The sequence below is a fragment of the Schistocerca cancellata genome, chromosome 1, assembly GCF_023864275.1.
Source record: "Schistocerca cancellata isolate TAMUIC-IGC-003103 chromosome 1, iqSchCanc2.1, whole genome shotgun sequence".
Taxonomy (NCBI): domain Eukaryota; kingdom Metazoa; phylum Arthropoda; class Insecta; order Orthoptera; family Acrididae; genus Schistocerca; species Schistocerca cancellata.
The window spans coordinates 1,052,996,512-1,053,068,600 of record NC_064626.1 but is presented as its reverse complement, the minus strand read 5'-3'; positions in this window follow the sequence as shown (position 1 = coordinate 1,053,068,600).

Genomic DNA, 72,089 nt, shown 5'->3' with positions numbered 1-72,089 from the left:
GTACTTGAAAATTAGACAAAATAAGGCAACAATTATCTGCTTAGTTTCATGGCTGTCGCCATTTTTATCGCTATGTTCTAAAACAGTCAGGAGTCCAGAAATGGAAAGACGTTGCTGAGTCCCACACGCATCAACGTCCTTTGGTCAACTTTCCACAGGTAGTGTTACAGTTTCGAGTGATAGAACGCGTAACACACTAAGTAATAGCTCGAATGCGCAATCTTACATTTAAAGGCACGGCTCGAAATTTACGCCATGCGAGCTGCCACGGTAAGAAGCCCTAGTCATACAGCACGAAACATTACCTTGTCAGTTGACTTCGATCGTTACTAGAGCGCTTCGTGATCTGCAGTTGCATAGCTTCAGTTGCATCAATGAATTTGACATTTATAAACTGTACCACGCAAACTTTTCCACTCCCAGTTGTCTCGATCGTATTTGATGGACTTGCGTTTTACCGTCTTCCAATGTAGTGGGTCGTTATTAGAGCCATGAAGCTACTGTAACCTCTTTAATGTTTTGATCTATCAATCCTCACTATTAAAATCGATTAACAATTTTATGCTAGGCCCGTATGTGCGTAATTGAATAACAGCAAAGTTTTGCCAGACGCGTTTCCCATCAGTTTATTACGGCATCATCAGTGACCTGAAATACATATACATTTTCACCCGTATGCGGTACTTTCTACCTGCATATTGTGTTACTGTACATATAAGCTACAAGCACGTGGTCGGCATTAACATTTGGATGTGGCAATGGTCGTGGCACAGGGAGGTCGGATGCTCTTGCGGCCCACTCCTTAGTAGTTACCTAAATGAGTAGAACTTCCGCAACTGAGCTCAAGAAAACCATTTTGGGCTTCTCCGGCGGCCATTGGACATCAGTTATCAAAATATGTACAGTTTCATGTCGTAGTGGATGATACGCCTGCACTTTTCTCAACACGGACGGTTCACTCCCATCATCGCGTTGACTGAGCAACACGTGAACATGCTGGATCCCTTTTCGATTCCGTTATTTTATGAAAATACATGTATTCAAGACATCTTGTTTCAACAGTATGGGGTTGTCTTACACATGACCTGTAAATAACAACAGCGAAACATTGACAACTTCAAGCAGTGCTAACATCACTCAGCCGACCACGTTTCCAGATCTTTCAACAGCGACTTCGTCTTAAGTGAACTTCTGAAGAACGTCGTGTACCATGCTAGACGTAGAACGCCTGCTCAGCACGACATAGACTGGACAGGAAATGGCCAACATTAGTGGCGACATATTGCGCAATGCTATACGATACCTTCAGAAATGCCTTACTGAAAATGTGCGCCAAAAGAGACGACATTTGACCAACGTAATGTTTAAGAAGTGGTGCCTAATACAACTCCAGCCCTATAGACTTTTTTAAACTCTAGATAAAATTTTATGTGCATTCATTTTGCTGATTCTTTTGAAGATTCTCATTTTCTTTCAGAACATTATGTCTCTAAAAATATGCTGCGTTTATACATGATGGTCAGAAACTGTCTGAGAAGCTAGTAAGTGTGCTGCAGGGAAACAACTGGTAAGAAAAAAAATTCCATAGAATGCACAGTTTCCGACTTAATTAACATTGAAGTTAGTCACTCAAACTGTTGCGCGTGCAGTTTCAAGCGTCCCGCTAGATGAAATGTAAAGTAGATGGTAGCTCACGAGATTGCCCATCCTTTAGCTCGGGTTGTATTCTTACTACCGTACCACGTCCACGTCTCGTATCGCTCTCTTGTTCGGTTTTAGGAAACCAGACGAAATACACGTCTCTGGCTGGCCTCTTGAATTTGCTTGACTGGCTAACTTCAGTGCTAATCAACTCTGAAACGGCACAACGTACCGAATGATTTTCTTAACAATTATTTCCCAGCATAACCTACTCTGCGACACCCTTACAAACTTTTCAGACTGTTTCTGACGATCCTGTGTAACATCATTAAATAAGGGAATGCTTTGAGGAACTGTCTGTAGTGGACAACCACACGAAAGACTTACAATTGCAGTCGGAGCTACAAATTGGTGATTCAGACGACCTGCAGGAGTCCGGAAGCCTTTGATCCAAGAGACTTTGGCAAAGGGCTGATTGTGAAGGACGGAGGCTCGTTGAGTATCAACAAATGCGAGATTTATTAGTCTTTTACATTCTACTGTCATTATTGAATGCAAAATGAGCCTCACCAATGAATGTAGACGTCGGAGAGATGTGCTTCCAGTAAAGATGATTAAACAGTCTGTGGCATCGCTGTCAGTGCCTATTATGATTGGGACGCAGAACAGCAGCAAAGAGTTGTCTGGTTAGATGCATCATGGTTCCTGTTACAGTTGCGATAGGATACATCGCCTTTCAGGAACAGTCTCTCCAACTGATACTGCCGCAGCGGAAGTAAGTGGTCTCGTGGTTGATAACGGAAATCTCCTCTGATGCTGTGGACAACGTCAATATTATTGCCATCCATTTGTATTACTTCGTGGCTGAGGTCTTCCCAACCGATGAGCCATTTTATTGCCTCAAAACTCTAAATACAGACAGGCTATATCGAGATGTTGATTAGTGCTGTTTGATGAACCGTATCTTAAATGTCTCGTATTTGAACACGTTAGAAAACACATAGAATGCCTTCAAATGCCAGCGTAGAGTCCATCAACAAGCTGCAGCAGTAGTGTGAGCTACGCGTGAACATCTGTGACCTCGTACCTCCAATCTCGTTTCCCCAGCACGGGGTCCCGGGTTCGATTCCCGGCGGGGTAAGGGACTTTTCCTGCCTCGAGATGACTGGGTGTTGTTGTGTCGTCTTCATCATCATCATTCATCCCCATTACGGTCGGAGGAAGGCAACGGCAAACCACCTCCATTAGGACCTTGCCTTGTAAGGCGGTGCGGGTCTCCCGCATCGTTCCCCTACGCTCTGTAAAGAAGCATGGGACTTAATTTCCATTTCAATGTGCCTTTGCTCGTATCAACAACGCTGCACACTATACACGGGATGCTGTATACTAAAGTTACCCTCTGAACTTTACTATTCAGCGCTGGTCGCCATCTCGGTACAAACAAGCGGATAAAATAAATATTAGTAATGCAAGGATGCGCACAGAAATCTCTTCTCTGAGCTCATGCGAGATCGGAAAAGTGAATATGTTAAGGAAGAGTTAATATTGTCCTAAGTTGAGTATCTCACCCTCTTTTTGTCGTTACTGATATATGCTCTTAAATACTGAATGTGACATTTTTGTACTTCATATTAATAACATATTACTTCACCTATTAGTTTCACGCAAGTATAAGAGACCTGTGTACCTCAAATTACGAGCGTTATCTTTGTAAAAAGAGAAAACTCGACCGGGTAATTAGTACTGAATCTGTTTCGTATTCATTCAAAGAAACAGGGAATTAGTAAAACGAGGGCTATTGGTGACAGTAAAGTTAAAGCTACAAGATACGCCGTACCTTCCAGAAGTCTATAAAATGAAACGTAAGACTGAAAGAAACGACCCGTAGGCTACTTTGTCAGGGCAGATTCGATACCCATTAAGAGGGTTGAAACGTGTTATTTGGCGTACAGTCTACTGGCTTTTTTCAAATTTTAGTGGAAGTATTGATAGATGGCTGGCCTCTGACCACGTTACTGTAGCCACAGAAACAATGGAAAAAAGGTACACATTCCTGCGAGTGTTGTAAAGCTCATCCTACTGTTTAGGTTGAATGTTGTGGTAGTCCGGTGCCTCTGAATTTTTTTCGTCTTCCCTTCGTGTAGTGGAAGAATTACAGACAGCATATATTCTGCCGAGTCTTTCTATCCCTGGAGTTTTACTTTAAGAAGTATGGAGGGACATGCTCGATAGAGCTTTTTTTCGGCTTATACTGGTTGTTCTGAAGTTTGTATTTGAGTTAGCATTTAACTTCATAGCGCTATCAGATCCTTGCAAAGCTATTTACGATCGATGTAATTCATTTACCTCTTGCCGCGTTTTTCTACGGCTGCCTGTCTCTGGGGTAGCCCTCAGGAAGTGCACATCTATATTCTGGGACTCCCATATTGTCGTTAATAAATTTCATCATGCTTATTCGTTATTTTATCTTCTCCCATTTGCTACCTACTGTAAAATTAGAGTCCACCTACAGGCTTCTCAGTTAGTGTTTCTGGTAGAGAACTTGTATTCTGAGACTTGTCTAAGTGATTTACAGTGAAACTATGTCCAGCGTGATAGTTAGTGGTAGCGCTATAAATCGCCTTCCTGGAACTAATCTGCAAAACGGTTGTTTGGACTGACAAAGTGACGTCAATGGTTGCGCGTCATCTCTACTCCCATGTGATTCATGGAACCCATCTCGATTGATCACACCCATATTTAGCGACTTCGTAACCGCGTGCGACATAGTGCTGCGATGTTCGCTGTATTCGTATCTGGCGTCATTAACTGAGTTTTGCGCTGTTTTTATTCGGCGCTGTACTGTTTGGCTTATCAGTATAGGATGAAGTCTGTGTGAGATACTGCAAATACGCATTATGCAGTACTATTCCTTCAAACGATTGCGAAAAAGTTCAGCGATAAGTTGGATTGGCCTTAACTGGCGGAAAGTATGTGAAACGCATATTCTTCCAACCGTAGTGAAGTATACAGAGTATATCAGGAGTTCCTTTAAAGATTTTGTGGTGAAACCTCACACTAAAAGAAATCTCGATATAAACATACATCAAAAATTCTTTCCTTTTCAGTTAACTACTGCACGTTTATTGCCAATGAATTATGGAGTGAACTGCGCCAAATGAAATTTATAGTCAGCAATTAAATGCATCGTGTTAGTCAAGTGATAATATCTGTGTCGACACACTCTACGGCTTGGACGTCGCTTCGGCGACTTGCGTGTGATGGAAACCAACGCCACCCGGATTTCCCCACATGGTCACCCATCAAAGTTGTAGCCAGGTCCAACGTTGCTTAACTTCAGTGATTTTTTGGGGGGGGGGGGGGGGGCGGGCGGAACTGGTGTTACCAACGTCACACGGCCTTTTGTATACTTTATGGGATGGCAACATGTTACTACGGAAACGTATTAATTTCATATTTGTGTACGAATGAGGTCACTTTAGTTTGAATATTTGTTGTATATAGGAATAACATAGCAGGAAAGTAACAGCGTGCTAAGCTTTTTGCTCAACCATGACAAGCAAGTTAATATTTATGTTCAGTCATACGAATGGTAATAGACGCGACGGTGTACTGCTGTATGATGACGCATTTATTGATTCAAAGTGGTGGCTTTAAACGTTCAGAATGTAAAATGGTACATTTCACAAAACGAAAATACGTGGTTTCATATTGCTAAAAAATGTGTGGATCCCATACAAAACAGGAGAAGTGGTGTTAGACACACACAAAGAAGAAGGGTAGCACGAATGGTCTCAGGTTGTTCTGATGGTTGGTAGTTTGGAGGAAGAGACCAAACAGCGAGGTTATCGGTCTCATAGGATTAGGGAAGGATGGGGAAGGAAGTCGGCCGTGCCCTTTGAAAGGAACCATCCCGGCATTTGGCTGTAGCGATTTAGGGAAATCACGGGAAACCTAAATAAGGATGGCCGGACGCGGGATTGAACCGTTGTCCTTCCGAATGCGAGTCCAGTGTGCAGGTTGTTCTGACGCTCAGGAGATCATCACGAAATTGCTGAATAATCGTCACTACACCACGATATGTATTTAAGGCGCGCCCATAAATATAGCAAAAAGAAGCAATAAAGCCAAGCTGCCTCAAAGATAAGAACTCTGAGGCGAATCGATATCTGAACCCGGACCGTTCCATTTCGCACTTTTCTCTCTTTTTCTAGAGGGGGACAACCAAGATTCGAGCAGACGGAAAACCGTCAGTCGAGTTTGGAAGGGGCAGAAAAGTCTGGCAAATTAAACTTTTGAGTTTAGCTCAGTTAGCTCGCAAAAAACAAACATGGAAGTTCCCTGTAATTGTCCGACGTCTAATTTTTCAAGAAGTCTTAGAATCTACTGCGGAGTGAAACAGATATTCTGAAAGTAATTCAAAAGATTGGAAGATCAATTGAATCGAATGGGCAGTTTTGAGGAATGACATCATTCCATCGGTCTGTATTTTAAATAAATATTAATATGTGATAGGGTAGAAAAGTAGTTATAAAATGAACATCAATAAAAAAAGAACCAGGGTATAACGGACGTACACTTTCGGGTAACTGATGTAATTAATGATACGTGCTCGTAATGTCCCAGTTGTCTGAGGAGATGCATCGGTTCCGAAGAACAAATTAAAGCCATATAGTTATTACTTCTAAGCAACTACTTCTACGCAATAAAAATCGAAAGAATTTTGACAAATCCTAACAACTGAAATTTCAGATAATGAAGTTAATATTTTTGGTTTGGACTGCAATGCTTATAGAAAACGATCGCCAGCTCACGTTGTGAGCGAACAATATCGTATAGTAGTTAACCAATTTAGAAAAGTATTTACGTAATAATTAATGCAAGAGAATCAGTCGGGAACGAACACAGTAACAATTACTCCAGCTCAGATTCAAAATCGCAGCAACATGAAATACATCTAATTGTGAAATCAGTAAAGCAGACTGCTCTAAGCATATGCACTCGACTGCTAATTGTTTGGCTCTCGTTTTGCGTAATAAACACCTTTACACAACCTACCATAATACCTACTGTTAATATTTCTACTATTGTAATTGTTCTTATTTAAATATTTGCTTTTAAGCAGAATATTCGTTATTAGCGTGTAACTGTCATTAAATAACTACTGAATAACTTTTGATTGATATTGTTACATATTTTGGGAATTAGTGCATAAATTATTGACCACACGAAAAAATGAAACATTCTGATCCGCAACAATCTTTAAAAACTCACTGAAATTACTTTTTCACAGTCACTGAATATTAGTACTGGTTTTGTAAATAAAGATTTCGCTGAGGAACGAAATCCATTATCCTTAACTGTGAGTCTCAACTGCTGTTTTAAGTTATGATAAATTTCACTTTTTCAAACAAAATATCGAAAATAAATTGTCTCAGACATTGAAGTCTATTTATCATGAAAAGTGACTCTCGGTTTTAATTAATAATGACAGGACAGGACCCTACTTGGCAACTGTTCAGGCTTAAGCGCTGGTAACACAGCGTTAACGCTGAGTGGATCATTATTTACAAAACGGAACTACTACGCTGGCTAGGCTGGATACACTTATAAATAATAGAGCTGGTCTGGTCTTACTTCAGTGAGCGTTTGCTGGTCCTGCGTAAGGTAATAATCACCGACAATGCATCGCAACGGGCTCTCCCTAGCGTCGCTTTGAAATAAACAGTTTTGGGCCCACAGTGTTCTTATTTCATAATAATTCCTCCTGATGTTTTTGTACTGTGTCAAGTTAACAACGTAATTATGTCTCGCCATAACATACAATTCTTCCACTTTACATAAAAATTACTCCATTACTCAAAATTACAACATAAATACTGCATAAATTTCTTATTCAGCATGGAATCATTCCCTAAACTACAAGTCTACAAACGGCATCTATCAGATATTAAAATAAAAGATTTTTCAAAAGAACTAGCAAACCAAGCATGGGATGAAATGTGTAAGGAAACCAATGTGAATACGAAATTCTCTAATTACTTCACATTATTTAAATTGAACTTTGAAAAGGCGAATCATTCCCTAAACTACAAGCCTACAAACGGCATCTATCAGATATTAACATTAAAGATTTTTCAAAAGAACTAGCAAACCAAGCATGGGATGAAATGTATAAGGAAACCAATGTGAATACGAAATTCTCTAAATACTTCACATTATTTAAACTGAACCTTGAAAAGGCATTTCCAAAAGTAGGCATGTCTGTGTCAACATCTCACAAAACCCGATGGATAACAGCAGGTATTAAGAAATCCTCCCAAACAGTAAATACCTCAGTTCCATGAAAAAGAGTCGCAATGATCCAGAATTCTTAAATTTCTATCATAGATACAAAAAGATCTATGGGGAGGTCTTGATTGCTGCAAAAACATAATTTAATCTCGAAATACTATATAATGCAGAGAATAAAAGCAAAGCAGTCTGGGATACTATAAAAAAGGAAACGAGGAGGGGCAAACAAACGCAGAATAACATACTGCAAAGGGAGGGGGGTAAAGTAATAAATGATCAACAACACTTAGCAAACTATGTATACGAGCATTTTTCAAGTATTGCAGAAAAGTTACAGCAAAAATTCCCCAAAGCAAATATAACACCTGTAAATAATGCTGCACTAAATACGATGATATTACTTCCAATCACAGAGAATGAAGTCCATAAAACTTCAAAAACTAAAAAAATAGGAAGTCAGTAGGCTTACACGAAATGGCAATGTGTGTACTGAAACACTGCATAGAGATTATGCAAGGCCCCTTAATAAATATAATAAATGAATCCTTCTCATCAGGGACATTTCCAGAGCAGTTAAAACACGAAAGTGTTGTACCTTTGCTTAAGAAAGGTAATGCAGAAGACATAGAAACTTACCGGCCCATTTCCCTGCTGTCACCATTATCAAAAATTGTAGAAGCAATTATGAAAGACAGATTAATGAATTACCTGAATAAATACAATCTTTTAAACGAATTACAGTTCGGTTTCGAAGTGGCAAAAATACGGAGTCAGTCATAGTAGAATTCACAAAAGTTGTACTTGATGCTCTTGATAAAGATGAGTGTGTCACAGGCATATTTTTGGATCTTTCTAAGGTCTAGGAATTAGGGATAAGAGGGGTAGCTTATGACTGGTTTCAATCATACCTAGCAGATAGCGTACAAAGAGTAGAGATAACACATACTTCAAATAGATCCAAACATTTAGTAAAACACTTATCAGAACCAAAGTACATTAATATAGGGGTTCCACAAGGTAGCATGTTAGGACCAATACTGTTCCTAATATACATCGATCTCTTTCCCAGTAGTGTTACTCATAGTGAAAAAATTCTCTTCGCTGATGACAGCAATATTATAGTCACTGAGGAAACAAGAGAACTCCTTGCCGAGAAAGCAAATGAAACTCTCAAGGGAGTTGAAGATTGGTCAATAAACAATAAAGTGACATTGAACGTGAAGAAAACTAATGCCATGAATTTCAGTTTGAATAGTGAAAATGACAATTTTAAATTAATGTAGATGGCACCTCTATACACTGTGTAACAAATGCAAAATTTCTAGGAATGAAGACTGAGTCTCAATTGAAGTGGTGTGAACACACAAAGATATTTGTAGACAGAATGTCATCAGCATGTTGTGCCGTTGGAATCCTATCATCAGTGTGTAACATGCAGTGTCTTTTAGTTACATACTATTCATATGTACACTAATTTCTTAGCTATGGCATTCGTTTTTGGGGAACAAATACACAAAATATGAACACAATTTTCAAACTCTAGAAAAGAGCCATAAGAATAATAACCATAAATAATAGTCGAGCTCATTGTAAAGATCTGTTCAAAACACAGGGGATTTTAAGTGCTCCATGTGAGTACGTTTACCAGTCAGTTGTACACATCGAAAATGACATTGGTAATTACTGTACAAACAGCTGTGTCCATGAACATGGAACAAGAACTAGACTCAACTTACATTTACCAAGAAAAAATAAACATAAAACTCAAAACAGAATTTTCTATCAAGGAATAAAACTGTACTATAAATTACCAAACGAGATTAAAGAAATTGCAGAAGTACACTTATTTAAAAGGGCAGCTAATAAATACATATTATGCGATACATTTTATACATTGAAGGATTACTTAGATAAAATAGAATAGTGGTTTGTAAAAAAAGGTTATACAAATAAGTAATAATAATGATTATACAACATCCAACATTCTACATAGCACCTTCGCACTATGTTTTTTTCTTTTCTAGAAAAACTTACCCCCAAACTAATCAAACACAATACTTTCACCTCTTCCTCCTTCTGAGCACAACATCTCATTCATAATAGAGGGATGCTGACTCAGTTTTTCAGGATAGGAAATGGGAAGTTGCTATAATGAGAACGGCCCACAGATCACCATTGTGTGTGTGTTTGTGCGTGTAGTGAGTGAAGTATTATGAAACAATGCGTGTATAGTGTGTGCAGTGACTGATAGTGAGATATGGGTGAACAGTGTGACATTACATTATTTAATAAGTTATTTTGCAAACAAAGTAAATCTAATGATTGTCTCTAACTAGAAGTCTGTAAATGTATGTGCATACGAATTAGCTTATTTTAAATGGTCTAAACCTGTAAATACCTTGACATGTCCTATATCCTTGTAAAAATAGATCTACAGATGAATAAAGCTACTATTACTACTATTGCTACATATTAGACACTGTTGTGGTTTAAGGGTAATAGAACGTAGCGAAATTTGGTTAGGCGATGCTGAGGGAATTGAATTAGGATACAAGACACTGAAATGTAGTAAATGAGTTTTGGTGTTTTAGTAGCAAAATAACTGACAGCGCCTGTAATAGAAAGTATACAAAATGCAGACTGGCTATACTAAGCAAAGTATTTTTGAAAAAGTTTCCACACCTATAAGTTTCGCCCCTACTGCTTCTCCTAAGGCAATTATCCCTTTGTAGGTGCGTTACCATTTGCTACACTAACATTTATTCTGCTAATATGTCTTTTCTTGTCTATTACTTGCACAGTTTACTTTTTTGCTTCTCGAGTAGTTTTCCTGTACCACACTATTCTGTTGTAGCATATTTTTAACGTTTCATTACAATGCAGATGCACAGCTTCAGAAACATCTTCCGTAATCCAAGGTAAATAATCAGTATACGTACACTTCTCACCGATCGACTATGCCTTGCTTAATTTGTGCAGCTTTCACTTTTTTTCTTACGTCCTCATCATTAGTAAGTCAGTATTAACATTTTCGCCACTCATGATCTAGTCGTTACTTTATTTATTATTGGTACAAATTCTGTTCACAATATTCAAGACTTTGAGAGGCTTTTCATGCAAGTGTAAAAGTGGAAGAAGTAGAGGCCTGAAGACATACCTCTTGTGACATGCCTCTTGTGAAACAGGGACACTTTTGACGATCCTCCACAAGTAACATTTAAGGCGAGGGATGGACGTCATGCGTTTTGTTCAGCTCAGTAGTAACTCACAACGGAAGAGTTAGTGTTCGGTCCAGTGACCAAATGACGTTAAAAACGCTATCCGCCTCGTAGCTCAGAGATGACGGCATGGTAGCTCAGCTCGGTCAGAGGGTTACCTGCCCTCTGTACAAAAGAGCTGAAGTATATGGATCAACAAAGAACTTCAACGAGTGTCAGGGAACATCCGCCCCGAACAAATCCAACGAACACAAACGAGAACCGGCCGCGGTGGCCGTGCGGTTCTGGCGCTGCAGTCCGGAACCGCGGGACTGCTACGGTCGCTGGTTCGAATCCTGCCTCGGGCATGGGTGTGTGTGATGTCCTTAGGTTAGTTAGGTTTAAGTAGTTCTAAGTTCTAGGGGACTTATGAACTAAGATGTTGAGTCCCATAGTGCTCAGAGCCATTTGAACCATTTGAACACAAACGAGATAAAGAAAAATAAAAATAAAAACGTGGTCAGCGGCGCGGAATGCCATGCGAACGGCGAGGGTTGGATTTCCCGCTGGGTCGGAGATTTTCCCCGCTCGGGGTGCTGTGTTGTATTTATCATCATATCATCCACATCGACAAGCAAGTCGCCGAAGTGGCGTCAACTAAAAATACTTGCGCCAGGCGACCGGTTTACTAGACGGGAGGCCCTAGTCACGCGACATTTAATTGAAAAAGCTTTAGTTCGCAACGTCGGGAGGTAAATCGACAAAGTAAGCACTACTTTGAAGTGCTTTTAGTGAGAATATTTTCTGACAAATTAGTATTTTTTATCTTTGGAAAATAAATTAATACTAAAGAGAAACTTTACAGCTAATAATCTTATTAGTGGGATTCAGTCAGAGCTACCCATTCTAAAGTAAGGACACAATGAAGGTGAATTTTATTAAATGCCTGGTAAGATAATTGGTTGCGAGTGATGTTGTTCAGTCAGAGTAATTGTTGCTGAACTCCTGGTCCGTATCAGCTCTTCCTCAGCTTTCATGCAAGAAAACCCCGATCTCATGCACGGAAAGCACTTGAATGCCAACGCCATCAACATACTAATCAGTGTCTCGTTGTGATGTGCACAAAGTCTCCCCACTAATCATCCATCTGCTGATGCTCTGATCCGCACATAGCAATTATTAACACCCTCGAAAGTGAGGTATCATAAAATAGTAATTTAATCTGAATTTACGATGCAAATTTGTTAGTTGTTTTGCTTCAAGCGTTTCAGACTAGGATATTAAGTAATTTTGTGAAGGTTAACATAGACAAATTTAGCTTGGGACTGAATTTTATAATTTATGTGCAAATATAAACAATTATGAAGTAACTTAATAACATGTCTGCACTTGTAAGGCCTAAATCGATAATATTGTTAATTTCAAATGACATATTCTAGTGAATTAATTTAATGGGCAGTAATCTGCTGCGTTTAGGGACACAGTTTAAAAGAAAAAAAAACTGTATTTAACACAAACTAGCTCCCCAAGTTCAATAGCAGAATAATTCCATCACAATATAAAAATTTTCCCACTGTGCAGTTCTCAAAGTACTTCTCAACCCGCTTTCGGCTTGAAGAGTTTTGTTTTCTGTAAAGCATAGTGCTGTCCCGCGCCTTTATTCCTGTTGTGAACATTTCTGACGATTCTTCGTTGCCTCTTGTACAAATAAGCTATACAAAATTGACCACAAATTATAACACCCCCCTGCTTCCCGGAATTTGCGAAATTACAACATACAATGACCGTGAATTATGAATTTTGATCCGTGTCGAGATAAGGCACCCAAATCCGAAGTAAATAATGATCATTCCGCGGGAAACAGGAGACGTTATAACTTGATCGTTACTGAATGAGTAATTTCATTCAATAAAGATCGGTAACTGAAAGAATGGAAATAATTTGGAAATAAATTTTGCCAGTGGAAATTTTGCCTAAAGAAATGATTAAGTTGTAAAAACAATTAAAAAATCGGTCGCCAGCTCAACTGATGAGCGATAGTACTGTTAAGTACGTGAATAATTGTGTCAAAAATAAAGTTTACCTGTTTGTAGCGCAGCAGGTGGAACGGTAACTTTTACGTAAGTGCTGTGTCAGGCTCAGTAGTCATATAAAATAATGTCATAACAATCTAACTACACTTAAACATTAATGGTTAACTTTCAATAAGTATTTTGATAATTATTTTGTTCATAATTTGTCAGCTAAGTGCAATGCTGACAACACAGATAATAATCTGTCGAGATTTTGAATAATGGACTGTCATTCTGTCTTTAAAATTAGGTACTTTTCACAATTTAATCTACTGATAATGAAATATATAGTCAATAATTGATTAACTATGTTTTGAATGATAATAATTCATTAATTGGGCGATTGTCAGGTGGAATAAGTTTTATAGTTTCATGAAATATCCTTGAACTAACTTCAGCTGAATATGCATTGAAATAAATCTTAATAATCAAATTTATTACTTCAGTCTATTATTAAGTTACTACGGTTGGCGTAAGCTTATTAAGTGCAACAGTTAACTGCGATAACCAATCGTTCAAAACAGTCTGAAATTTACTCTTCACCGTCTATGTAAATAATTTGATAATCAACATATTTTCTCTTGATAATGGCGTGACACACTGGGTTCAATAAGGTAAGGGTCGGAAGGAACCTACTTGTTGTTATTGTCGGGTTGAATGTAACTGCAACACTTCGATTATAAAGTGCTTGTTATTAATTGTCCAACTTCAGAGAAAAGCACAATCACTGGCAAGCCTTCTACAATTTTATCCTACGAAAATTACGTAGATCTTACTTCCCTCGTTGTCGGTGGATCGACGGAAGTCCACGGCGGCAACACAATGTGGCAGCGGGCTTTTACTGTTGCTACTTGGGCCCACAGTGCGCTTCGAATTTAAGCCTTTGCACTATGCCCATTAATCCATAATAACTTGCCTGACCATGCTTCCAGATATGCCGACCATTACTTTCCCGTCGTACTTAGATCCACACACTAGCCGTTAGATGTAACACAGCTAGGAATAGCAGCACTCGACTGTACGTCTTACTCCGAGCACGGCGTCACTGCTACTACTGCCCGCCGATGCGCTTCCGCGCCCAGCGGCACGACAAAACAATCTCTCTGACTTCAACGTTAACTAAATATGCCCTGACTTGCCAGTGTTAAATATTACATAATTTAAACATAGTATGTACAATACATATTTACACTAGACAATACATCGTATACAAACAGTTTCATGTGTTAAGTAAGCGAAAAAATTCATAGCAAGGACTGCGTTGTAGCGTCACAAAATGACGACAGTCAGATTATCTCTCCTGAAATAAGCTTCTCTGCTTTGATTGTGGACTTTATTACTCTCACTTGCTGTCTGTACACAGTGTTTAAAAAAAGTGTCATATATCCTTGCAGGAGATAGTAGTGGTTCAAATTAAAGGTAAAGTTTCTATAATTATGTGTCCGGGAACCAGTATCTGGCAAGATACGGGCCATATCACTTGTGAGAGCCATACACTTTACCACACAGATAACGGCTGCTGCGTATCACTGATTTCTACGCAATGAATTACCAGCGCTACTGTAGAACGTTACCATGCAGAAAATCAACGACTGTTATTTATGCACGACAAGTCACTACCTCGTTTTCTACGGACCATTACTACGTTTCATGGGGGATGGATTGGTCGAGAATGTCCGATAGCGTGGCGTCCCCGTTCACCAGGGTTGGACCCGTTGGATTTTTGGCATGGGGACGTTTAAATGCATTGGTGTACGCCCAACACATCACGTGCAGACGTTATAGGAGAGTGTGACCAATGCATCTGACTGCTATTCACACTTCAGTGCTTTCGAACCACCTCAAGACTATTTCCCTACCACTTCCAGTCTCAAAGAGCTAGTGGGACAAATTAACATTTAAATCTTTCTGTACGAGCTCTGATTTCTCTTATTATGATGATCATTTATCCCTATGTAGACTGGCGACAGTAAAATATTATCACATTCAGTGAAGAAAGTCCGTGACTGAAATTTCGTGAAAAGATCTCGTCTTTGCTTTAATAACTGCCACCCTATCCCGTTTGTCACATCCGTGACATTCTCTCCTCTATTTCGCGATAATACATCACGAGCTGCACTTCTTTGAAGTTTTTTGATGTTTTCCGTCAATCGTAACTGGTAACGACCTCATACAGCACAACAGTACTCTAGCAGGCGACGAAAAAGCGTTGTGTAGGCAGTCTCTTTAGCAGGGCTGTTGCATCAATAAAACATAGTCTTTGATTTGCCTTCTCCATAACGTTATTCAAGCGATCCTTCCAATTTAGGTTGTTCCTGTAATTCTTCAATTTCTCCAGGCGTATTTTATGACGAAATTAATCTCGGGTGAATAGCCTGGTATGAGTGTGCATAGGACACAATACTTCGGCAATCGACCACGTTGTACATCAGCCCACCTGATGATGGCAACGTGGTCGATTGCCGAAGTATTGTGTCCTATGCACACTCATACCAGGCTATTCACCCGAGATTAATTTCGTCTTAACTTGTTCCTAATTATAATGGACGGTATATATGTGTGATTTATCGTGTAATCGAAATTTACCAGATTAATTTTTGTACTCATGTGGATGACTTCACACTTTTCCTTATTAACAGACGTTTTCCGCTTTTCGCACCATTCGGCTATCGTGTGTAAGTCATTTTTCAATTTGTTTTTATGTTCTGATGACTTCAGTTCATGGTAAATGACAGCATCATCTGCAAACAATCTAAGAGGGGAGCTGCTCAGATTAACTCCTAAATCATTTATGTAGATTAGGAACAGCAATGGGCCGGATATTACTTCTGTTTTACTCGATGATTTTTCTTCGATTACTTCGTACTGCGACCTCCCTGAAGGGAACTCACGGCTCCAGTCGCACAACCGAAGCAGTATTCCATCGGCACGCATTCTGATTAAAAGTCTTCTGCGAGTATCGGTGTCAAAGGTGTCAAAAGCTTTCTGGAAATCTGGAAATGTGAAATTAATTTGAGATCCCCTGTTGATAGCACTCATTACTTCGTGCGAATGAAGAGCTAGTTGTGCTTCACAAGAACGATATCTTCTGAATATTTGTATATACTATGTTTTGATGATTGCTTGATTCACTGCGAAGAAGGGCAGAAGTTTGCGTGGTGACGACACGCAGCAATGCTTATAGTGACTTCTTCTACGTAACGGGCCTACCTTTTGTAAAAATACGTGACACTTCTTTTAAAGCATCTTGCATATTGTGTCTGCACTTTATTCCAAATCTACTTAGAACATATGGTTGCACTTTTAATTATCGCTGGCCTTATCTGGGTGCACAAATGTCATTAACATATCGTGTCACTTAAGACAGGCGACGCAATGTTTAATCCTAGGACGCCTAAGGGGGGGGGGGGGTTCGTTGAACCCACAATTTTTTTATGTCCCCTGCTTTTGCCCAAGTAACTTTCATACTACATATTCCCTTTGAGTTATTGTTTGTTGGCTATTTTATGAAACGTTGGTGTCAATATATTTTATAGAAAATTCCTGCTTTGAAAGAAAAAATAAATAAACTTATTATGGGGCCAACAAACCCCCCCCCCCCTCCTTAGGCTTCCATGCTATAGAAAATTTCTCTTAGTAGGATTTCGTACTTCTCATCTCTACAACAATGCAAGTTAGTTTCTTGTTGGTTGGTATTCTTGATATTCACAACAATCGGTTTACTTTCAGAGGAAGTGATTGTTGATGTCAGTCAGCTGTTATTTATCTTGTAAACTTGCGGCGAGTTAGTGCAGTTCCCAACAACTAGGCCTCCAGTAACTTTGGTGTCCTACACAGCAAAAACGAAACCAAGTAAAAACTTACTGATGTTGTCAACAGTGCACCAAGATAAAGGCACTGTTGGAGGAGAGAAGAAAAAAAACCGAAATATATGCATATTATAATTCAACTAAAGGTGGAATTGATGCCATTGATCAAATGGCGCATATGTACACCTGCAAGAGGGGAACAAAGAGATGGCCTCTATCTGTATTTTACTCTCTCATCGACTTTTGTGCTATCAATGCAAGCACCATATTCATCCAGCAACATCCAAGATGGAATGAAAAGAAACACAACAAGCGAAAACTTTATCTTCTACAAGCTGGGATGGAACCAGTAAAATTGCAGGTAGAAGAGAGAAGTGCCAATGCAAGAGGGTTATCTAACCAAATTGTTCAAACAATGGAGACTATTCTACAAAAGAAAATCAAAGAAGTGACAACAGAAGCACGTCAGCCTGCTGCAGGGCAAGGTCGGTGCCATATTTGTGTAAGAAAAGCTGAAACAAAGAAGCAGAAGTACAATAATCTAAGTAAGCCAAAACAGTATTGTGGACGGTGTCATAAACATGTGTGTAACACACATTCAGAAAAAAATTGTGAAGTGTGTCTCTTGCCTTGAAGTTGAGGACTCAGAGTAGTCTATTGTATATGAACACATCTGTATTTTGTATTGTAATATGTCAATTTTTTGTTCACTCAATTCAATATTTATAACAATTAACAACATTTATAACCCAATGCCTTAGTTAAAATACATAAACCTTTTTGAAAGTTGTAAATTTTTCGTCAGTAAACTTATTTAATACATGTGGGCTCGCCGAACCCCCCCCCCCCCTTAGGCATCCAATTTAGAAAAAAAGGCTTGGGCGTCCTAGGGTTGATAATAGAGTCGTATTCGGGAAGACAGGGGATTCAATTCCGCATTTTGTCATACAGATGTAAGTTTTATGAGGTTTATTCCAGCGTCGTAATGCCAGACAATGCTATCACCTTGTTATTCCACCTGCCTCAAGTTACATAGTCGCTGAATTACTGTTTAATTGATACACTTTTCTAATTGCAGAGTAGATAACCAGCTGACGAACAGTGTCCATCAACTCTGTTGTTTCCGAAGTAATGGTGATTCTTTACCTTCTAAGAATTCAGTTGGAGGTGTGTGTCGCGGATCGCTACATATCCGTTACTGGAAACCGTTCGTCAGCGTGGCTGCGTAATAGCCCAGCGTTTGTGAATTTCAAGTAAGGAACGGAAATAAGCACCGGTGCTGAATCTCAATATTATCTATGATCGCTAGTGAAGACACGCGACATCCAAAGATGTCCATCTACGGGTTTTATTCTACTGAAACTGATATATAGATTATAGTGTGATTATGGTGTGATAGCTATATTCTGTACCTGTCCTGAATTTTCTGGAAGTACACAGTATGCACCAGATTATGAAGATACGTACGGTATTGCTCTCAAGCAATGCGTAAGAAGACGGCATATAAAACACGTCTTGAAATAGGTTGGCAATATAACGAATAAACTTTTGCCATATTAAGGTTTCCAAGAACAGTATTCTCAACAAACAAACGAAAATTATTATTAATTCAGTGTGGCTATACATTTTTTTTCATTCTTATCTGACAAATATACCACATGCCACCTGTTGGCAGTTGCTTTGCAGGCTATATGAATAACGTACTCTCTACTAAAGCACTATTTTATGCATGGACGTAGTATGCAAATTTTTCTGATAAACTGGAAGGGTTACTCTTGTGACCGATAGAATCATGTGCGTTGCAGTACATTTGATGTTTGATGTTTGACGATTTCGTCTGTCACTTCTACACTCCTGGAAATTGAAATAAGAACACCGTGAATTCATTGTCCCAGGAAGGGGAAACTTTATTGACACTTTCCTGGGGTCAGATACATCACATGATCACACTGACAGAACCACAGGCACATAGATACAGGCAACAGAGCATGCACAATGTCGGCACTAGTACAGTGTATATTCTCCAATGGAGACGATCGTAGAGATGCTGGATGTAGTCCTGTGGAACGGCTTGCCATGCCATTTCCACCTGGCGCCTCAGTTGGACCAGCGTTCGTGCTGGACGTACAGACCATGTGAGACGACGCTTCATCCAGTCCCAAACATGCTCAATGGGGGACAGATCCGGAGATCTTGCTGGCCAGGGTAGTTGACTTACACCTTCTAGAGCACGTTGGGTGGCACGGGATACATGCGGACGTGCATTGTCCTGTTGGAACAGCAAGTTCCCTTGCCGGTCTAGGAATGGTAGAACGATGGGTTCGATGACGGTTTGGATGTACCGTGCACTATTCAGTGTCCCCTCGACGATCACCAGTGGTGTACGGCCAGTGTAGGAGATCGCTCCCTACACCATGATACCGGGTGTTGGCCCTGTGTGCCTCGGTCGTATGCAGTCCTGATTGTGGCGCTCACCTGCACGGCGCCAAACACGCATACGACCATCATTGGCACCAAGGCAGAAGCGACTCTCATCGCTGAAGACGACACGTCTCCATTCGTCCCTCCATTCACGCCTGTCGCGACACCACTGGAGGCGGGCTGTACGATGTTGGGGCGTGAGCGAAGACGGCCTAACGGTGTGCGGGACCGTAGCCCAGCTTCATGGAGACGGTCCTCGCCGATACCCCAGGAGCAACAGTGTCCCTAATTTGCTGGGAAGTGGCGGTGCGGTCCCCTACGGCACTGCGTAGAATCCTACGGTCTTGGCGTGCATCCGTGCGTCGCTGCGGTCCGGTCCCAGGTCGACGGGCACGTGCACCTTCCGCCGACCACTGGCGACAACATCGATGTACTGTGGAGACCTCACGCCCCACGTGTTGAGCAATTCGGCGGTACGTCCACCCGGCCTCCCGCATGCCCACTATACGCCCTCGCTCAAAGTTCGTCAACTGCACATACGGTTCACGTCCACGCTGTCGCGGCATGCTACCAGTGTTAAAGACTGCGATGGAGCTCCGTATGCCACGGCAAACTGGCTCACACTGACTGCGGCGGTGCACAAATGCTGCGCAGCTAGCGCCATTCGACGGCCAACACCGCGGTTCCTGGTGTGTCCGCTGTGCCGTGCGTGTGATCATTGCTTGTACAGCCCTCTCGCAGTGTCCGGAGCAAGTATGGTGGGTCTGACACATCGGTGTCAATGTGTTCTTTTTTCCATTTCCAGGAGTGTATCTACAGTCCGAGGATGGTTCATGTCGAACCAAAACCGGCCATTGTAAAATATTAATTCAGTCAAGACGGACAATAAAAAATATGTCTTACAAGAAGTGATTGCCGGTTTTCTCAGAGAAAACGATGCCAAATTTAGCATCCATTCAGTTGTTTCTCTTTTCTCCTAAGGTCTCTTTAATTTTCCTACAGGCGCATCTATCTTTCTTCTAGTTGTGCACGATTTCTCTTCTACCCCCACATAGCCAATTTGCGTCAGTCTCGTTTCTTTGTTGTCTGAATTTCCTTTCGTCTGTTCCGTTTGCGCCGTTTTCGTTGTTTCCCAGCTATGCAACACGAATTCTTCTTTAGACAATATAACGAACATCATTTCAGCTACGACCACACACACACACAAACACTAATTTGCGTCCGTGCAAGAACGAGCATGTAAGCGCGAGCACGCAAGATATACCGGGTAGCTATAATCAAAGTGCAACTACTCACAGAGATCCAATGTGGGTTGTAATTATCGTATGGAAGCGAAATTCGGTAGATATTCTAATGCGTTAATGTGCACCGATTTAAGATGACGCAAATTAGTTCCAATTTTGGCAATAAAATCTAGAGATGGCTCTGTGAATGCAAGGAAGACGTGCATAAATGTTTCCGTATGTAATGGATTAGGAACGGCGAACATAGGCAGAGTGGGTCAAAAAAGTGAGAAATTTGTTGATGTTATTATTAATCGCCGCTTCCACGATTTGTTCAATATGAGCATTGAAGACGCCGAGATGCTGCATCTGTAAAACGACGTGATCAACACGTGCTCGCAACAGTTCCGGTGGAATCGGAGCAAAGTGTTCCTGTACACTCGCTTTCAAATAATGTAGAGAGCGAACGTGACCCTAGTAAATGCTTTCATTTAGATATCGCCATAGCCAAAAGTCACATGGGTTCAGATCAAGTGATCTTGCAGGAAATGCATCTGAAAAACCTCTGGAGGTGATATGTTCATGGAAGACTGCATAAGCAGGTCTTTCACAGGGCGAGCGACATGAGGTGACGTCCCATCTTGAATGAAAAAACCAGTTTCCACACCTTCCAAAGCAGGTATCACGTACTCTGCAAGGAGGTCACGATAACGAGCAGACGTCGCGGTTCACCTGACAGGCCCTCTGGGTTCATGCTTTTCAAACAAGATCGAAGCGAAAATAAGGTATAATGTACACAATGCAGTGACATAGGGCGAGTGCTGCGGCTCTTTATGCACAAAATATGGTTTAATAGCACCCCAAATTCGGCAGTTTTGTGCATTCACTGCACCCTTTAGTGCAAAATGTACCTCGTCACTACACAGAATATCACCTAGCATCGAAAAGTGTGTCATCAACTTCGATCCGTGCCAGAAACCGAAGGGCGAATTCAGAATGTTGCTGCGGATCATGATGATTGAGTTGCTTCACCGTCTGTATCTTCTACAGGTACCAGTGCAAAAGGACCGCAAAATTTTCCATACAGTTCATAATGGGATAGACAATTCTCGCGATTTTGCACGAGCACTAGCAATACACGGGGTATAAGCTGCGTGGGCAGTTACAGCTTCCTCAATAACTTCCATCACCGGCCGTTGTGGCCAAGCGGTTCTAGGCGCTTCATTCCGGAACCGCGCGACCGCAACGGTCGCAGGTTCGAATCCTGCGTCGGGCATGGATGTGTGTGATGTCTTTAGGTTAGTTAGGTTTAAGTAATTCTAAGTTCTAGGGGACTGATGACCTCAGATGTTAAGTCCCATAGTGCTCAGAGCCATTTGAACCATTAAACTTCCATTGGGATAAGACGCCTTCTCCTTCCAGTTACTACACAAAGCTCGCCCGTGCTTTCGAATTTCATTATCATCTTCTTAAAACCATTTAATGATATCGGGCTTCTCCTCAGACCTTTCGCTTCGCGGGATTAGCCGAGCGGTCTTGGTGCTGCAGTCATGGTCTGTGCGGCTAGTCCCTGCAGAGGTTCGAGTCGTCCCTCGGGCATGGGTGTGTGTGATTGTCCTTAGGATAATTTAGGTTAAGTAGTGTGTAAGCTTAGGGACTGATGACCTTAGCAGTTAACTCCCATAAGATTTCACACACATTTGAACATTTTCAGACCTTTCAGTCGGCAGTACTCTCTCAATCCAGCACTGTAACTTCTGCTATCACAGATAAAACAGTTTCACTAACGGCTCACATTATCCCTTGTCGATATCCGTGTACTGTTCATTCACGTTGTGACTTTAAAATGACAGCGTTCATGTCATATGTGTCATACAATGTACAACGCCAGATTTTCAAAAACTGAAACTAATTTATTTCCAGCGCAATCGGTTCTTCATTAATGCATTAGTCTATCTATCAAGTTTCGCTGCCATACGAGACTGGATCTCCGTGAGCTGCTGCACATTAATAATAATCACCCGGCATGTCTCAGTAAGGCAAAGATTCTGCTTTTAGTTGTCAGCTTGCTAGTACATAGGTTATTCAGTTATAATCTGCCGCCTTTGATTGTAGAGAATCGTGCCTTTCACCTACTGAGCTAGCAGGGAACGACCGATGACCATTCTTCATAGCTTTACTTCCACCAGTACCTCTTCTCCCACCTTACAAACTATACATCGGTTCACCTGCACACCCTGCTGGACTAGCACTCTTGGAATACATGATACTGCGGAGAAACAGGCGAACCGCAGCTTAGGAGAGTGTTTCCAACAGTCTTTCGAGTGGAGTGAGCGCTGTTTTGAAACTTCGTGTCTGATTAAAACTGAGTCGTATCTAGGCTTGAACCTGAAATCCTGCTCCTAAGAGAAAGGCAATTTCCCCAGTTCGACTACCGATGCAGCAGACTTTTCTAAACGGCCAGCAAGCTTCTAAACAGTGCCCACTCCGCTATTTATTCCGTAGAGGCATTACTATAATTTCATAATCGATTATCGATTACTGAAGTAAAGTTGAGCACGATACCTAGGAACCGACTCTTCGACCTTAACCGAAAGTGATAAAAAATATGTTTTTATAGATAATACATGTATGTAAGAACAACACAACACTGATGATTGCTTTCTGATTCCATAAGTACCATACAATCCTTCTCAAATTGCATTTATGAATTCCAGAGAGGAATCCATATTTGAATAGTTGTAACCATTTACATTTATTTCCCCATATTTTGATACCATGAACAGGGGACCTACAGTAACTAAACATCATAACAGAATAACTGGTTTCATGTGGGACCTACTTGCCTGCCTAACTCCCAAATTGTGTCACGTATTAATGAAATAAGTTATGATACAATATTGATATTCAATGAAACGACTATTTTTAAAAGTAACGTTCATTCGGCTAATGCTAGAAACAAAAGATCATTTTTTACAGATGAAAATGTAGCCAGAACGTATAAAATGACTTAATATTAATGAAATATCACTCGTAATATTAAATTCTCGATAAATTCTGAAATATTAAAGACTCGCAAAATCTAAGACCAGTTTTTGAGTCGGCATGAAGATGACTAAGATGAGAAGTTTTATGCATTATTTCACAATCGTTTTAAATTTTTTAAAAAGTACGTTTCTTTTATTGTGCTAAGATGGCACAACTAGTTGTGGAAAGAATGGTTGACTCGAATATGGTTTCTGTCACAATAAAACACGTTACTAGTAAGTTAATATACAAAGGAAAAATTCTTTGGAGTTAATAGGGACTTTATTTTGCAATGAAATACAAATTTATGCTGAAGTTTTGTCACATCACATCCCTTAAACTGGAGGGGAGAGGGATGCTTATATACAGATTTCTGAGGTAGAAGAAGGCATTTCTGAGTGGCTGACGTTCAAGCAGGTCGATGACATCTTCAGTATTTCATTTCGTGAATGTCTTCCAAACGCAGGTTGACAACAGTGGAAAAACATGGACATACGTAGACTAAAGTTATTTTCAATTTGAACTATGGACTGTGTCCGTGAACTGTGTTTATATAACAAATATAATTATATGGAGATATGTATTGACTTATTAGCTAATACATTGAAAAAGGCACAAAGCACAAGTGAACCTAGGGACCAAACGCGTGGAACGGACTATGACCAGTTTAATCAATAATCTGTTATAATTAAATGCAAAACATATTTGAAGAAAGCTGTATAAATGAAAGAATCATAGATTTGATGACGGCTCTCATCCACACACTCCATAAAAAAGAGTCCAAAACAAACAACTACAGAGGGATCCCACTCCTACAGATGTTCTCCAAAGTCCTACTCAACCCCAATTAGGCCATCAACTTGCAGAACACCAAGCGGATTTCAGGAAAGGAAGATCCTGGTCAGTACAAATTCTAAACCTCAAAAAACCCTATGGCCCATCAAAAATCAAGAACGAAGACATATGTTATCACTTTTATTGACTTTCAGAAAGCAAACAACTCAACAGACCGGGAATTGCTTTTCTCTGTATTAAAAGGATTAAACCTAGGCAACAAAACCACAAATTTTATCAAAGAAACACTTAAGAGCACAAACTCCAAACTCCGATTCATGGAAAAACCTTCCAATCCTTTGGAGATAAAAGCTGTTGTACGGCGAGGAGGTGCACTCTTCCCACTGCTGTTTAACTGCGACAAATTTAAAAAGTGATGAATGTGTGCAATACGAAAATCCATAGTGGAATCTGAATGGGAACAAAAAACAAAGGTTTCAAAGTCAGTTGTCTGCCCTTTGCAGATGATACGGCTCTATTAGCCGAGACCAAGAAAGAAGCCAAAGAACAGACCCCAGAGGTATAAAAACAAGCTGAAAAAATAAGTCTCAAAATTTTCTTTCAAAAGACCAAAGTAATGACGAACATAAAATAAACCACGAAAATATTTTGCAGTGACAGAGCAAAAAGTAGAGATTATTTAAATTATCCATTACGTTGGAGAATGGATAAAGTAGAATACCCTAAAGAAAAAGGAAGTGGAATCTAGAAAAAGTAAAGTTGAAATGACCTTCCAGCTCATTAAAAATGCGTATAGCAAGAAGTCTCTCTCTAAGAATGCAAACAAGGGACATTGCAGTACAATGGTCAAACTGGAGGACCTGTATGTAGCCGGAACATTATCCACCACTAATCGTGCCTCTTTTGAAAGACTTGTGATCAAAGAAAGGAAGATATTAAGAAAAATCCTTGGGTCTTGCCGCACATTTCACAACAACAAACTAATTCACACCAAATTTGGAACCCTTTACGCAACTACCGAAACACCTTCAGACACCATAAAGGAAAGGAGAACTGATTTTTATGAACACATCTCGAGAATGAACCAAAATTGATCAACAACAAAAATTTGAATACTATAGAAAAAAAAAACAATCAAACTGGTTTAAGGAAATGGAGAAGGACTTAAGAGAACTCCAAATCACAGAAAATATGCTCAAAGATAGACTTGCAAACAAATAAAGACAATAAAGAGATGTTGCAAGTCAAAAGGAAAAACCAAACGAACAATCCCAATTTCTGAAGAAGAAAGGAAAGAATGAAACAACACTGGGCTAATAGAGAGGCACAGAACATTAAAAACTGACTGATACAGCGCATGCCAAAATAGGGTGCAACGAAAGGAGAAGAAAAAGAAATCCTTACACTGGATTTGTTGCTAATGTTTGATGGGAACCCATGATTAAATTTTTGGCTGACCTCGAGTTTAGAAAGCACACAAGACGTTGCAATACTTTCAATAAGCTACTTCAGGAAGGCTCGGGCCACCCAGATGACGGCAACGACGCAATAGGACAACAGCAGACAGCGTGTCTGGGAAGGCCTGTGGACACATCACATGGAGCCGTATCGCTCTGAACTTCCCGCAGATCACGGAATCACTGGCGGCGTCCGCAGCGTATCAGGAAAAGGACACGCCGAGTTACGCACGCCGCCGTCCAGCCGTTGTGCAACGCAGCCACTAGCTGGCGACACAGTGGCACGGGCTTTCCGTGCGGGGAGAAAGTCTACTGTGTCAACAGCACCAGTCAGTTCTCACACTTCCCGCTGCCAGTCCTGCTCCCTTACTGCTCGCCAGACTTTTTTGTTTAAACATCGGATGCATTTATAATGTCGTGTGTTGGCCCAGTATTGCAGTGGTTGGCACTATGGATCAATGATGCGGAATCGAAGAACAGACGAACGTGGTCCATGACAAAACCCATATGGTACATTTTGCACCGAAATAATAGATCTGAATAAGACAACTTCAGTAATAACAACTTGATGGCTGGGTACAAGTACTTCAATCTGATGCCATTACTGTCCCCAGTCTACGCCAGTTATCCAAACGGGGAAAGACGACCTAAAACTTAACGTCGAATCCGAACAACGTGTCGTTGCTCATGACTCCCACATCGTTGACAGATGAATATTAAAGACAGAATGAGAATTTACTTGGTCAGACCGGCGTTCGATCCCGTGCCCTCTGACATTCCGGGCATGCGCTTTACTGCTAGACCATAAGCTCTGAAACAAATCTAGTCGTATCTCTTCTTGATCCAGAGAGAATTTACAGAGTAAAAATGCATAGAATAATGTGATTTGTGTTCTATTGTGAGAATCAACTTGGTACGTCTTAGTTGACTGTTCTTGATAAGTACAACATGTATCTACGTCATGTCTGATCCCTCCAACTCTGTTCCACTCGCGAACAGTGCGCGGAAAGAATGATTGCCTGTAAACCTCTGTATTGGCTCTAATTCCTCAGATTTTCTCCTCGTGGTCAATACCGAGATGTATGTGGGGTCCGACTCCTCCTGAAAAGTGCTGTTCAAATGGCTCTGAACACTATGGGACTTAATATCTATGGTCATCAGTCCCCTAGAACTTAGAACTACTTAAACCTAACTAACCTAAGGACAGCACACAACACCCAGTCATCACGAGGCAGAGGAAATCCCCGACCCCGCCGGGAATAGAACCCGGGAACCCGGGCGCGGGAAGCGAGAACGCTACCGCACGACCACGAGCTGCGGACTGAAAAGTGCTGTCCCGAAATTTCGATAGTAACTCTCTCCGTGATGCACAACCTCTCTCTTGTAACGTCTGCCAGTGGAATGTGATTAGCATCTCCGTAAGGCTCTCTCGCCAGCTAAACGATTCCGTGACGAAACGCGGCGCTCTTCGTTGGATCTTCTCTGTCTCCTCTATCAGTCATACCTGATAGGGATCCCAGATATATGAACAATACTCAAGAATCTGGCGAACAAGAGCCTTACAGGCTACTTCCTTCATGGATCAGTTACCTTTTCTTAAGATTCTTCCGATGTATCTGCGTCCGGTGTCTGCTTTTCCCACTATGTTTTATATAGTTATTCCACTTAAAGGTCTTAGACATTTTACGGCAGACGCTGTCTCCAGCTGTTTGTCATCAATAGTGTAGCTGTACAGTAGCGGACTTCATTTTATATATATATGCGCAGTATCTTACATTTATTTATGTTCTGGCTCAACTGCCAGAGCCGGCACCAATCATTATTTCTCTGCAACTCGTTCTGCAAATTGTTATTATCTTCTGGCGTTGCTACTTAAGTATAGACAACTGCATCATCTGCGAATAGCCTTAAAGAGCATCCAGCGTTTCCTACTAGATCATTTATATACACTGTAAACAGCAACGTTCCTATCACGCTTCCCTTTGTTACTCCGGATATTACCTTTACATCTGTCGATTTTGTTCCGTTAAGAGCGACGTGTTGAGTTCTGTCTGCAAGAAAGTCTTGAATCCAAGCGCAACTCTACTCAGATACTCTGTAAGCTCATACTTTTTTCATTAAACGGCAGTGCGGGACGGTGGCAAATTCCTTACTGAAATCAAAGTACAGGGATGTTATAGAGATTTACTATTTACAGTTAAACGAAATTGTAATCTGAAAAATAAATGTATCCCACCAAGCGTTTATTAACATTGACGTCACTTTTTAGTACTTGTGTTTGGCGACTAGTTTCGAACAAACTAGTCCTTTCTCAAGTATGACCTACTGAGGTTGCACTGGAAATGCCTGAGCTTAACAACGAATTATTGCCCTCTCTCTCTCTCTCTCTCTTTCTCTATCCTAGCCCCAATCATCTGAAAGCTGTAAACTTCTTAAACTTCCACATTAAAATGTCGAAGGCTCTCTAGGTTCACAAACGCTGGAAAGGTATGATTTTTAGTGCTCTGCGTTAGATTAATAAGTGCAGCGACGTAATTGCTTCCGTTGTATCTTGTCCCTTTCTGTAACCAAACTACTCTTCACTCAGTACGTCGTAAATTTTCTTTCTGTTCTGCCGCATATTAGTCTACTCAGCAGTTTACATGAGTGCTTTGTTAGATAAATGGTCCGATGATTTTTAAAAACAGCTGAAAAAACCTTTTTTGATAATGTGATAGTAATGCTTTTCAGAAAATCGCATGATAATTTATTCTTTTCATAGACAGCGACTCAAACAAAATTCTAGTTCGTGCACCTCCCACACGTTTTACTAGCTGCAAAAGTTTATAATATTACTTGAAAATACAGCTCTTCGATTGCACAGGTAAAAAAATTTCAACTTTTCATAGGTTTCAACTGCTCTAAGGCAGCCTTCATCAGAAGTAAAAAAATTTTACATTACCTATAACAGAGTTTTGGAATAATATAAAAATTATTAAATTAAACATATGTAATAAAATTACATCATAGCTAACTGCTACGGTACAGTAGACAAAGAAAGCATACTTACAGAGAGTAAATAGTTATGAAATGGTTTAGAGCAACAGTGCTCACGTTAAAGATAAAATATATTTGTACATAATAAAATTTTCCTAGGATGCACAACTTGATTAAGACGCGCCGCTAAGGGTCGCGTGTGCCGCCGGCGCTGTAAGCAGCATCAGACTGGCAGGCGCCCGCGCCGTCGATGTTAGCAAATCGGCACCTTGTATCGCGCCATCTAGTATTGAATGCTTGTAATTTACAGTGACAACCGCTGTCAGAAACATTGGAACAGGAGTGCACGTAATGTGCTGATTACATTATGTCAGATAGTATGTAACAGATCGAAAGTTGAACAAAATATTATACTGTAAAACAGGGAGAGAGAGAACAATATTTAAGGTTACAGTACGGGAAGCATAATAGCAATATTCCGCGTTAAGTGATTTTAAGCAAGTGCTTTACACCATCAAAGAAATTTTTATCACCTAAAAAACTGTATTTTCAAGTAATATAAATTTCGTCTACGGTTGCTGCATTATCGGCCATGTTCAAAATTGTAAGCTGCAAAAGTGTAGCATTGACTCCAGCTAACTTGTTTGATATCAGAAGAACCGTTCTGTCAAAAATGTTCGATGTATTCCTACCATCTGTCTCCAGTTCCGTGTGTATCTATTATAGGTTTTCAATCTGCCGTTTGTAGGTTAATACCTTTACATTTAAACTCCGTTAAGTTGCGTTTAATCTTCCCTTATGCCATGTCGATTTTTCCTGTAGTCGTATTTTTCTCAGAACCATTACATGCTTCTCTCATCCATTCCGATTTAATCTGTTTGGAATTCCTGTTAATTTAATTACTAATCAACATATATTGCAGTTTTCCTACCTCATATTTGTGATTATAGTATTATCTTCTTACATTAATATGCTTGTGTATTTCATATTTATTCAGTTCCTTGCCTCTGCATTCGCTACTTCTATAGTGTTCTAACCTGCCTTAACCATTTCCTTCTTTATTATATTATCACTCTCGACACCTTGAGTTACACCACTGGACACTACCTCAAATGTTGCTCGGGATTAAAATAGCAACAGCACGAAGTATCTTTAATACACAAATTTTACACCCAATGTTTCAAGATCAATATCGGGGTTTTAATGTTTTGTAGCATTTATTACATTCAGTTTACAATTAAAAATGATACACCAAATGAAAGAGTAACTCAGACAGTAATTTTTGCATATCTACACCTACATCAGCGTTTACACGGATATTCTGAAAATAACACTTCAGTGCCTGGCAGAGGGTTCATCGAACCACCTTGACATTAATTCTCTGTTATTCCACTCTGGAGAAGCGCGCGGGAAAAATGAACACCGATATATTTCCGTGCGGGCTCTGATTTCCCCTTATTTTATTATTATGGTCGTTTCTTCCTACGTAGATCAGTCTCAACAAAGTATTTTCACGTTCAGAGGAGAAACCTGGTGATGCAAATTGTCTGAGGAGGTACCACCGCAACGCAATAAGCCTTATTTTTAATGATTTAAATCCCAAATCCTGTATTTATTTCTCGATAGTACAGATCGTGCTTCCCTTATTTCAACTTCCTTTCCTTGATGTACACCTCTAATCCTTTCTGGTAAGGATGCTACGGCGTGCAGCAGCACTACAAAAGCGGACGGACAAGGATAGTGAAGGTGGTCTCTTTAGCGGATCTGTTGCATCTTCTAAGTGTGCTGCCAATAAAACACATACATTAATTCGCCTTCCACAAACCATTTGCTATGTGTGCTTTCCAATTTAAGTTGTTCCTAATTGCAAGTCCTAGGTATTTAGTTGAATTTACGGCCTTTAGATTTGACTGATTTATTTTGTAAATTATGTCTAGATTCCTTTTAGCATTCATGTAGTTGACCTCACTCTTTTCATTATGTAGGGTCACCTGCCTATTTTCGCGCCATACAGGAATCTTATCTAAATCGTTTTGCAATTGGTTTTGATGTTCTGACGACTTTACTAGACGACAGACGACAGCATCATCTGCGAAAAATTTGACAGCTATTCAGATTGTCTCTTAAGGAACAACAGAATGCCAATAATGTTGGGGAACGCCAGAAATCACTTCTGTTTTACTCGATAACTTTCTTCCCGTTACTACGAACTGTGACCTCTCTGACGGGAAATCATGAATTTAGTTGGATAGCTGAGACGATATTTCATAAGCACGCAATTTAATTACAAGCCGCTTGTCAGATACGGTGTCAAATGCGTTCAGAAAATCTAGAAATACGGAATAAATTTGAAATCCCTTGTCGTTAGCACTCAACACTTCGTGTGAGTAAAGAACTATGTGTGTTTCACAAGATCCGTATTTCTAAGACCCTTGTTGACCATGTGTCAACACATCTTTCTCTTCAAGGTAATTTATAATGTTCAAACACAACACACATTCCAAAATCATGCTGCACATCAACATTAATGATATGGGTCTGTAATTTAATGACTTACTTCTATTGCCTTTCTGGACTATTAGTACGACCTGTGCAAATTAGTATGACCAGTGCTACTTTCCAGTCTTTGGGTACGAATTTTTTGTCTAGGGAGGGGTTGTATTTGATTGTTAGTTATGGAGCTGTTGTATCAGCACACTCTGAAAGGAACCTTAGTAGTAGAGAGTCTGAACCGAAAGACTTGCTTTTATTAAGTGATTTAAGTTGCTACACTACTCCGAGGATATTTATTCATAAGTTACTCATGTTGGCAGCTGTTATAGATTAGAATTCAGGATTATTTACTTCGCCCTCTTTGCTGAAGGAATTTCGGAAGGTTCTGTTTAGTATTCTACTACAGCAGCACTGTCATCGATAGTATTTTCATTGCTATCGCTCAGAGAAGGCATTGATTGTGTCTCACTGTTATAATATTTCACGTAAGACCAGAATATCTTCGGATTTTCTGCCAGGTTTCGAGACAAAGTTTCGTTGTGGATTGCATTGTTTCCTGTATCTTCCGTTAGAAAGCGCTAGTAGCAAAGATGGTGACAGGTGAAAATTTTCTAGATTGGCCGCAAGGGATCGCATGGGCTCCACGTTTAACCGTTAGACACCATGCGCTTTTTATCCCTGTGGGTTCATAAAGCATCATGTTTATGTGACTACGCTACCAGCTGTTCTACCCAGCTTAAGAAACAGGACTGAAGCAGTTGTTCTAACAATTTCTCCAGATACATTGCTCAAGTAAATATGCGCAGATCTGTAGTTAAGTTGCCTAGGTCGCTTAAAAAGTTATAAAGCAAGTGAAGAATGACTTTATTGATCACAAAGTATGCATAACGCGTTTCGGAATTATTTCCATCTTCAGAAATCCAAGTGCAAAGGTTGCACGAGGACAAGAACGTTACCGGCTGTGTATGTAACACGAAATAATACGTCATTTCTGAAGATGGAAACAATTCCGCAACGCATCATGCATACTATGCGATCAATAAAATCGTTCTTTTTATGCTACTTATCTGACTTCACTACAGATCTACACATATTTACTAGAATGGTCGCTAGCCTCCTGAATCATTGTTACACAGATCAACGTTTGCAAAGAATTCGCCTATCGACTTAAAGTGTGCCATGTGACGAATAGCGCTCACACTAAACACTTTTAAGAAACGCTGTCTGAATTGCTCTTTCACTTTATGAATAATTTATAACTGTAAGTTGAATGCATTAAATGCTACACTGATTTTGAAACACCGGTATAATGTGTGCATACGGTTCAGTAGGATTAACACAAAATTAATTTTTAGACGATGTAGGGGTATACAAGGTGGGAAATTCATTACTCAGTGTCACCTCCTTAGGCAATAACAACGGCTGTATCCCGACTGAGCAACGAATCTAGCTGAGTTTGGGTATCAGATACGGGCCTCATGTTGCTTCATTGTTGCGCTAATCAATCGCAGTGGTTGGCGGCTGCTGGTGAGCCAGTCTGTCGGCAGCCCACGACAAGATGTCTTCAGTAGGTGCGATGTACGGAGAACTGCTGTCCAGGGCAGGATGTGAACATCCACTGTATCGAGGTAGGTCCGGACATTATGGGCAAGATGCAGTCTTGCGTTATCTTGCTGAAAGATTACGTCACGGAGACCTTGGGCCACAGTAATCAGTGATAACACGTCCGAACTTTAACGGCTACTGTGCAAACCAGCTGCTTTACGAACAAAAGGTGATCGTTCTTTACACCCATTGGTAACCCAGACCATCAAAAAAAGTGCAGTGTCAGTATGACGTTTGCGATTGCAATCTTCTAACGTCATTCTCCTCGAAGCCCGCTTTACGCACCTTTTCCGTTAACGAAAGCGACGAAAATGATCGCCGCGCTGACAGCTGGTAATGTACAGTACGTTCAGTCCATATCCTGCGCTGCAAACAAGCCCATTCGCTGACTGGAAGGTGACATGACTGTACTGTTCTGTACGGCCGAACAAACAATATGTCTATCCTCTCGGGCTCTATGTGTGTGGTGCCCATGTCATTCTTTGTAAAGCTGAATATCGCCCCCCCCCCCCTCAACCCGGTGATCCCATAAACGCATTACAATCGTGCGTTTCCGTCCAAGGCGAGTAGCAATCTGGCAGAACAATGAACGATCCTACAGCCGTCGAATTTCGACAGTGCTGTTATACGTTTCTCCCTCTTACATAAGGCATAACACGATCTTCTCAAAAACAAACAATATGAAAGATGTACCCTCTGCATAACCTTTCCTTATACACAGAACATAGGTGGTGTTAATTGTAACCACCCTAAGTAGGTGCATTGAAAAAATAATCATTTTCACATCTAAGCATGTAGTACATCTCATGCCAGTTTGAATTTCGTTACAATCTGTCCTCAAGGTGTTGCAATTTTAAAGAGCAGTAGTTTAGAAACTCTATGTCGTGTCACTGTGTTCTACATTTTAAGTATTCCATTTCATCACACCCTCGTTCCTCATCTTTTTCTATTTTCATGTGCTATTAATCACCACTAGATTAAGGTCCAGGTCCACAGCCGAAGAAGAAATGCACAGTTTGATTTCTGAATCTTTGCCTAACCATAATGTACGAGGTGGATTCAAGTTCTAAGGCCTCCGATTTTTTTTCTCCGGACTGGAAAGAGATAGAAACATGCGCATTGTTTTAAAATGAGGCCGCGTTCATTGTCAATACGTCCCAGAGATGGCAGCACCGCACGGCAGATGGAATTTTACCGCCAGCGGCGATAATGAGAACTGTTTTAAATACTTAAAATGGCGACATTTTCCTTACTTGGACAGCGTGCAATCATTCGTTTTCTGAATTTGCGTGGTGTGAAACCAATTGAAATTCATCGACAGTTGAAGGAGACATGTGGTGATGGAGTTATGGATGTGTCGAAAGTGCGTTCGTGGGTGTGACAATTTAATGAAGGCAGAGCATCATGTGACAACAAACCGAAACAACCTCGGGCTCACACAAGCTGGTCTGACGACATGATCGAGAAAGTGGAGAGAACTGTTTTGGGGGATCGCCGAATGACTGTTGAACAGATCGCCTCCAGAGTTGGCATTTCTGTGGGTTCTGTGCACATAATCCTGCATGGCGACCTGAAAATGCGAAAAGTGTCATCCAGGTGGGTGCCACGAATGCTGATGGACGACCACACGGCTGCCCATGTTGCATATTGCCAAGCAAAGTTGATGCGCAACAGCAGCATGAATGGGACTTTCTTTTCGTCGGTTGTGACAATGGATGAGACGTGGATGACATTTTTCAATCTAGAAACAAAGCGCCAGTCAGCTCAATGGAAGCACACAGATTCACCGCCCCCAAAAAAATTTCGGGTAACCGCCAGTGCTGAAAAAATGATGGTGTCCATGTTCTGGGACAGCGAGTGCGTAATCCTTACCCATTGCGTTCCAAAGGGCACTACGGTAACAGGTGCATCCTACGAAAATGTTTTGAAGAACAAATTCCTTCCTGCACTGCAACAAAAACGTCCGGGAAGGGCTGCGCGTGTGCTGTTTCACCAAGACAACGCATCCGCACATCGAGCTAACGTTATGCAACAGTTCCTTCGTGATAACAACTTTGAAGTGATTCCTCACGCTCACTACTCACCTGACGTGGCTGCTAGTGACTTTTGGCTTTTTCCAACAATGAAAGACACTCTCCGTGGCCGCACATTCACCAGCCGTGCTGCTATTGCCACAGCGATTTTCCAGTGGTCAAAACAGACTCCTAAAGAAGCCTTCGCCGCCGCCATGGAATCATGGCGTCAGCGTTGTGAAAAATGTATACGTCTGCAGGGCGATTACGTCGAGAAGTAACGCCAGTTTCATCGATTTCGGGTGAGTAGTTAATTAGAAAAAAATCGGAGGCCTTAGAACTTGAATGCACCTCGTAGGTTAGTTTCGATCTGCCTGTGGTTCCACGTCTTCCCCAAGAACATGTTCTTATAGTTTCGGAAGACGGTATTTCTTCAAAGACGGCAAAAGGTAACAGAACCTTAGAATCTTCTATCTCCTCTTCTTCATTTCTCCGAGCCCATACACTGCGGTATACGTACAGTCTTTCCCATTTCCTAAAATAGTTTTGCAATAAACTGATCATTGTAATCTTTTACAGAAGGTCTTATGTCTTTTGATCTGTTCCGTCTCCTTCAAAATTGCCTTCCTAAAGTTCTTTTCCCTTAGTTTATGTTTTATTTACTTAGTAATTTTTGCATCTTGCATGTAGTTTATGTGCACTCTACATCTATACTGATATTGTTCTGTCATGTCACTTTTTTGAGTCATCAGTCTTCTTATTGGTCTGATGCAGCCAATCACGGATTTCTCTCCAGTGCCAACCTTTTCAATTCAGGGTAGTGTTTTCCACCTATGTCTTCAATTATTTGCTGGATGTATTCCAGTCTGCTTCCTCTACAGTTTTTACCATCTACAGCTCCCTCTAGTACCATCAACGTTATTCACTGATTTCTTGACACATGTCCTATCATTCTGTCCCTTCTTCTTGTTAGTGTTTTCCACATATTTCGTCCTTACCATATGAGTCCACCTAATTTTCGACATTCTTCTGTAGCACCACGTCTCAAATGCTTCTATTCTCTGCTTATCCGGTTCTCTCACAGTCCATGTTTCGCTGCCATCCAATGCTGTGCTCATAACGTACATTCTCAGTAATTTCTTCCTCAAATTAAGGCCTATGTTTGATATCAGCAGGTTTCTCTTGACCAGGGATGCCATTTTTGCCAGTGCTGGTCTGCTTTTTATGTCCTCCTTGCTGCGTACATCATGGGTTATTTTGCTGCCTTGGCCGCAGAATTTCTGAACGTCGTGATTCCCAGATTTGAAGTTAAGTTTCTCGATGCTCTCATTTCTACTACTAACCATTACTTTCGTCTTTATCCGATTTACTCTCAGTCTGATTCTGCACACAAAAGACTGTTCATTCCATTCAGCAGCTCCTGTAATTTTTCTTCACTTTCACTGAGAATAGTAATGCCATCAGCAAATATTATCATTAATATCTCTTCACCTTGGATTTCAGTACCATTCTTCAATATTTCTTTTGTTTCCGTCGTTGCTTCTTCGATCTATAGATTGAAGCATAGGGGCGAAGGCTACAGCCCTGTCTTACAGCCTTTTTAATCCAAGCACTTCGCACTTGGTCTTCCACTCTTACTGTTTTCTGTAGGTACTTGTACATATTGTATATTACCCGCCTTTCCCTATAACATACCCCTATTTTCTCAGATTTTCGAACATCTTGCACGATTTGACACTGTCAGCCGGTTTTTCAGGATCGACTAATTCTATGGATGTGTCTTGAATTTTTTTTCAGTTTTGCTTCCATTAACAACCGCAACGTCAGAAGTGCCTCTCCGGTGCCTTTACCTGCCCTAAAGCCAAACTAATCGCCATCTAACACATCCTCAATTTTCTTTTCCATTATTTTGTGTATTAGGATGAATGAGCTATAAGCTGATTGGGCGATAATTTTCTCACCTGTCAGCTCTTGAGTTTTCGGAACTGTGTGGATGATATTTTTCTGAAAGTCAGATGGTATGTCGCCAAACTCATACATTCTGCACACCAACGTGAACTGTAGTATTGTTGCCACTTTCCCCAACGATTTTAGAAATTCCAAGGGAATGTTATCTATCCTTTCTGACTTACTCGATCTTAATTTGTTTAAAGCTCTTTTACATTGTGATTCTAATACTGGATCCCTGTGTGTTCCCTGTCAACTTCTGTATCTTTTTCTGTTACGTCATCAGACAAGTGCTCCCCCTCATGGAGGCCTTCAGTGTGCACTTTTCGTCCGTCCGCTCTTTTCTCTGAATTTAACAACCGAAGTCTCATTGGACTCTTATTGTTACCACCCTTGCTTTTAAATTCACCGAATGTTATTTTGACTTGTCTATATTCCGAGCCAATCCTTCCAACAACCATTTCTGTTTCGATTTCTTCTCATTTTTCACTACATCGTTTCGCCTTTGCTTCCATCGATTCCTGTTTTCCCATTCCTAATTGATTCGTTTTTCTGTATTTTCGAATTTCCCTGAACATATTTGTACTTACCTCTTTCGTCGATCAACTAAAGTATTTCTTTTGTTAACCATGGCTTCTTCGCAATTATGTTCTTGTATTTCTTTTTGTCGTAGACTTTTGCCGCCATTTCTGATAATTTTTATTCTAAATTTAAGAAGTGGTGAGGTTCGAACCCGTGACGGAGGACGTTTTTATTACTAGTCAAACACGCTAACCCTACATCATGTATCATTTGTTTTTTGCCTTCTATTTTAGGACGAGTGTCATCATTTCTTTGGGATTATTTCCTGTAGGAGGGGGCCGTTCCTGATACGTATCTGAGCTTTCTTGAAGGCCATCTAATCTGAAGTGCTCAGTAGCCTCATTGCGAACAACCCTTCTTCTATGCACAATCCTTCTACTTGTCTGGCTTGGGTGACCCTGCCAGGCGATTAAGCTCCCGCCAACGTAGCTCCTAGTGTGTATGAGGGCAAAAAATATAAGAATAAAGACTGCATCATGGTATATCAGTAGACACATCTGTACACCAAGGGCACCGACAAGTATGTAGTTGCTCACTCACACTTTTTGATATGTGCTCTGACAATATGACTGAGACATGCAAAAAGCAAATTTATCCAGGCTTGAGATTATCAGAGGACATTACTAATACAATGTTTCTAGCAGCTGACTTTGCGGTCGTACAATATAGAGAAACTTCGCCACAAAGTCGACCTATAGATCGACCTGAATTTCTAAACGATATAATATGAAAACAACCATTCCAAAAACAAAATTGATGGCTTTCAAAGGGACAAAACCGCTGAGAACTAAGACGATAATACTTAACAAGACAACAGAACAGGTTAGACGTTTCAGTTACCTGGGAAATCTATAAGTTACCAGAATTAACCAAATTTGACAACAAAAAGCAAATATATCAAATAATATTCGTAACAGTAGGATTTTAATGCAAGTATATAAAGTTTGTAAAGACACCAAAATAAACTTCTATAAGATAATGGCCGCTGCCACATTGGTATTTGGAAGTGAAACTTGAACAACTGTTAAAGCGAAAAAGCGACAGAAATGAAATTTCTAAGAGGAGTGATAGGTTGTACAAGATAGGTTGTACAGAGCTTGGGGCATATGCTATAAATCAGAAGATTAAGTCTATTCCACAGAGCTGGTTAGAACATCAACAAAGAATGCCAGATTCGAGACTTCCATAGCAGGCCCTAGGCTTCAGACCATTAGGTACAAGATCAGTAGGAAGACCAAGAAAAAGACAGCTTGATACTTAGAAGACGGTTCAGGTCTACGGCGTCACCCAGGATGAAAGACGGAAAAGAAAACCATTATTTAAATTCTATATACATTATGAAATGTAAATGTTATTTAAAAAATATTGGGATTATAATGTTTTAATAAAAATAACATGTATCGGTATTTAATTTCCAGTTGGTACGAAAATGCAAAAATCCAATAGGAAATAATACACCAATTTTGTTTATAGAGCTTAAACTCTGGTACTGAATTTTTTCATTCAAAAATAAGGCATTTCTCGTGTCTGTATTAAATTTTAATTTTTTTTTCCTCCGAACAGTGGACTTAAAAAATAAAAACATCGTCATCTATATCACGTTCTGGTCCGTTCCGCCTTCTTCTGAATTGGTCAAGCCATCTCTTCCTACAGATCTTTTACCTCTTATTTACGTGGTTTTAGTGATTCTTGCATCCGTCCATAGTTTGTATTCTTTCCATCTTACCTGATACTGTTTTATTGTAGCAGTTACGTTTTGCGTGTTCAGCTCAGCTGGAATGTCGTCACCCCACTTTTTATCCATTAAAGTACATCCAGCCACGAATCTAAGGAAGTTCGTAAGTTCACTTCACATGCCTGTATTCTCGTTTCATCTTCCTTCTTAAGAAATCCACTTTCCCCTTCCACAGAGGGGTATAGGTATAGCCATGACCTTATAGAACTTCAGCAGAGTATCTCTTTGTACTTTTTTCGCAATATTTTACGTATAGTTCCACAGAAATAGTTAACTGGATATAACTTACTTTCTATTTCATCACTTGTCCCATATGTGATATTGAACTCAAAATGTTTGGATGTTAATTAAATGAAACAACAAGTTTACTGTCACCAGCCACTGCTTATTCTCGAAAATGGCCTTGATTGGGCAGATAACTTTAAATGCGAACATTTCAGGTTACACTTTACCGTGACTGTTATTGACATTTCCTTGACATTTCATTTACTGTCAATAAGTCACAGTAAAGTCTAACTTAAAATGTTCACATTTAAATTGGTTTGATGTATTAAATTACTCTAAGATCTGCATGTCATTTTAAATTTTGAATGATCTGAAGACCTAAAAACTAAAAATGTAAATCAGTTTTTCTTCGGCATGGAACTGTTGACACTGTATTAACCGACTCTTTTGTTTAAATTCAATTATGGGTAATTATCATTCTGACTAGCAATTCCTTCGTCGTCCGCAAAAGCGGTTTACTAGCATCCAAATAATTAATTTTAAAATGTGTTATCGTCTTCCAGTAACACTGGATTGACAAATATTAGTCCCTCTTAATATATTTTATAAATTACTATATTTATTCGTGTGTTGTTGTTGTTGCTGTGGTCTTCAGACTGAAGAATAGTTTGATGCAGCTCTCCACTCTACTTTACCCTGTGCAAGCCTCTTCATCTCTGAGTAACTACTGCAGTCTACATCATTTTGGACTTACTTACTGTATCCAGCTGCAATACCCCCCCTCCCCCCTCCTACACATACACACACACACACACACACACACACACACAATACTAAACTGATCACTCCTTGGTTTATCGTGATGTGTCCTATCAACGAATCTCTTCTTTTAGTTGAGTTGTACAACAAATATCTTTTCTCGCTGATTCACTTCATTACTTTCTCATTAGTTGCTAAAGAGTACTCTCATTAGTTACTAACTTCAGCATTCTTCAGTAGCAGCACATTTCAAAAACTGTCTCAGATCATTATCGTCCACGTTTCACTTCCGTATAATACTACACTCCAACCAAAAGCCTTCAGAAAAGACTTCCTAACACTAATATTTATGCTGTTCTTCAGGAGCGCTTTCCTTACCATTGACGGTTTAGGTTTTATATCCTCCCTACTTCGGCCGTTGTTGTTGTTGTTGTGGTCTTCAGTCCTGAGGCTGGTTTGATGCAGCTCTCCATGCTACTCTATCCTGTGCAAGCTTCTTCATCTCCCAGTACTTACTGCTACCGACATCCTTCTGAATCTGCTTGGTGTATTCATCTCTTGGTCTCCCTCTACGATTTTTACCCTCCAAGCTGCCCTCCAGTACTAAATTGGTGATCCCTTGATGCCTCAGAACATGTCCTACCAACCGATCCCTTCTTCTGGTCAATTTGTGCCACAAACTCTTCTTCTCCCCAATTCTATTCAGTACCTCCTCATTAGTTATGTGATCTACCCATCTAATCTTCATCATTCTTCTGTAGCACCACATTTCGAAAGCTTCTATTCCCTTCTTGTCCAAACTATTTATCATCCATGTTTCACTTCCATACATCGCTACACTCCATACAAATACTTTAAGAAACGACTGCCTGACACTTAAATCTATACTCGATGTTAACAAATTTCTCTTCTTCAGAAACAATTTCCTTGCCATTGCCAGTCTACATTTTATATCCTCTCTACTTCGACCATCATCAGTTATTTTGCTCCCCAAATAGCAAAACTCCTTTACTACTTTAAGTGTCTCATTTCCTAATCTAATTCCCTCAGCATCACCCGACTTAATTCGACTACATTCCATTATCCTCGTTTTGCTTTTGTTGATATTCATCTTATATCCTCCTTTCAAGACACTATCCATTCCGTTCAACTGCTCTTCCAAGTCTTTTGCTGTCTCTGCCAGAATTACAATGTCATCGGCAAACGTCACAGTTTTTATTTCTTCTCCATGGATTTTAATTTAAAAAAATCTTCAGATGTGTGTGAAATCTTATGGGACTTAATTGCTAAGGTCATCACTCCCTAATCTTAGACACTACTTAACCTAAATGATCCTAAGGACAAACACACACACCCATGCCCGAGGGAGGACTCGAACCTCTGCCGGGATCAGCCGGGATTTTAATATCTACTCCGAATTTTTCTTTTGTTTCCTTTGCCGGCCGCCGTGGCCATGCGATTATAGGCGCTTCAGTCTGTAACCGCGCGACCGCTACGGTCGCAGGTTCGAATCCTGTCTCGGGCATGGATGTGTGTGATGTCCTTAGGTTAGTTAGGTTTAATTAGTTCTAGGGGAATGATGACCTCTGATGTTAAGTCTCATAGTGCTCAGAGCCATTTGAACCATTTTTTTTTCCTTTACTGCTTGCTCAATATACAGATTGAATAACATTGGGGAGAGGCTACAACCCTGTCTCACTCCATTCCCAACCACTGCAACCCTTTCATGCCCCTCAACTCTTATAACTGCCATCTGCTTTATGTACAAATTGTAAATAGCCTTTCGCTCCCTGTACTTTACCCCTGCCACCTTTATAATTTGAAAGAGAGTATTCCAGTCAACATTGTCAAAAGCTTTCTCTAAGTTTACAAACTCTAAAAACGTAGGTTTGCCTTTCCTTAATCTTTCTTCTAAGATAAGTCGTAAGGTCAGTAGTGCCTCACGTGTTCCAACATTTCGACGGAATCCAAACTGATCTTCCCCGAGGTCGGCTTCTACGAGTTTTTCCATTCGTCTGTAAAGAATTCGTGTTAGTATTTTGCTGCTGTGACTTATTAAACTGATAGTTCGGTAATTTTCACGTCCTTCATCACCTGCTTTGTTTGAGATTGGAATTATTTTATTCTTCTTGAAGTCTGAGGGTATTTCGCCTGTTTCATACATCTTGCTCACCAGATGCTAGAGTTTTGTCAGGACTGGCTCTCCCAAGGCCGTCAGTAGTTCTAATGGAATGTTGTCTACTCCCGGGGCCGTGTTTCGACTTAGGTCTTTCAGTACTCTGTCAAACTCTTCACGCAGTATCGTATCTCCTATTTCATCTTCATCTACATTCTCTTCCATTTCCATAACATTGTCGTCAAGTACATCACCCTTGTATAGACCCTCTATATACCCCTTCCACCTTTCTGCGTTCCCTTCTTTACGCAGAACTGGGTTTCCATCTGAGCTCTTCATATTCATACAAGTGGTTCTCTTTTCTCCAAAGGTCTCTTTAATTTTCCTGTAGGCAGTATCTATCTTACCCCTAGTGAGATAAGCCTCTGTATCCTTACATTTGTCATCTAACCATCCCTGCTTAGCCATTTTGCACTTCCTGTCGATCTCCCCCCCCCCCTCCCATGAACCATGAACCATGAACCATGAACCAATGTCCTTGCCGCTGGTGGGGAGGCTTGCGTGCCTCAGCGATACAGATGGCTGTACCGTAGGTGCAACCACAACGGAGGGGTATCTGTTGAGAGGCTATTGTCAGTTATTTTACTGTCCCAAAGACAAATCTCATCAACAACTTTTAGTGTCTCATTTTCTAATCTAATTCTCTCGGCATTAACCGACATACGAGAGAGTAATAGAGTAACGCCTCCGAATTTTTATGTGGAAACTCTCAAAGTTTTCTTAAATAATACTAACGTTATTAACATTCTACGTCTTTATTCTCCACGTCTACATATTTATTTCTCAACATAGTCACCCTGGCGACGATTTCCCCCAAAGAGAGACCAGTTTGTTGATACCGTCACTGTAAATCGTTGCCCTTGTTGACGGAGCCATAACCTCTCTTCTGCTTGCACAACTTCATCGCTATCAAAGGAAAGTTCTTGAAGGTGTTCTGTATGCTTTGGAAACAGGTGAAAATCGGATGCGACCAAGTCGAGACTGTATGATGGCAGTGAACTCAACGCGTCGGATCGTTGCGAATGTCCAGTACTCGTATGTTTTCTGGAATTGCCTTGCTGAAGAAAAGGGTGCTACCAATTTGGACGAACATTTCTAATTCGACACTTGATTACAGAACTGTTTTTATCACGCCCCGACACAATGCAGTTCGGAGCCCTTCAGCGGCAACCGGCTGCAAGTACGTTAACACGCAGAATGTTAATAACATAACTTTCATTTAAAAAGCTAAGTTTTCACGTAAAAATTTCGGAGGCATTACTTTTCAGGGCGCCCTCGTAATTCGACTATATTCCGTTACCATTGTCTCGCTTTTGTCGATGTTCATCATAATTATAGTCATCATCATATTCTTCTACTCCTTCTTCGTTATCTTCTTCTTCGTCGTCGTCATCTTCTTCTTCTTCTGAGACTCCAGGGTTAGACCTAAGGCCTGCTCCATTCTTGGCATCTCTTCCCCGATCTTCCCAGACTCCTCTTGTCCTATGGTTTACAATCCATTGATAGTTTAGGAAGCCTTTGTGGCGGCATATGAATTACACGTTCAGCTTTTACACCGTTTCCAGGTACACTTTCAATTCCTTAGCTGTTTCCGACATACTTCAAAATTTTTGTTTCTTCTCCCTGAAAATTAATTCCGTTTCCTCATTTTTCTTTGGTTTCCTTTACTGCGTGCTCGATGTATAGATTGAATAACGTCGGGGACAGGCTACAACACTGACTCACGACCTTCTCAACCACGACTTCCATCTTTTAACTGCCATCTGGTTATTGTGCAAGTGGCATACAACTTTTCGTTCCCTGTATCATACCACTGCTATCTTTAAAATTCCAAAGAATTTATTCCAGTCAACATAGTCAATCTTTGTCTTTCTTTCATCCACCGTCTCAGATCACTCATAGGGTCAGTATTCCCTTGCTTGTTCTTACATTTCTCAGAAACCCAAACAGATCTCCGAGGCTGAATTCTACCACTGTTTTGCGACCATAACTGACAGTTTGATAATATTCTTAGCTCACATCATCTGCTATCCTTGGAAATGGAATTATTACATTCTTTTGGAAATCTGAGGATAAATGTCCTGTGTCATACATCTTGCACACCGCATGGTTTTGTCATGGCTGCCTCTCTCGCCGAGGGCATCAATATTTCTGAAGGAATGTCATCTACTCCAAAGGTGTTGTTAGGACTTCAGTGCTCTGTCTTGTGGCAGTATCGCAGCTCATCTACTTTGGTTCTTTCTCCTTTTCTGTAATACTGTTTACAAATTCTTTCCCGTCGTGTAGTCCAACTATACATTCCTCGAACCTTCCAGCTTTTCCTTCTTTGCGTTGTATTACTTCTCCATCTGAGGTCTTGACATTGTTTCCCTTTCCTCCAAAAGGTCTCGGTAATTCTTCTATAGGCTGTACTTATCTTTCATCTAGTTATACACTGCAAGGAAGGAAAATTTAAACACTAAGAAGGAGTTGTGCGACGTAAAGCTGGTACGTGAAAGATGATGTCTATTCAAATTTCGAGCAAGTCGCGCAAGAGTGCTGTTAGTAACGCCACTATGAGCAAGCAAATCAGGGTTTCTTTAAATACACTCTGTAGTGGTCGAGCGTTATTTGCCTTTGAGATTGGATGTGATGAGTTGCTGTTAGTCAAGAATGCCTTTAAGGCAACAAAGGTGCCATTATCCAAACTTCACCGAGTTTGAAGCACTCTGTCTCCGCCGGCCGCGGTGGCCGTGCGGTTCTGGCGCTGCAGTCCGGAACCGCGGGACTGCTACGGTCGCAGGTTCGAATCCTGCCTCGGGCATGGGTGTGTGTGATGTCCTTAGGTTAGTTAGGTTTAAGTAGTTCTAAGTTCTAGGGGACTTATGACCTAAGATGTTGAGTCCCATAGTGCTCAGTGCCACTCTGTCTCCAGGACGCAATTGGCCCATGGGGACCATCCGACCGCCGTGTCATCCTCAGATGAGGATGCGGATAGGAGGGTCGTGTGGTCAGTACACCACTCTCCCGGTCGTTATGATAATTTTCTTTGCCCGTAGCCGCTACTATTTGGTCAAGTAGCGCCTCAATGGGCATCACAAGGCAGAGTGCACCCCGAAAATTGTCAACAGCGCATGGCGGCCGGGATTGTCACCCATCCAAGTGCCGGCCACGCCCGACAGCGCTGAACTTCGGTGATCTGACGGGAACCGGTGTATCCACTGCGGCAAGGCCGTTGCCATACACCGAGTTTGAACGATGTCGTGAAATAGGGCTACGAGAAGGTGAATGTACCTTCTGCGATATTGCAGAGAGGCTTGGCAGGAATGTAGCACTGTACATGATTGCAAGCAGCGGTGGTCACAAGAATGTACGGTCCTAAGAAGACCGAACTCCGGACGGCCACGCACCATTACTGTGAAGGAAGACCATCGCGTTCAGCGAATGGCTCTGGTGCATACTACTGCAACTGCAGCGGCAATTTGAACAGCAGTTGGCACCACAGTGGCACTACAAACTGTTACAAATCGATTACATCAAGGACAGCTCCGAGCCAGATGCCCTGTGGCGTGCATTCCACTGACTCTAAAACACAGCCATTGGCTTTAGTGGTGTCAAACGAGAGCTTATTGGAGGGCAGGGTGGCGGTCTGTTGTGTTTTCTGATGGAAGCTGGTTGTGCCTCGGTGCCAGTGTGGCAGTATAGGAGGAGGTCAGATGAAGACCTGCACGCAACCTGTCTGCGTGCTGGACCTAAACTTGGAGTTACGGTTTGGAGCACTCTCGTGGTTATCCCACGCACCATGGCTGCAAATCTGTACATCAGTCAGATGATTCGACTGCTGTGCTGCAATTCCAGGGGGTGGTATGCAACTGGATAACGCTCACCCAAATACCACTGTTGTAATCCAACATACTCTACAGAATGCTGACATGTTACCTTGGTCTACTCGATCATCAGATTTTCCAATCAAGCACATATGGCACATCATCGGATGACAACTCCAGCGTCATCCACTACCAGCATTAACCGTCCCTGTATTGACCGATCACGTGCAACAAGCATGGAACTCCACCCCAGAAACTGACATTTGGCAACTGTGCAACACTTTCGCACGCTTGCATTCAACTTTTCGTTATTACACCGGTTATTAATGTATCAGTATTTCACATTTGCAATGGCTTACCTCGCGCTTACATGACCTTGTGATCTTGCAATGTTAATCACTTAAATATGTTACCTAGACAAATGTATAAATCGCACAAATCTAAGGGCTGTCAATTCGACTAAATACCTAGGAATTACAATTACGAGCAACATAAATTGGAAAGACCATATAGATAATATTTTGGGTATTTTGGGGAAGGCGAAACAAAGAATGCGCTTTATTGGCAGAACACTTAGAAGATGCGACAAACACACTAAAGAGACAGCCTACATTACACTTGTCCGTCCTCTGCTGGAATATTGCTGCGCGGTGTGGGATCCTTACCACGTAAGATTGGCGGAGGACATCGAAAAAGTACAAGGAAGGGCAGCTCGTTTCGTGTTATCACACAATAGGGGTGAGGGTGTCACTGATATGATACGCGAGTTGGGGAGGCAGTCACTGAAACAAAGGCGGTTTTCTTTGCGGCTAGATCTATTTACGAAATTTCGATCGCCAACTTTCGCTTCTGAATGCGAAAATATTTTGTTGACACCCACCTACGTAGGGGGAAATGATCATCATAATAAAATAAGAGATGTCAGAGCTCGAACGGAAAGATTTAGAGGTTCCTTTATCCCACGCGCCATTCGAGGTTGGAATGATAGAGAAGTAGTATGAAAATGGTTCGATGAACCCTCTGCCAGGCACTTAAGTGTGAATTGTAGAGTAACCATGTAGATGTAGATGTAGATGTAGATGTATTCCCGAAATTTCATTACTCTACATTAATTATTTTTTGTTGCTGCAATTTTTTTCTGTCAGTGTACAATCTTTTTTAGCCTTGCATATTTCCTCTACCCATTCCTGCTTAGACAGTTTGCACTTCACGTCAGTCTCATTTTGTAGATGGTCTGTATTCCCTTTCACCTGATTCATTTATTGCATTTTTTACTTTATCCATTCCCCAATTATCTCTTTATGTCTTGGTATAAACGAGGATTTCTACTGTGCCTTGCCTTCTTGCCTATTTGAAGCTCTGCTGCATTCTCTGTTTCATCTCTCAAAGCTTCCCATTCGTCTTCTAGTGTAGTCCTTTCCCCTGTTTCAGTTCAACGGTGTGTATCGCTTACTCTGAATATCTCAACAGCCACTGGTTCTTTTAACTTATTCATGTCCTATCTCCTTAACTTGCTACCTTTTCGAAATTTTTTCAGTTTCAATTTGCAGTTGATAAGCAACAAATCGTAGTCATAGTCTACATCTGCTCCGGGAAATTTCTTACAGTTTAAAATATGACCCAGAAATCACTGTCTCGCCATTACAGAATGAATTCCGTGTCTGTTACACGTTAACAGCTTTCTTTCATGATTCTTAAATCAAGTGTTAGCGAAGACTACATGATGCTATGCGCAAAATTCTGCCAGGAGTCTTCCTCTCATTTCTTATCCAAGTTCATGTTCTCCTACTATTTCTCCTTCTCTTTCTTTTCCTACTGTCGAATTCTGATCCCCTATCACGACTAACTTTTGCTCTCCCTTAGCTACCTGAATTATTTCTTTTCTTTCATCATACATTTTTTGAATCTCTTCATGATCTGCGGAACCAGTTGGCATATAAACTTGTTCTGCTGTGGTGGGTGTTGACTTCTGTGTATCTTGGCAACAATAATGCATCCACTTGGTATTCAGAGTGGCGTACCAGAGTGGCTTACCTACACTCCCATTTTCCTATTTAGTATTAGATCTGTTCCTGCATTACCACTGTTTTATTTTGTACTTATAACCTTGTACTCACCTGGCTGGAAGTCCTGTTCATCCTGCCACCGTATATCTAACTACAACTATCCATTCCCTTCTAACCTAATTGCTCGATTAAAAAATCCAAATTCCACCCTCCGATCCGCAGAAGGACAGTTTTGTTTTTCATGGTGACGATATTCTGAGTAGTCGCCGTATGGAGACCTGAATGGGAAGTGTTTTATTCCAGAATATTTTTTCCAAGAGGGTACTATTATCATTTAACCATACAGCAGGGATGTGTTCCCTTGGAAATAGTAACGGGTGCAGTTTCCTCTTACTTTCAGCCGTTCGCAGATCCAGCACAATGAGGCTATGCTGGCTAATGTTACGAGGGCAGATCAGTTAGCTATACAGACTGTTGCCCTTGCAACTACTGAAAAGGCTCCTGCCCTCTGCAGAAACTACTAAGTTGTCAGTGTGGTTCACATCGTAGGTTTGACATGTGGCTTGCCAAACTGTGTGATGTATTAGCTTAGTATCAATATTCAGACGAATAATTCGGGGACTGTGGTAATTCAGGTATCACTTATCTCAGAATGCATGTCAGAATGTTTTTTACATGTTCTAATTGTAATATGATTCACAGGCAAAACAAGTTTTCTGAACGAAATCCTGTGGTGTGGCATGTCGTTGGCTGGGTGAATATATCTTTTATCTTACAGTTTTTGCTTTGAAGCGATTTTTAAGTAATAGTATGGTTTAATTGGTCGAATGGATATATTTGGGTAATAAATGCTTCGACTATAATCCAAGCTTGTCCATACAACCATTTGAAAGTAGCAGTGCAGTCGAAACTGTACAGCTGTAGTGAATAGGATATTTTCATCTAAACAACGACACCCAGTGCAGCAGGTGGTTATCACTCAATATTACACGCGTTATGTGGTTAAAATTATGAGGAAAACGTTACTGGACATTAATATGGGGTGTGTTCACCTTTACGATGGCTTGAACTGTGCTGGGGATACTTACAATGAGGTGTCTGGATGCCTTTCTAAAGATGACAGTCGATTCTTCCTCAAAATCTGAAACCGGAGAAGTCAGTGATGCTTGACAATGATGTCTTGAAGCAATTCAACATTATAACTCATCCCAAAGGTGTCTCATTGTGTCAGTTCATGACTCTGCGCATTTCAGGGCTGTTACTGTCCATAAACCAATGGCTCACAAATTATGCTCTACGTATTTTGTCAACGCAAATGGTCATCGCCTCCGAACTATTACTCTGTTACACGCAATACACAACTCTGTTAAACGTGTGCATATCATTCAGCAGTCAGCGTTCACGCAGGATCAATAAGGGGCCCACAACCTAACCATGGAAACCATCTCTTACTTCGCTGTTGACAGTATGTGATGGCAAGTAACGTTCCCCAGGATTTCGCCAAGACCAAACCCTTCTATAGGATTACTACAGGTACAGCCTGATTCATGACTGCAACTCACTCGTTTCCAGACACACACTGTCCATTCGCGTCGTTCTTTACACCACACCAAGCGACCCTTAGCATTTACTCTCAGTTCATCTTCTGTACTTACTAGATTGTTCATTCAGTTCAGCATATCATGTAATGCTTCTACACTTTCACTCAGGATAGCAATGTCATCTGTGAATCGTATCATTGATATCGTTTCCCCTTGAATTTTAATACCAATCCTGAACCTTTCCTTTATTAGGTTACCCTCCATTCAGAGGCTGTTGCACGCAGCGACCGTTATTTTTATTTCAGCTATCAGTCATCATGTGGAACTTTTAGTGGCAGATCTAGATTTCAGTTAGCAACTGGCCATTCTCAATGCACTATCCTTCTTTGGTCAAAGCATGTAATACCTGAAGGATAGTGCATTGGGAATGGCTAGTTGCTACCTGAAAACTAGATCTGTTCAATGAACTGTGTACAAAGCCAGACCAACAGGCATTACATGCATTAACCAAAGAAGAATAGTGCATTGAGAATGGCTGGTTGCTAGCCGAAATCCAGATCTGCCAATAAAAATTCCAAATGACGACTGATAGCTGAAATCTATTATTTGAAACTTTCTTTTATTTCCATCATTGCTTCTTAGACATACAGATTGAGCAGTAGAAGGGAAAAACTCAATCCGTCTTACACCTTTTCTAATCCGAGCACTTCGTTCTTGGTCGTCCACTCTTATACAACCAGCATTAAGGTGCGTTTACACCTGTGCGACTTTCTGTGGGCACTAGGCGCGTAGAGGCATGGGAGCGCACGAAACGGCGCAAGGTTCGCATGCCTCTGATGAGTGCGCACAGGCCAACGTGCGCATGCGCAGGAGGTGGGGGAGGCAGGTGCAACAGCCGTGCGCATGTCCACGGTTCTCTCAGTTCATTGGTTTGTTTGACTGCAACTCATAGTTGACAGATTCAGTTTGTTGCATTCGTTTGCATAAGCACCGTGGCTGATTGAGCTAATGAGAAACTAATAGGATTGTCGTTCCTTTCTTGTTTGTGGTTCGTCATTTATGGCCATTATAAAGACAAATTTAAGAGGAATAACTGTTTACGGTACCTGACGTATAGCGTGCAAACAATTAAAGCGATTTTTAGGATAGGCAGTCTGTCTCAGTCGGTAGGGTTAGAGAATGGTAAACAGGTAATTAATGGATCACTGGTTCGAATAATGCCATGGTCTTTTTCATTTTGTTTCATTCTTTCAGTTAGAATACCTACGTTATTTAAACCTAAAATTCCTTAAGTACATATTTAATCATTACTTTTACAAAAATACATGTCTTCTTGTTTTTATTACATATTGCATGCAAAATTCTCGAGTTCATTGCTTAGACAAATTCTTGGATATTTTATTCACCATTGTTAACAAATTTGTGATTTTTAAAAAATTTAAACAGTCTTTACTCATAATCTTTTATGTAATCTCGATAATAAATAATTTAGATCTATAATCAAAACTCGAATTTTGCATGTGATACGTAATTATAAACAAAATATGATTTTTTCATAAAAATAATGATTAGATAAGTGTTAACTAGCGTATATTTGAAGAATTTTATATAAAAGTGAAGTGATGAAGGTGTTCGAATTGAACGAAAAAATTATTGCGATGGAAAGATTTGTATTTACTTCTGATGTGACATATATGAAAGTTTCACGTGTTAATGAGATTCCAAAATACTCTTCCATTTGTGTGCTACCATTTACTAAAAATTCATTTCCATACCTTGAACCGTTTACCAAGTATTATGGGTGTTATGAATAAATCACTATAGCCATAACGTTGAGCATGTGGGTAGAAGTGAGAGTGCTACATAAATTCCATTTTCTCAAGACTGGAGACATATATAGACTTCCAAGACCAAACAAAAATTCAATACGTTAGCTACATTTGATACATAGCACTATATGACCTTGTATTGTATTGTATGTTAACCGGGGACCTAGAAACGACGGAGAGGGTCCGTCCCCGCCACAGCCGCAGTGGTCCACAACCCCACGACGACTACCGCAGTCCACTTCAACCCTCCGCCACCCCACATCGAACCCACGGTTACTGTGCGGTTCGGCCCCCGGTGGACCCTCCAGGAAACGTCTCACACCAGACGAGTGTAACCCCTATATTGGCGTGGTAGAGTAATGGTGGTGTACGCGTACGTGGAGAACTTGTTTGCGCAGCAGTCGCCGACATAGTGTAACTGAGGCGGAATAAGGGGAACCAGCTCGCATTCGCCGAGGCAGATGGGAAACAGCATAAAAACCATCCACAGACTGGCTGGTTCATCGGACCTCGACACGAATCCGCCGGGTGGATTCGTGCCGGGGACCAGGCGCTCCCTCCCGCTCGGAAAGCCGTGCGTTAGACTGCACAGCCAACCGGGCGGGCCTACTATATGACCTTTCATGTACCAAACCCCAACTCGTAGCAACCCCTATTAATCATTGTAAACTAGGAGAACTATGACCATTAAGAAGAAGATACGCAGTTCATCTTGAAACTGATATATGAGGCTGTAAATAACAAAATTTTTCACCCGGTAGTGGTTTGAGAAGGTCTTAGAGTAGCCGCCGTGTGCGCGCCTTCGTTCCGCCAGAGTAGCGTGTTGACGTAGGCAAAGAATCTAGGTCTGAGTGGGGTCACTCGTGCACACAAGCTGAGGAAGAGGCGTACATCAACACGTATGTCCCTGCTTGCGTGTGGTGGAGCACAGCAGCACGGCGACTAGTCCCAAGATGTACAGTTGTCAACGTGCTATTAGACGTACTGGCCAGCGTGGAATAGCTACCTGACGCGAGACAACTCCTAGGCTCTACAACGGCGCTTCGCATAATCGCCAGTGCGAGCCCGCGACGCGTGCAGCAGCGGGTCGCGAGGTCGTTCCGGCTGCGAGGCGCCGTCGTCAGGCGCGTTCTGCACGGGCTGCTGCGCCAACAGCCGCCGGCCGGGCTGCCGCGCTGCCCCTGACACGAGATGCGATGCTATCTGCCCGCCGCTAGCCTCGCGCCGCTAATCCCAGGCCATCGCCTCAGCTGCCGGACCTAGGCTGTGAGAGTCCAGCACTGCACCAGCTGTGTGGCAGGCCAAGGACCCCGCTGATACTCAAAGGGTTGACGAATACTTGTGGCCATCCCGTCACACTGACTTTTGTTGGGTCGTGAGACTTTCGGCTAGTATCATGCCACTGCCACATTTTTGTCTCCTGTGCAAATCTCTTAATCTCAAACATTTAACCTGACGTCCGCAACGGCTCATTCTAGTGGCATACAAATTATTCCCTTGTGTTTTAATCCCTCACACTATCGTTTCTGAAACCCTCCCATTCCCCTTCGATGCCAAAGATGATCGGTTTCAGCCCCCTCCCCCCCACACCCTCCCACTCAGGAACGAATCTGTGTACCGTATTTGTCTGCGTTTACAGTAAATCTCATGTGAGAATGTGAGAACGTTCTCTAAATATTTGCATAGCATGAGATTTCACGACACCGCGGCTCAGCTTGTTATCAGTATCAGTGGTTTGGACACTTTCTGTAGTAAAAAAACGACTGAGTGAAGCTCTCACCGATGGAATTTGAAAGACGTCATGTGGCATCAGCACAAAATAGCTAACGATAAAAATGAAGAAGAAACTACACTCATGCTCAGAAATTTAGGCTAATGTTGATACATGGTGAAGCAACGCTCTGGTGGGAGGTTTGAAGGTTTAAATCACCTCGGGGTATAACCGTGCGGTGCATTTGACCTGCGGTCGTCGCACTGTGGCGCTGGCAGCAGTCCACATACGCAGAGCTGTGTTGGTGCATGTCAGAGTTCGGTGTAGAGAGTAAGTGTGCAGACGTTTTCAGACGTGCTAATGGTGACTGTATGTTGACAATGGTTCAAAGAACACATATTGATGGCGTTATGAGGGGTAGAATACTAGAGCGGCTGGAGGCTGGTCAAACACAGGCCCTCTGTGTGCCACAAAGTGTGAACTCCAGATTATGGCAACGATTCCAGTAGACAGGAAACGTGTCCAGGCGCTACAGTACGGGGCGTCCACAGTGTACAACACCACAAGAAGACCGATATCTCACCATCAGTTCCCGCAGACGGCCACGTAGAACTGCAGGTAGCCTTGCTCGGGACCTTACCGCAGCCATTGGAACAGTTGTCTCCATGCGACTGAACAGACATGGTTTATTCGCCGAGAGACCTGCAAGGTGCATTCCACTGACCCCTGGTCACAAGGGAGCCCTTAAAGCCTGGTGTCAAAAACACAGTACATGGTAATTGGAACAGTGGTACCAGGTTATGTTCACGGTTAAGGCCAGGTATAGTATGAACAGTGATTCTTGCCGGGTTTTCATCTGGCTTGAACCAGGAACCAGATACCAACCCCTTAATGTCCTTGAAAGTGACCTGTATGGAGGTCGCGATTTGATGGTGTGGGGTGGGATTATGATTGGTGCACATACGCCCCTGTATGTCTATGACAGAGGAACTGTAACAGGTCAGGTGTATGGGGACGTCATTTTGCACAAATATGTCCGCCTGATGGATGATAGCGCACGGCCCCACCGAGCTGCCATCGTGGAGGAGTACCTTGAAACAGAAGATATCGGGCGAATGGAGTGCCCTGCCTGTTCTCCAGACCTAAACCCCATCGAGCACGTCTGGGATGCTCTCGGTCGACGTATCGCTGCACGTCTTCAAACCCCTACGACACTTCAGGTGCTCCGACAGGCACTGGTGCAAGAATGGGAGGCTATACTCGAGCAGCTGCTCGACCACCTGATCCAGAGTATGCCAACCCGTTGTGCGGCCTGTGTACGTGTGCATGGTGATCATATCCCATATTGATGTCAGGGTACATGCGCAGGAAACAGTGGCATTTTGTAGCACATGTGTTTCGGGACGGTTTTCTCAACTTACCACCAATAATTTCGACTTACAAATCTGTGTCCCGTGTGTTCCCTATGTACCTATGCTATTAGAACCAGTTTTGTGTATTGCCACGTTGTGTGGCACCACATTCTGCAAGCATCCTTAATTTATGGGCATGAGTGTAATGGTAAGAAAGGGGACAAAGGAAAAGAAGTGTGACGTGGGTACCACGTCGGTATCTGCCAAGTGGTATGGATGAAATGGCCTAAAAACCGTACCTGGATGGTCGGCTCAACAGCCCCAGAGGTTAATCCGCGAGGGAGGAGGACGAGGAGATTAATGTTTAACTTCCCGTCAACAACGAGCTCATTAGAGACCGGGCACAACCTCCGATTAGGGAAGGACGAAGAAGGAAAGCGGCCGTGCCCTTTTGAAGGAACCATCCCAGCATTTGCCTTAAAAGATTTAGGGAAACCACGGAAAACCTAAATCAGGATAGGCGACCGTCGTCCTCCCGAACGCGAGTCCAGTGTGCTAACCACGGCGCCACCCTCGTCGGTAACCCACAAGGGAGATCCAGTCGAGGTCAGACTCGTTTCCCGTGACCCGGAAGCGGTACGTTAACGCGTTGGGCTACATTCTTATAAGTAAAAAGACGGTTTTTATCAGAAACCAGTAAATCATTAGGTTGTTGTTGTTGTGGTATTCAGTCCAGAGACTGGTTTGATGCAGCTCTCCATGCTACTCTATTCTGTGCCAGCTTTTTCATCTCTCAGTACCTACTGCAACTTACATCCTTCTGAATCTGTTTAGTGTATTCATCTCTTGGTCTCCCTCTACGATTTTTACCCTCCACGCTCCCCTTCAGTATTAAATTGGTGATCCCTTGATGCCTCAGAACATGTCTTATCAACCGATCCTTTCTTCTAGTCAAGTTGTGTCACAAATTTTTCTTCACCCCAATTCTATTCAATGCCTCCTCATTACTTACGTGATCTACCCACCTAATCTTCAGCATTCTTCTGTAGCACCACATTTCGAAACCTTTTGTTCTCTTCTTGTCCACACTGTTTATCGTCCATATTTCACTTCCAAACATGGCTACACTCCATACAAATAGTTTCAGAAACGATATCCTGACACTTAAATCTATACTTGATGTTAACAAATTTCTCTTCTTCAGAAACGCTATCCGTGCCATTGCCAGTCTACATGTTATATCCTCTCTACTTCGACCATCATCAGTTATTTTGCTCCTCAAATAGCAAAACTCATTTACTACTGTAAGCGTCTCATTTCCTAATCTAATTCCCGCAGCATCACCCGATTTAATTCGACTACACTGCATTATCCTCGTTTTGCTTTTGTTGATGTTCATCTTATATCCTCCTTTCAAGACACTGTCCATTCCGTTCAGCTGCTCTTCCAGGTCCTTTGCTGTCTCTGGCAGAATTACAGTGTTATCGGCGAACCTCAAAGGTTTCATTTCTTCTCCATGGATTTTAATTCCAACTCCGAATTTTTCTCTTGTTTCCTTTACTGCTTGCTCAGTATACAGATTGAATAACATCGGGGATTGGCTACAACCCTGTTTCACTCCCTTCCCAACCACTGCTTCCCTTTCATGTTCCTCGACTCTTATAACTGCCATCTGGTTCCTGCACAAATTGTAAATAGCCTTTCGCTCCCTGTATTTTACCCCTGCCACCTTCAGAATTTGAAAGAGTAGTAAGGAAGTGTAAAAACGTAAACCAGCTACAAGTAAAAGAGAAGCATGTCATATATTATGCGTGTAAATATCTTGTATCCTGTAGGTGAATCCAGTAGCCAAAGATAGAATTGGCAACTTGAATCAGCGTCGCCAAGATATCCACATTCATTCGTTAAGGTTCCATGGTCAATCACTAGAAGAAACTAAGAAATACGGACGTATAGGAAACATTCGAATAGAACTGTGAATAGACAAAGTATACCACACAACTGAATCGGCAGTAAGGCTAAAGAATTAATGCTGTAGACTACCAAGTCATCAAGCGAAGAAAGACGTGGGCGAAATAAATGTTGTTGTTGTTGTGGTCTTCAGTCCTGAGACTGGTTTGATGCAGCTCTCCATGCTACTCTATTCTGTGCAAGCTTCTTCATCTCCCAGTACCTACTGCAACCTACATCCTTCTGGATTTGCTTAGTGTATTCATCTCTTGGTCTCTTGGTCTCATCTCTTGGTATCATTAGGTATTTGTTCTATCGGCATATGCTGCCACCTGGGGTCCACAGCTCGAGGTCTAGTCGCTAACATTGCTGCCTCTCGATCACGAGGTTCGGGCTCGATTCACGGCTGGGTCGGGGATTGTCTCCGCTTGGGAACTGGATATTTTTGTTGTCCTCATCATTTGATCATCATTCGTGAAAGTGGCGAGACTGGGCTGTGTAAAGACTGGGAATTTGTACAGGCACTGATAACCGCGCAGTTCAGTGCCCCGCAAACCAAGTATCATCATCGTCATCAGCCGCGTGAGGGAGAGTACATGTACTCATAGTGTTTTCAATGACGTCCGCCGACAGATAACGTAGTGACGTAGCTATCAGTGCGCCATTTGTGCCTACCCTTCCTTCAGTAGGGAATTGTCACAGCCAGAAGGCTCAGCATGGCGCAAACGTGTGAAGAAAGCGGGCAGTCATGCCATATCGATTCGCTCGTGCTTCCTACGGGCAACTGAGCTAGCTTGAAAGGGGATGAATTTGTGGCCTTCCGAGAGACGGAATGGTCCTTTCGGAGCATTGCCACACGAACTGGATGTAATCCGTCAGTTGTGCAACAGTGTTGATAACAGTAGTCACGTGGACATTCTCACACCCGTAGGCGTGGTTCTAGACGTCCACGCAGCACAGACGTCCACCAGGATCTTCGTATTGTAAGAGCAGCAGTGACAGATCGTACAGCTACCACAGCACAGATAAAAGGACTTCTGAAACCAGACGTGTCAACACGAACTGTTGCGAATCGGTTACTAGCAGTGGGACTGTGGGTACGGACAGCTCTAACCCGTCTTCCACTCACGTCATAGCATCGACCTTCACGGCTCGACTGATGGTGCCCGAAGGTCACTTGGCAGACGGAATGGCGCGCCTTGGTTTTCTGTGATGGAATCAGATCCTGGGCGCACGTAAAGTGATAGTCGTTTTCGCGTACCATGGTGATGCTGTCTCTTAGAGTGCATTCGTCCTAGAACGCTGTCACCACCTCAGGCCTCATGGTTTCAGGTGCGATAAGCTACAATTCTTGTTCACCTTTGGTGTTTCTGGAGATGATGCTAACCAGCGCCCAGTGTGTGTGGTGAATATTGTTAGATCTCTTCTTGTTCCGTTCTTGCAACGGGAAGGTGATGAGCTGTTTCAATGGGTTAATGTTCGTCCACAAACTGCCAGTGAAACACAAAGTGCTCTGGGAGACGTGCATCAGCTTCCCTGGCCATCACGATCCCCTCACTTGTCTTCAGTCGAGCACGTGTGGGATATGATTGGACGAGAAGCGACTCACGCGTCTCGTCAACCAACAACTGTTACAGAACTACGTGAACAGGCGTGGCATAACGTATTCCAGGACAGTATTAGCCTTCTGTATAATGGACTTGATACCACCCGAGGAGGCTACGCCATATACTGATATGGGAGTTTCTGCATAGGTCAATAGCTCATACCTCACAACTACTTGTGCTACCGATTTCTAAATGTAATCATTTCATGAACTTCTTGTGCACTGTTGTAACAATAAATCTTGGGTGAATTTGAAACCTTTATAAGGGTGTACAAATTTATTTTTTACAGCGGCGTATACACCCCCACCCCCTACACACACCCAATGTAAATAAAACTTCAAAAAAATGCCACCGATATTGAGATTTAAACCAACGACGTCTGCACTACTTACTCAGTTAGTATTCTTTTTTAGCCGTTAAGAACAATAGAACTCAATCACAAAAGGGCTCCATAAATTAAAGCGTTATTTTTGAAACAATTCATTACGAACCTTGACAAACGTGGTATAGTCTTCAAACTTAAACTTAATTCTTCTTTCGAAGTTGAACATGACTGTGAAGTGTAGGGGCTGTTTTAGGGTACTGAGGGGATTTGCTGTCAATCTTGTAGGAATTATTTTCACTGGAGGTGGCGAGAATATGCAGTGGGGAGAAATTTGCGGAAGAGCCGCTCTCCTGGAATTACTAAGTATACTTAAGGAACGTTTTGATTGAGGAGGAGAGAGTGGAAATCTTTGCCCTTCAGGCACAGCTGGAGAAGTCAGAGAAGGAGCTGATCCTTATCAAACAAGATTGAGGGGAAGAGGGTTGTTGAGAACTGACAGTTAATAGAAAGGTACAGAAACAAAGAACACGATCTGATAGTGTTACTATCAACAATAAAAACAGGTATCTACCTCTCCCAGAGTTAAGTGGCGGTTAGCCTCAGACAGGACTTGAGCAGGAAGTGTGGAGCACAGATCACCTAGTCTGGGAATGTGCATTGTGTTAGGGAGAACGAAGTGCTGCTGCTAAGTAGTATCCATGGGTGAGGTGTGGATCCTGAGTTACAGAAATGTGTAGACGGAACGTACCAGGCCTCCAGCATTTTTAAACCAAGTGCAGGGCTAAGTCAAATGATAGAGGAATTAGGGTCTTTATGTAACGATCTTTCAGAGACGACGATGTAGTGATAAAATTTGGGGCAGGAAACAGTTTGGACAGGCTTGGGATATAAGACCTGGACAAGATAGCTTGACGACTGGCGCCACCAACGAACATTTTGTCGACTGTTCTAGCACCATAATGGCCTGTTAGCAGTATTAATGTCTGGTTATAGATAGCACTGATAGCAGCCGACTTCTTCATGTTGCTGTGGTGTCTGCCAGGACTACAAATAGATAGGGTTTGACTAGGCATGACCTAAATCTAAACAGGACTCACAAGGATAGATTGGTGCAGCTGATTCATGAAAGTATAGGGGTTGGGTCTCGGGCCACACATGCTCAGATAACTGTTGTGATGGGTAGGAAAGTGAACTTTTTTTCAGAATAAATCCAAACATGTCCCCCTGACTGAAGACCACCTCCGGTCGTTTAAAAATATTTGAAACAATCGGTCACAAGACATATTCTAACACATTAAACGGCACACATACTACATGTCGTAAAGAAGATGAGAACGTTGGAGAAAAATAACATGGGATGCTTCAGAGACTTAGCAATTCTTCATAAAAACGGGCATTAAGTAAACAATAAAATGATACAATTTCAGGTTGACCTCCAATCTTTGAACTGTGTAGCAGTTCGTGTCACTGAGAGCTGGTACAGTGATACAGAAATCCAACATTTAGTATCATCGTTGTATGAAATGACGGACTCTTACCCCTGGAGGACTATTTCAAAGGGTGGAGGATCATGCATTTACATCAGAAAACGAACATGGATCAAATCAGGGCAAGAAAGTAAGCGCACCCAGTACTCGAAAACAAACACATTAAAATGTCAGCTATCGAATTAACAGGGTTTGGTATCACCAATAAATTAATCATTTTGCTTGTGTATCGATCTTTCTGTGGTATTGGGGGCACTTTTCGCAACAAATTAACAGAACTTCTAAAACAAAGCCTCAAGTACAAAAATAAATATAATTTTGCATGCACACATAAATTCAACACAATTTATTGAAAAGAAAGTACTAAGACCTTCATAAACATACTTCACAGCTTTGGCAAGCTATCTAAGTGAACATTTTTCGCCGGCCGGTGTGGCCGTGCTGTTCTAGGAGCTTCAGTCTGGAACCTGGTGACCGCTACGGTCGCAGGTTCGAGTCCCGCCTCGGGCATGGATGTGTGTGATGTCCTTAGGTTAGTTAGGTTTAAGTAGTTCTAAGTTCTAGGGAACTGATGACCACACATGTTAAGTCCCATAGTGCTCAGAACCATTTGAACCATTTTGAACAATTTTCAAGTATTGCAGAGAAGATACAAAAAAATTCCCAAAACAAATGTAACATCTGTAACACAGTCCAGTCGCATTAATGTGACCACCACCACCCATGTTCAACGTCACCTTGCAATAACCACTCACAGACAGCAGATGGCGGCACAAACGGGGGAGGTTACACACAGCGCGTCGGGGGGCCGCGGGACCACATTAAAAAGACTTTAAAATTAAAGGACTTTGTGAATGTTGAATGTATTGTCTGACAAACGAAACGGAACAGCGAGTTGCAGCCTGCCGTGCATAGTTGTCCAACTTCTGAACATCATCTCTAGATCAAAAGTGTTATTTTCTGATGAAAGTACACTCCTGGAAATTGAAATAAGAACACCGTGAATTCATTGTCCCAGGAAGGGGAAACTTTATTGACACATTCCTAGGGTCAGATACATCACATGATCACACTGACAGAACCACAGGCACATAGACACACGCAACAGAGCATGCACAATGTCGGCACTAGTACAGTGTATATCCACTTTTCGCAGCAATGCAGGCTGCTATTCTCCCATGGAGACGATCGTAGAGAAGCTGGATGTAGTCCTGTGCAACGGCTTGCCATGCCATTTCCACCTGGCGCCTCAGTTGGACCAGCGTTCGTGCTGGACGTGCAGACCGCGTGAGACGACGCTTCATCCAGTCCCAAACATGCTCAATGGGGGACAGATCCGGAGATCTTGCTGGCCAGGGTAGTTGACTTACACCTTCTAGAGCACGTTGGGTGGCACGGGATACATGCGGACGTGCATTGTCCTGTTGGAACAGCAAGTTCCCTTGCCGGTCTAGGAATGGTAGAACGATGGGTTCGATGACGGTTTGGATTACCGTGCACTATTCAGTGTCCCCTCGACGATCACCAGTGGTGTACGGCCAGTGTAGGAGATCGCTCCCCACACCATGATGCCGGGTGTTGGCCCTGTGTGCCTCGGTCGTATGCAGTCCTGATTGTGGCGCTCACCTGCACGGCGCCAAACACGCATACGACCATCATTGGCACCAAGGCAGAAGCGACTCTCATCGCTGAAGACGACACGTCTCCATTCGTCCCTCCATTCACGCCTGTCGCGACACCACTGGAGGCGGGCTGCACGATGTTGGGGCGTGAGCGGAAGACGGCCTAATGGTGTGCGGGACCGTAGCCCAGCTTCATGGAGACGGTTGCGAATGGTCCTCGCCGATACCCCAGGAGCAACAGTGTCCCTAATTTGCTGGGAAGTGGCGGTGCGGTCCCCTACGGCACTGCGTAGGATCCTACGGTCTTGGCGTGCATCCGTGCGTCGCTGCGGTCCGGTCCCAGGTCGACGGGCACGTGCACCTTCCGCCGACCACTGGCGACAACATCGATGTACTGTGGAGACCTCACGCCCCACGTGTTGAGCAATTCGGCGGTACGTCCACCCGGCCTCCCGCATGCCCACTACACGCCCTCGCTCAAAGTCCGTCAACTGCACATACGGTTCACGTCCACGCTGTCGCGGCATGCTACCAGTGTTAAAGACTGCGATGGAGCTCCGTATGCCACGGCAAACTGGCTGACACTGACGGCGGCGGTGCACAAATGCTGCGCAGCTAGCGCCATTCGACGGCCAACACCGCGGTTCTTGGTGTGTCCGCTGTGCCGTGCGTGTGATCATTGCTTGTACAGCCCTCTCGCAGTGTCCGGAGCAAGTATGGTGGGTCTGACACACCGGTGTCAATGTGTTCTTTTCTCCATTTCCAGGAGTGTATATTGCAGATGAATAGGGACATGCCACATGCGGGAAAAAGAGCAGTCGTTATCATAATCTGTCATTCAAAAATGCATGACCATTGGCTTTCGGGCCAAGGGTGGAACCATTTCCGAAACGCCTAAGTTTATAAACTGTTCTCGTGCGGCTGTGATTGAATACTGACCCATCAGCCTGCTGTGCTCGCTCAGCAAGATTGTCAAGAAGGCAATATTAAGCCACATCAGTTGGCCGGGCACTACTAGCTAGGGCATAACCACCTACGCCAAGCTAGCATACACTCCAAGCGACAATGTCGGCAAGGCCCTCCATATCAGCAACGTTGACTGGATGTGCCAGCTGCTATTAACCCTGACCAACAGCATACAACAGGGAAACAGCCAAGCTCGCACACTGACGCACAAACAAACTGTCAACATTATCCTACACTGTGAATCTGATATACAACCTATGGGACACAAAACGATGATGAACGTAATTATTACAGGTATGCTGACGCTGACAGAGAAATCAACACGGGCCGCAGCCGCCGAGTAACACCACTGCACGTCAAAGGTATCGACCTGCATAATACCCACTAACAAAGACTACCCTCGCATGACCCGTCGCAGTCAGCAAGAAAACCGCTACTGCTCTTACAACCCGACCCAACTATCGCAGAGGTTTTCTTCCCTTGGGTCTTTCCTTAGCACTTTTTTCCCCTCTGCCCTTTAAACCACTACCTTTCGTTCAACTTTCGACCCAATTTATCTCCAGATGAGCGCGTATTAATGGCTAACCTTAACCATATGTTCGCAAACTTCGTAATACCCACATCCTGCGAGACCTCAGTTTAGTAAAAACTAACCCTTTGCAGAGATGACTGTAGACCTTTAATGTTGGCCATCATGCCGGTGTGCGCGTGGAGGGGTTCCACCTCTTTTTTAAAAATAAAAACCGCGCTGGAATTATTCCGTGCATGCCAATATGGCGCTATTCAAAATCAGCGCAGAGGCACCTACGTTGCACCACGGGGCTTAGTGGCGAACGACGACAGCAAAGATGTGTACGGGTGAATAGACGTGCAACTGCCGAGCAACTAACCATACAGTTGAACTAATTTGCTGTACTCAACGACCGTTCAGTGAACGTTGCCGCACATATGCCTCCACAGCAGGCACGTGGTACATGCACCATGCCCACTGCTGTTTATGGACGACGGAGGCTGGAATCAGTACGCCAGTACTGGACGTCCACTGAGTGGCGACTGGTGGCCTTTTGAGATGAATCACGTTTTATGCTCACTCGGGCATCTGACCGTTGACGTGCAGAGCGTGAAACATCTGAAAGCAAACACCTGTACCAATCGTCGGAATGGTCAAGGCAGGTGGAGGGAGCGTTTCGGTCTGGGAAATGTTTTCTTGGCATTCCCTGCCTAATCTCGTCATTCTGGAAGTCACAATGGAGCAATACAGTTATGCATTACCCTTGAGGACCATGTCAACTCCTACATACAGTTTGTTTTTTCCCTGGTACGGTGGCCGCTACCAGCAGGAGAATGCAACGTGTTTACAGCTCACAGTGTATGAACCTGGTCTGAAGACCGCCAAGACAAACTGCCTGATTCTCCTGACCACCAAATTCACCGGATTTTAAACGTAATCGAGAATATAAGGGACCACGTTGATCGGGATGTTCCCACCACGGAGCCGAGAATTCTAGTGTAGCTGGCCACCACACTGGAGTCGGTACAGCTCCATGTCCCTGTCGGTACCTTATAGAACCTTATTGACTCTCTTCCTGCACATCTCGCAGTGGTCTACTCCGCAAAAGAGGATTTTTCAGGCTTCTGACACGTAGTCACATTAATGTGACTGGATAGTGTAATTATGCAAGCCCGCCACGTTAGCCGAGAGGGTTTCGGTCAGAGAGCCGGTTGGCCTCTGTAATAAAAAAAACTGAGTGCAAGGATCAACCACCGAACTTGAACAGGATGTCTTGCGACGTCCGCAACGACCAAACACAACGATCAATAACGAACAAAATGCAAAAAAAAAAAAAAAAAAAAAAAAGCGCTAATGCACTGCTTCGTGGACTCGGGCAGGCGCGCCGGCCCCGGATCGAATCCGCCCGGCGGATTAACGACGACGGTCGGTGTGCCGGTGAGCCTGGATGTGATTTTTAGGCGGTTTTCCACATCCCCCTAAGAGAATACCGGGCTGGTCCCCACGTCCCACCTCAGTTACATGGCATGCACACATCCGAACATTTTCGCAGACATTCGGGGTACTCTGATTCCGTCCCGGGGGTACGGGGTGGCGGCAGGAAGGGCATCTGGCCACCCCTTAATCTAACATTGCCACATCCGATTAACCATGCCGACCCTGCGTACCTGCGGGAAAAAGGCACAAGCAAAAGAAAGAAAGAAAGAATAGTGTAATTATGCACTGAGTACAATGAAGATACTAGTATCCACAGAGCATGAAGTCAGTAAAACTGTACAAAAATAAAAATACGAAATATCAGTAGCAGTTTTTGAAAGCGCTATTATGGAAAATAAAACAGCTATCTTAATGGAATATTTTAAAATCAAAATTACAACCTGTTTCTCTTCACGGGACATCCACAAATGTTATTCACTGTCAATGGTAAAACCTACTGCAGTTATACGTCAGAATAGGTTGGAGCATATACTGTACTTGAACATTATGAATCACCTTGAAGAAAATGACTTATCGATACATAACCAACACGGATTCAGAAAATATCGTTCTTGTGCAACGCAGCTGCCGACAAGGGATCTCAGATCGCTTCCATATTCCTAGAATTCCAGAAGGCTTTTGATACCGTTCCTCACAAGCGACTATTAATCAAATTGCGTGCATATGGAGTATCGACTCAGTTGTGTGACTGGATTCGTGATTTCCTCTCATAGAGGTCACGGTTCGTAGTGATACACGATAAATCATCGAGTAGAACAGAAGTGATATCTGGCGTTCTGCAAGGTACTGTCATAGGCCCTCTGCTTTTCCTAATTTACATAAATGATCTAGGTGATAATCTAAGCAGCCCCCTCAGATTGTTTGCAGATGACGCTGTAATTAACAGTCTAGTAAAATAATTAGACAATCAATTCCAATTACAAAATGATCTAGAGAGAATTTATGTATGGCAACTGGCACTAAACGAAGAAAAGTGCTAAGTCATCCACATGGGTAGTAAAAGAAATCCGATATATTTTGGGTATACGATAAACCGCACAAATCTAAGGGCTGTCAGTTCGGCTAAATACCTAGGACTTACAATTACGAGCAACTTAAATTGCGAAGACCAAATAGACAATATTGTGAGGAAGGCGAAACAAAGACTGCGCTTTTTTGGCAGAACACTTAGAAGATGCGACAAACACACTAAAGAGACAGCCTACATTACACTTGTCCGTCCTCTGCTGGAATATTGCTGCGCGGTGTGGGATCCTTACCAGGTAAGATTGGCGGATGACATCGAAAAAGTACAAGGAAGGGCAGCTCGTTTCGTGTTATCACACAATAGGGGTGAGAGTGTCACTGATATGATACGCGAGTTGGGGAGGCAGTCACTGAAACAAAGGCGGTTTTCTTTGCGGCAAGATCTATTTACGAAATTTCGATCGCCAACTTTCGCTTCTGAATGCGAAAATATTTTGTTGACACCCACCTATGTAGGGGGAAATGATCATCATAATAAAATAAGAGATGTCAGATCTCGAACGGAAAGATTTAGAGGTTCCTGTATCCCACGCGCCATTGGAGATTGGAATGATAGAGAAGTACCGAGCGAGGTGGCGCAGTGGTTAGCACACTGGACTCGCATTCGGGAGGACGACGGTTCAATCCCGTCTCCAGCCATCCTGATTTAGGTTTTCCGTGATAGAGAAGTAGTATGAAAATGGTTCGATGAATCCTTTGCCAGGCACTTAAGTGTGAATTGCAGAGTAACCATGTAGATGTAGATTATGCACACTTGGTACATGAAAACCATATTCCCTTGCATGCCATGTACGAGGTATGCACTATTATAACTTATTTTAACGTATTTTAACCTTAGTTATGCAACCTGGTGGACTAACATTTTAATGAACACCTGAACATGGGACATACCTCCTGAAACCGGGTAGTGCTTTCCGCTTTAGAAATAAATAATTTTTAGAGCTGTAGCGGATTTTATCATTGGCGATATAATTGAAACAGTCTTGATCGCAATAGAACATTCATTAAAAAATGGCAGTCGGCTTCTGTCAAAAAGCGTCCATCTTCAGACCATGTGAACCAGATGACAGGTGGAGTTTGTGAACAGAGCAGGTATGGTGGATGCACGAAGGTCAGCAGCTGATAAACAGTTTAGGTTCGTGCATCCACCATACCTGCTGTGTTCATCACCAGCACCTGTCATCATGGCGCACATGGTCTGAAGATTGTCACTATTAGGCCGAAACTGGTTGTCATTTTTAATAAATTTTCTGACCCGATAAGACTCTTAATTTTAATTTTAAATTGTAGTAGGTTTAGATAAATACCAGTGTGTGTGTGTGTGTGTGTGTGTGTGTGTGTGTGTGTGTGTGTGTGTTTGTGTGTGTGCTGAAACAGTGCATCAAGACTATACTAGTCTTCTTGACAAATACTATAAAAGAATTGTTCTCATCAGGGAAATTTCCAGAGGCGAGATTTGTACCTCTTCTAAAGAATGTCAATGCAGAAGACACAGAAAATTTTCGGCCCATTTCCAGCAGTCAGAATTAAAAAAAAAAAAAATAGAATCGTTATGAAAGAAAAATTAACGAATTAAATAAATACAACCTTTTATCACAGTTGAAAGGGTGCCGCTGGAGAGGTGAAACTAGACCCTTGATCTGAATAAAACCTGTACCTCAATGTTGTACATGTCAACCGCAGGAACTGTCAGTCTCCCTGTTAATCGTAAGGATGTCTCAAAGGCAATTCAAGGGGAGACCCCTATATATAAATAATCTCTCACAAAGATGTGATTACGTGGAGGATTTTCTAATAACGAGGAACTATGATTACTGAGATATACAGTGATTTATTATCACAGTCAGATTTATTGATTTAAAGCACAAATGAGTCCAGTCTTCAAATGTAATGACAATACGTGACTATTCAAGCGCATGACAAGCAGAACAAGTTTCCATGAATAATTAGATTGCAAAGCTGAAATGGGGGCCTGTCAAATGATTGTATTTCCCTCTCCTCTACTATGTGGGCTGATTATTCTAACAGAATGGTCGTATGACAGAACTCACCTATAGAATTCCGCACGTAAATTAGATCTGCTGTGGGCACTGTGCAGGCAAGTGCGTTGCGGGGGGGGGGGGGGGCGTCAAAATAACTGAGTCCCTAATTTGCCGAAGCTTCCAATATTGTTTTCGATTCGTGTGGAGTCACCTATCAGCGGTGGCTGCACTGCAGGCTGAAGTCAGGACTGGTGACCATCCTGACGAGCCGCGGCCATGGACGATGTTTCGATAAGTCATGATACTGAATCTGAGTTACACTGGCCGGTGCCCCAAATCAGTGCTCTGTCCATGCTAGCGAGACAGTGAATACTCTCGACTGGTCTCCGGTCTCTACTTGACATCTTCTCTCTCCAGCAGTCCAAAGTTAAACTCCCCAAGACGCATGACTGCCAAAACTGGCCGGTTGCGGATGTTAGGGCCAGCCGCAAGTGCACAAACTGCGGCACCAACCCCTCCAAAACACTACGAGGAGTCCTATTCCTGTTCACAGGTTTGCCACCAAAAACTAGCAGCACCCTGTTACGTCAACAAGCATCACCAGCTGTCCGCCATTCAGATTGTTCATTCATAGCGCACACGGGAAAATCGCAGCTTGGGAAGAGTGACTGGCACTGTGCCTACGTGAGGCGCCAGCTTAACCAATAACTCCCTGTCACTGAGGCGCGATTCTAAGAACGCAGCGATACGTAGCCCCAGCGCTCTGGCCCAGGGACCACGACATCGTGCTGGCAGATTCCACGCAATCCTCTTTGCCTTCCCTCCGACAGAGAGAAGGCGCAAAGAAACCTTTGGATGAGAGTACCACTGACCACCGGTATTGTCGCCTGTGCCCGGCCTTCCTGGAACACGGTGGATGTGGCCACACGCAACTGCCCTGTCGCGTGCCTCTACTGCGCAAAATATCCACCAACAGATCTTGTGAAATACAGCAAACGGAGTAAGACCCATCACCTAATTCAGTTCGAGCAGAGACTAATTAAAGCCCTTGATACCTGATCACCTTCCTATCGACACCTCCTGATAGGGAAATTAAAGAAAATAAATGAGAGAAGAGAAACCAGCGGGGTTTGGCATCGCTCACAGTTTAATTTACGAAGTGATGGAAGAACAGATACAGCCATAGTAGAATTCGCAGCAGTTTTTTGGGTCTATGTTACTGTTTTCATTTGTGTCTGCCTAGGGTTCACTTCCAAGTAAAAGTAAGTCATTCATTGAATGACTCTGTCATGCAACATCAGTGTTGTTGCAATTCGTTTGCCTTCGTAACCTTATGTTATTTTGTTGATTTAAGTCACGCACAGCCAGCGGTGGTGCAGTTTGTATGCATTTGTAATATTACGGTCTTTTATTACCAGTGAAATGATATAATAATGATTTTATTTTGTATGAGTCTGCGAATGTTGACACCACATTTACGACAATTATTTAGAAATGTGGACCCTAAACTGTCTATGCCGGGAGACAAGTGGTCACATATCAGTATTTCTTGTTTTTAACACTAAATATGTCTTATTTGCATGAGGGTATGCTGAAAAGTAATACCTAAGAATTTTTTATGTGAAAATTCTTAAGGATTTTTAAATAAAACATTCTACATCTTTATTCTTCATGACTACTCACTTCCAGCCTTCTGCCGCCAGAGGGCTCTGAATTATAGCATGTGGCGTGTAGGATAACTATGACAATGAATAAAAACAGGATTCTGTTATCGAGTTTCGATTTCGAAGACCTCATTCACACAATGGGCACCACCCCACAAAACCAGACCGCACAAGAGTGCTGCGCCATTTGCAGCAATGTGACGCCTTGGGTTCAATGTAATCAATCATTCTCCAGACTGAGCCCCATCTGATTTTCATCTGTTTCCAAAACATAAGGAACAACTTCAAGGACTTCATTTTGATAGTGATGCAGCGACGGAAGTAGAGGTGTGGTTGTGGCTCCATCAACAAAGCAAAGTGACGGCGTAAGTAAACAGGTCTCTCGCTGTGAGAATGGTGTTCATCGCCAGTGTGACTTCGTTGAGAAACAAATATGTGGACGTGAAGAACAAATATGTAGAATGTTAATAACATTTATTTTATTTAAAATGCTTCATGTGTTTTCCGATAAAAAATTTGGATGCATTACTTTTCAACATTCCTTCGTAAATACACATCTGAATGCTCCCATGACGATTTGTTTTGATATTTTACATATTTATACTTTCACCTAATCACACAGAAACGTAAGTGTGGTACAGTTTGCTTTTCTTATGTTTTCATTATCAAAGGTATGTAATTTTATATATGTCACTTTATTTTTGTGAGACTTCTTGTTCTATGCGGATACAAGGATATGTTTATGAAGGAGTGAATGATTTGTTATTGTGATACATTAAGTACGGATGTAGTAAGTAACTATAAATTGATTTCAGGTGTATTACTTTTGAAAATAAACCGTCCACATGTGTGAGAAGTCATCAAGGTATAGGCTTCATTTGTAAATATTGTAAAGGCAATTGGTGTGTGTGTGTGAGATATTGTTTGAGCTGATCTTTCCCTTTTAATTAAACGGTTTCCAAATAAATTTACCCTTGCACCCGTGTCTGTAAGTACCAGATTAATCTTTGGTACCAAACTAATCTTATCCACCTATTATACACTCCTGGAAATTGAAATAAGAACACCGTGAATTCATTGTCCCAGGAAGGGGAAACTTTATTGACACATTCCTGGGGTCAGATACATCACATGATCACACTGACAGAACCACAGGCACATAGACACAGGCAACAGAGCATGCACAATGTCGGCACTAGTACAGTGTATATCCACCTTTCGCAGCAATGCAGGCTGCTATTCTCCCATGGAGACGATCGTAGTGATGCTGGATGTAGTCCTGTGGAACGGCTTGCCATGCCATTTCCACCTGGCGCCTCAGTTGGACCAGCGTTCGTGCTGGACGTGCAGACCGCGTGAGACGACGCTTCATCCAGTCTCAAACATGCTCAATGGGGGACAGGTCCGGAGATCTTGCTGGCCAGGGTAGTTGACTTACACCTTCTAGAGCACGTTGGGTGGCACGGGATACATGCGGACGTGCATTGTCCTGTTGGAACAGCAAGTTCCCTTGCCGGTCTAGGAATGGTAGAACGATGGGTTCGATGACGGTTTGGATGTACCGTGCACTATTCAGTGTCCCCTCGACGATCACCAGTGGTGAACGGCCAGTGTAGGAGATCGCTCCCCACACCATGATGCCGGGTGTTAGCCCTGTGTGCCTCGGTCGTATGCAGTCCTGATTGTGGCGCTCACCTGCACGGCGCCAAACACGCATACGACCATCATTGGCACCAAGGCAGAAGCGACTCTCATCGCTGAAGACGACATGTCTCCATTCGTCCCTCCATTCACGCCTGTCGCGACACCACTGGAGGCGGGCTGCACGATGTTGGGGCGTGAGCGGAAGACGGCCTAACGGTGTGCGGGACCGTAGCCCAGCTTCATGGAGACGGTTGCGAATGGTCCTCGCCGATACCCCAGGAGCAACAGTGTCCCTAATTTGCTGGGAAGTGGCTGTGCGGTCCCCTACGGCACTGCGTAGGATCCTACGGTCTTGGCGTGCATCCGTGCGTCGCTGCGGTCCGGTCCCAGGTCGACGGGCACGTGCACCTTCCGCCGACCACTGGCGACAACATCGATGTACTGTGGAGACCTGACGCCCCACGTGTTGAGCAATTCGGTGGTACGTCCACCCGGCCTCCCGCATGCCCACTATACGCCCTCGCTCAAAGTCCGTCAACTGCACATACGGTTCACGTCCACGCTGTCGCGGCATGCTACCAGTGTTAAAGACTGCGATGGAGCTTCGTATGCCACGGCAAACTGGCTGACACTGACGGCGGCGGTGCACAAATGCTGCGCAGCTAGCGCCATTCGACGGCCAACACCGCGGTCCCTGGTGTGTCCGCTGTGCCGTGCGTGTGATCATTGCTTGTACAGCCCTCTCGCAGTGTCCGGAGCAAGTATGGTGGGTCTGACACAGCGGTGTCAATGTGTTCTTTTTTCCATTTCCAGGAGTGTATATATCGTAGATACAGACAGTGCCTGCGAAAATGTTACTGATCTGAAGAGAGCTAATACATAGAGAAACATCGATAAGAATTATAGAGAATGTAAAATAAAGTTCAAAATTTCGATCGTTGCGTAAGCGTACACTTCCGCAACCAAGGCATGCGCTTTGATGCATAAGTGAAAATTTGAGGAAGATTTCGTCAGCTATGCAATTAAGCACCTCCAAATGACATCATTCGCAGATGACATTAGAAAGCTATAAACCTACAATAGAATGGGGGATGGAATTGCACATTTTTTAAATCAG